A 72089-nucleotide genomic window follows, 5' to 3' on the forward strand; every position below is an offset into this window, starting at 1 on the left:
AAAAGATAGTGTGACATAGACAGGCACGTGCCCAGTTGGATGGACAGATGAAAGGCAGGCAGAGTGACAAGTTGCTATCCACAAGATTAGAACCACCACTGGGAAAGATTTAAATTGATAGCTGCATGGTAACTGGACCTGCGTTCCCAGCCACAAGGAGTGCATGGCTTTGTCATCTGAAAATCCCTTCTTCAGAACTATTTGCGTTTCAGGCATACATGGCTTGTACTGCCTTGGCTCACACAGCTTGAGGAGAATTGACACAAAGTCCTCCTTAGTCACTGAAGTGAAAGAGCTGTTGAAAGATTAGGCAGGAAAGCATCAATATTTTCCACAACCACCCAGTACATTATTTATTTAATACACTTCCATACTGTCTTTCTGCCAAGGAACCCAGGACACTTCATAATTTTTAAATACAGAAATGAGCAAACAAATGTTACCCCCCACAACCCCACTAAACAAACATCAGAATATAGATCTCTCAGCTCCAGAGCTGATGGCATGAGTTCCCTGGCCTGGGCTTCTGCTTTTCTCCAGGGTACACCGCTCCTGTAGGGTAGTGGAGCCAGGACTCACAGCAACAAAGTGCCAGGACTTGTGATTAGCAGGGATGATGATGTCATCTGCCACCACCCCCATCCCGTCCTTTCTGAGTTTTGCTGCAATCCTCACAATAACTGATGGGAAGTCAAATTTTGACAGCAGCAATATGTTGTTGTGAGCTGTTGTAATGCTAATTATTTTGAGGTGTCTTGGTCTTAAATGGGTAATTAAAACCCATTAACTTTACAAAAGACCTATATAGGCCTGCATTTTTGGGCTCTCCTAAAGTCTATAGACACTATCATGATGAGTGCACTTCAAAAGTTACCACTGCATAGGTCTTTATGTAGCCCAGGAAAGGTGGAAGAAGAGCTACTCCAGCTGTCCTCTCAGACCATTGATGGTCACTCCAGGACCTGATGGCATGAGCTCCGCAGCCTTAGGGTCATTCTGTCCATGGAACGGAGATTCTGGATTCAAGAGTAAAAATGGTGGGGATCTTGACTGCCAATCAATTTGCACCATCAAAACCTAACTAAACCAAGAGTTGTGCTTGCCTATTTTTATACTCTCTGACTCTCTGCATGTATGGAAGTTACATTCTGCATCCACTGAAGTGAACTGGACCTTTCTCTCTTTTCTCTGTGCTCTTTTTCAAAGGAGAAAAAAGAAAGGGATATTTTCATAAAACTGAAAGATTATAAACCATTTTTAAAACAACAACAACCACCACCTTTTTTTTTTGCCTCAGCATTCCTGACTTCAACCTGTGGAAATAAAAAGTTTTTTTGATTAACAATGTATTGTTATTTGCCCCTGGCCCATGGGATGATGTGGACAGAAATCAACCAATTACACCAGCCTTCCTCAACCTAGTGCCTCCAGATGTTTGGGACTAGAGTTCCCAGTATCCGTGACTATTGGCCATGCAGGCTGGGGCTGATGGGAATTGAAGTCCCAAACAGCTGAAGAATACCAGGTTGAGGAAGTCTGAATTACACTGTAGAAAAAGCCTCAAACATATGTATGAATGCTTCTTGTGTACTTGGATGCAGAGGCTGCAGACAAATCTCCCTCTCTGGAATGGTCCAAAACCAATTTTGTGCAATTTCCCATCACATAAGCACATGACAAGATGATAATCAGATGGTAAATGATGGTAAAATTCTTTGTATTTTGTGATCATGTGCCTCCTCTAGCATGCGTGCTCTATGGTATATGTGTAGCATAGAACCAACATCAAATTTTGTTGAACTGCATGACAACATTTTTGTTGTACGAACATTTCGAAGCATGAAGTAGAGGCAGCTTGCAGCGAACAGTAGATGCAGAGATTCTATACTAATGTACATCTAGAACAGCCTTATCCATTGTAATAAGGCCCCTTGAGAATTTTGTTTTATTCATTTACATTTTCATCCCAGTCTTAGTCTAAAGAGCTCAGGAGCTCATGTGTTAAAGCCAGGTCTCATGGATAAAGACAGGAAGTGCAAAAGCAGGAGGGTATCCAAAACAGACCCACAAATGGGAGAAAAACTTCTCTTCCAATGAATTTTAGTAGAATATATTTCTGCAGACATTTTTCATAACCTCCTGAAGGCTTAAAATAAAAATAGGCTGAAATACATCGGCCTTTTCTTTTTCTTTTTTACAAATAAAATCTGTGTTTTAGCATCTTGAGATGTATCTCTTGCATTTCTGTCTCGGTGGATAAAGGCCAATAGTCAAACCATTACACAAGACACTGCCTGATCTTTTCACCATATTATGCAGAACTCTTCGGTCTTTTGGCACCATTGCTGCTGTGAACCTTTTGTCATTATAAATTATTATTATTGTTATTATTATTATTATTGGTACTTTCATGCATTACATTTTCTGCGTACCAAAGTGTTAGAATTTTCACTTTTGCTCTAGACAACCCAGATCTATGGCATACACACACTGCTATGTGAAAACATTGGTTTCCCTCTTAAAACTTACATCTTTAGAACAGGCTGCCATTTTCTCTCTTGGTATCTCCACTGAGTTTTGGCAGGTAATATTTCAGAAAGTGACTCCATCACAGGGTGATGTCTGAGGACTAAAATGGATATGGTATTGAATGTGCCTTTGCATTTCATGGAGCCTGCTAAAACACAACTGAGTTGTAATCTCTAAGGCAGCCTCCCCAAGCCTGGTGCAATGCCCATAATCTCTATTCCATGCAACTCCAGTCAGCATGGCCATTGTAGTCCAACACAATTGAAGGTGTCCTTTTATTTACTTCCTCTTTCTGCCCGGAAGGGAAAGAAGAAATAAACAAAGGCCACGTGGCCCATTCAGGGAGTGTTTTTATCGGGCTACTTTTCCTGCACACAGCAGGAGATTGCACCATATTCAGTTTAACCCCCCCCCCAAAAAAAAACTCAGATTAAAGGGGGTCTATTTTGCTACGGATCGAGCAGAAGGAGCGAGAAGTGTGTGGGAGGTGGATGATGTCTAAAGGACGCATGCACATCCGTAAGTGGGCAGTAGTGTGCATGCGATAAAGCACTCGTCTGATGAACATTCATTAAATGTATATTTGTATTTAACATGCATGTTTTTTTTAAATTTGTTTTTTAAGCGAATAACTGCCTGGAAATGGGAGGTGGTGTGTGATAATGATTGGGATCACAGCAGGTAAGTCATGGCTTTAACCCTTTTTTTATCCTGCTGAGATGCTGACAAGAATTGCTCTCCCAAAGAAGTTATTTGCATTAGCCGGAACTTGACCATTGGTGTTAGTGGGGAATTTCCTCCCAATGTGAATAGCATCTTCAGGGGAGAGATCTTCATTAAGAGTGTAGTAGGATAGGAAAGGTTAAATCTCTCCCTCCTTTCCCCATTTTTGCTGGGGTCCTGATTCTCTCTCTCTCTCTCTCTCTCTCTCTCTCACACACACACACACACACACACACACTTACTTAAGTACTTTTGCACTTAAAAAACATGCAAGTTAACTTTAAAGATTTAACATGACATGACTGAAACATCTTAGTGATACTCCTTCACCTTTGGCTGTTTTCTTAATATTTATTTATTACATTTTTATACTGCCCAATAGCTGAGGCTCTCTTGGCAGTGCACTGTTCTGACCATAGGGACTACCATGCAATGTGTCTCAGTTATGTGACAGTACAGCCTCCGCTTCCTGTGGCAAATTCCTCACACAAAATCCACAGACTTTCATGCGATGTACATCATCTCTCAGCTTAGTTCCCTCTATCAATGCAACCCACGGGTTTCACTTTGTGCACGTGGGGCTACAAATGGTAGCTGGTCTAAATTCAGGCGTCTGTTTGAAGCTGAATGCTAAGGTCAGATAATGCAACTAGCTATACTTAGAGGTGCCAATTATTTTATTTATTTCATTTCAATACAGCCCAGTGGCCAAAGTTCTCTTGGGCCAGTGCATTGGTGAAATCTTAATAATTTGTCTCAAATAATAGTTCAGGTTTAATTTCTGTAAGAGATTCTCATCTTTTTTCTTTTATTTATTTCTGTAACAGATTTAGTTGCAGTGATTCCCAGTTACGCAAAATTGTATTAATCTGAACTGGGGAAAGCTTTGACACTCAAAAGTTTTGACATGTTTATTTATGTATCCATCAATTAAGCTCAAAATACCCATTCGTTCCTTGCTTCCAAGCTTTCTCCAAGTTGTCCCCCTGTGTTCAAATTATGGTGGCAAAGATAGTGGCACTCTTAATGAAATCTGTTAGCCCCAGTTCCTAACCAATCTTAGCCAAATCATGGCTGCCCCCATGGCATCTAAAAACAGTAGCAATGAGGCCAGGCTCTCTCTGTAATTAAAAAAATAAATAAAAATCTCCTGCTTTTTTCTTGCTTGACTCAGTTTAGAAACAACATTATGGGCCAATCATGCCCATTCCACAAACCTGATATTATAGCAATACATGTAAACCAGCCTTCCCCGACTGGGGATGATGGGATTTGAAATAATTGGATTTCAAATCCCATCATCCCCAGCCATGAGGGTCAATTGCCATGTTGGCTGTGGATGATGAGAATTGTAGTTCAACACATCTGGTGGACACCATATTGGGGAAGGCTGAGTGTATCATGTTTGCACCAAAGAAAGTCTACTATCAAATAAGTGGGCAGAAGATTTAAGCCTTTATATCTACATAGCATTTTCAAAGTGCTCAATCCATTTCACATACATTGTACCAGTGATCGTTAGAATCCAGTGAGGAAGGCAGTATTATTTACTTTGTATTAAGATGGCAAGCTACCTCATAATGTCTTGACCAAGCTGAGAGATTTGCACTAGAGACATCAAGCTTTTAGCTTCCACTCTTACCACCAACAGAAAGATGCTCAACAGTTGAAAGTTAAAATACCTTAGTATTGGGAATGCATTCCATGAAAGTAGTGGGCAATATAAGTTGGCCTGCAGATGTGAGCACAGAGATCTCATTTTTTCTGCTATAAGAAGATGGTCACAAACACTACTTTTATGAAGTGCCTTTACTTTGGGTGTGTGTGTGTGTTTATGTGTACATCGCTTAGAAATTTCTTTTACTGTAAGTGATTCATAAATACCATCAGATGAATAAAGTCATTTAATTAATTGCAATAGCACATGAACCCAATTTGTGTCTGATATGAGCAGCTGCCCATGATAGATATTTATGGTATAAATGGAGAGTCCTGTATGTGTGCTAATATTTCAAAAGTAAAGAAATCACATTTATTGTGGGTTTTAGAGAAAGAGAGAGAGAGAACGCTAAATTTTCCATTTTCTTTCAGAGTTGTAGAAAACTTGGGAGACACAGGACTTTCAAAGCAAGCTTTTGTAAAAGACTAATAATTTCAGGCACAGTATCTGGAAAAATTGGGTGATGGAGGGAGAGACAACTGCTAAATATACTACAAGTCTCAGTGAAAAGAGTTGCTCTAACTGGCTGATACAGTAAGATCTGCAGTATTTCATCAGATTTAAAGCCTGATCTTTCTCACATCTTTTGAGAAATAGAAGCCTCTGATATTTATCGTGTGTGTGTAGTGTAGAGCGCTGCTGAGTCCCATGGGGCTTACTCTCTAGAAAGTATGTCTAGGTTTGCAGCCTGAAATCTTTAAACACTGTCTCCCTTGACAGCCGATGCTCTTGTTGAGATGGATCAGGATGTCATGGCTGGTGACAACTGGGAGCTGTTCTTGGAGACTCTCTTGCCTTTTTAGGTTATGAGGGTCTCTGTGTGTTTAGGATAATGTGATTGACGGCTCCACGCCGGCCCCAATTAGCACCCTATAATTTATTAGCTTCTGCTTTCAGATTATGCGTTAACTTCACAAATATTTCAACCACGGAAACAGCAGCTATCGAGTGTCTCCTGCCTGATCCAACTTGTGGGGGTTGCAGTTAAATACAGAGAGAGCTGTGCAGGTCTGTCAAGAGAGAATAATCATTTGCATCTCGCCGTGTGCCTCCCGGAGCACTGCAGCCCTTCGGTTGTAAAGGGCGGTGGGGGTGGAAGATCAGATTAAGGTTCAGATCGTATTTTGGGAGCTGCATTTCAGGGGAGAGATTGAACCTACTGACTTGTCTAGAGGAGGTTTGTGTTTGTCTAACTCCTGCTACTTGCATAAATACTGGTGCTTCAATTACACACAAACAGCAACCGTAAGAATGACACACCCACCACTAGTGTCATTCCACTGCCCCTTAACTGCTGAAACGGTCAGTGAACAGAAAAAAAAAAAGATATGCTGTAAAAAAGGATAAACAAAGAAAAAGATAAGGGAAGCATGCAAATAATAACTCCCTGTGCACGTCTAACCAAAGGTTAAGTTCCGTCGCGTTCAGTGGGGCTTTCCCCTAAGTAAAGGGGTACAGATTGCAGCCTTAAGGTGCAGTCCTATGCATGTTGAGAGAGAAAAATCCTGGGAGTCATAGGCCTTTTTTCTGTCTAAACATGCATAAGATTGCAGCCTTAGTTAATTAAAAGAGAATAATAAAAACCATGCAAGAAGATACAGGCCCACCGGCTGCTTACGCTGTCCTTTATCAAATAGGGCCCATACAGACGATGTTGGGTTGGCTAGTTCATGCACACATGCACAACAGTCAATATGTCTCACCACATGACACATTGCAGCTGAAAGTGTGACCTGCCTCCATTGCAACAAGTGTGTTGATGCGATGTGTTTCAGCCATGATGGCTGTTTCACGTTTGCAAATCATCCAATGCCTGTCATCAGAAGATGGCCATACATATATGAAGTCACCCTGAGCACTTGTGTGCTTGAAGCCATCACCGAAGTGCCAATACATCCAATGCGGAGGAATTGGCAATTCTAACCGGATGCACTCCTTTACTGCAGAGATGGGCAGAAGGCATTTCAGGGGTGGCCATTTCTCCAGATGTTTGGCAGCAGCTCTGCAGGATCAAGCAGGAGCCTTTCACATCACCTGCAGACTGTGAACCTTCCTAAGCAGCCTTGCTGAGGATTGAACCTGGGACCTTCTGCATGTAAAGCATTTGCTCTACTACTGAGCTATGTTATTATTATTTATTATTATTATTTATTTATATAGCACCATCAATGTACATGGTGCTGGTTCCTCACCAACAGTATATAACATTGAGTATACAGGCAACCAGAGGCGGCTCTATATTTGGGGCAAAAGGGTCTGTGACCCCACCCACTTGTGGCAGAAAGATCCCTCCACAACTAGGCACATCTGCTCCAAGTACCATATGTGGTCTTCTGCTATACTCCTCCAGCAATCTCTGCTCTGCCCTGCCCCACCAGCCCCATTGGGCACCTGTCACCACTGTGAAGCAACTGAGCTCCAAATCAGAAAGGTCTGAATCTCATGTCAGCTAGAAACTACCTAGACAACCCTAGGCAAACTGTTCTGACTCAGCTTCATCCCTCTTCCCCCGACCCCCACATCCCTTTTGCAATATGGAGATGTTGATAACGACCTACCTTGCATGGCTGTTGAAAGAAGTAGAAAAGGAATAATATTACAAAATGAATATAAGGTAGTCTGAACTTTTGAAATACTACTACTACTACTACTACTACTACTACTAATAATAATAATAATAATTTGCTTGGCTCTACGGAATCAAGGAGGTTGTCAGTACGTAGGCCACTTGTTTATGGGCTGCATTCAACTTAATAGATCCCAAGTTGTGTGCATGCCTGCTTTAAACCCTTGCTCAAACATAGCATAGATCCAAATAGAACTTCAAAGGGAAGCAAGAGGGGGAGGCGGCTTCTCCTTGAAGCAAAACCACGAAGGGCAGATACAGATCCCTGGGGACTGGCAACTCGCACACTCCCTGGGAGAGGAGGGAGGATTTCTAAGGGGAAACAGCTTCCCCTACGGCCAGAGCTCGTGGAGAAACAAAGGGAGAATCCGCACATCCAGGCTGATGCTGAAATGACTATTTTTGCTGCCAACAGCAGCGGCAGGGGGACTCCTGTACAAACGCTTAAGTTGTCGTCTATATTCTTTCAGCTGCATATGTGCTTATGAGGATTTCTTGGGAAGCAGCGTCTTGTTAAAAGTCCACCTCCAAAACTAAAGCAGAGTCTCTGGGAGCGGCTTCTCTGCCTCAAATGCAGATTTCCTCCTGTCTATGAGCTGTTCCACCAGAGAGAAATGTTTAACCTTGGATCTTTTAGTACAATGCACTGAACACAAAAACTGGTGGGCTGTGTGTATGTATTTTTTTTACAAAATGCATTGGTTTGGTGTACACGGCTAATGGCTTTCAGCTAGCCTCTGGTACAAATCTCAACTGAGCAATGACATAGCCAGGTGGTTTAAAGAAGCCATTTTTCATTCAGCCTCAGCCCTCCCTTCTGTGATATGGGTAGAATAATGCTGGCTTCCTCTGCAGGACTTTGCATTACTGAGATAAAGTATGTGAGGTGTTTTGAACACTTGGAATGCAGTACGTGAATACTGGCATCATTCTTTCTTTTGAATGCAGTGTTTAAAGGAGACATTGCTCAAGAAAAGCACAATCTCTAGCAATATTGACTACAAATTCAGTACATTCTGAGACAGGCTGAGTTTTTCTTTTCTTTTTTTTACCATCTCTCCTAATGTGTTCATCTGACAAGAGCTTTTATGGTTTCCCCCCAGCTATATTCTTGAATGCACTTTTTTTTTGTTTAAAAGGCGATTCATCAGCCTTTCCATGGCCTTCCTGCAATTCATTTTGAACATGATGTAACTTCAAATGTTACGTACACTTCTTGTGCATGATAGGAAATAAACAAGCAGACTGTGTACATCAGAGTGGACAGACTTCAGGCTTATGCAGTCTCCATTGTGTTTTTCTAGAATCTCTGAGAAGTACTAACTGGAGCCAGGTGTAAAATTCTGGGTCAGGTGAGAGGACATATGCTCAGAATTAAGAAACAGGGTATATGCTCAGCCCAGGAATCTGTAATCAGTACCAGAATCAAGTTCAGCCGTACTTTCAAACAAAAATCCATTCCAAAAATCCCTTAAACTTTCTTTTTTAGCAACACAATTTTCACCATCACTGGCTGGGGCATGCTGGGAGTTGTAGGACCCTTTTCTGTCTTAACATGTATAGGATTGCACCCTTAAGACGGGAAATTTTTTTATAACAATTGCTATTGTTAGACAACTGGGGCATTCGAAATCCTGGCTGATCTACAGCAAATCACCCAGACATGTATCAGTAGATCCAAATTTCTCTTCTGCCCACCCCTGATGTAGATGGCTATGTGCAATAAATGCACTTTGTTGCACAGCTCCCATGTGCATTGACCACATGTGCAGATGAATGCACAGTTGACACATGTGGTGATCTACACTAAATTGGCCCACTTTTCCATATACCCAAGTGGGACCTATGGGAAATTTTGCAACATTTAAAATGACTCCTAATTGACACTTGGCTAAGGAGGAGATTTCCCAGGCACTTATCTAGTTAAAACAATTATACCGTATCTCATTCCCTATACCCGCTAAGCTCGAAATGACCATTCTCTCTAGATAAGTGGGATCCCCCTGCAAATCTTCTCTAGCCTCTTGAAACGTTAGCAGCCAGGGCTGCCTGTGGTTCTGATAGGTCCTGTTCCAGAGCACATAAATCTAGCTGAATAATAGCTGGAGGGAAAGCCACAGACAACAGGCAACTTCAGTAGCTTCAGGCGGTGGGTGGCGGTGAGGGCGGGATCTTTTGCTGACCCTTTTGCAGCAACTCTTGGTTTCCTGGCAGTGCCCTTGTCCTAATGAGAAACGGCACTGCAGTCTAGAGTGGTGATTTGCCACTATAAACACTGACCTTCGAACAGCTGCAGCATTTACAACTAGATGCAGAAAGATCTGAAACGAACTGGGACTACAACCCCCCACACCCCTCAGCTGTCTCTCCCTGCCAGAGAAGACAGGAGGTGGAAATGCAGGAGTGGGGTGGTCATGGGAGAATACTTCTTCATCGGGGTGTCTAGCAGGCTGAGAGGTCAGCCCTTTCCTTCCATCCTCCCTTGCAAGAGGATGCAAATGTTGGGAGAGGAGAAAGCCCCATCTGGCCAAATTCACCAGAGAACACAGGAACCCCACATCCACAGCCTTTCCTGCTTCCTTTTCTCCCTGGAGAAGGGATGGGGAATGTGTCGGCCCTCTGGATGTTGTTCCACAGCGTCTCCCATCATGCCTCTCCATTGGCTACGTTGCAGTCCAATGACATCTGGAGGGCCACAGCTTTGCAATGCACTGTACATAGGGCTACCATTGTACCTAGTTCGGAAACTTCAACTAGTTCAAAATATGGCAGCCAGGTTGGTCACCAGTACATCTAGGGGTGAGCATATTACCCCAACATTAAAATCACTCCACTGGTTGCCAATTAGTTTCCAGGCAAAGTACAAAGCATTGGTCATTACCTTTAAAGCCCTAAATGGTTTGGGTCCAGGTTACCTGCGGGATCGCCTTCTCCCATACAGTCTGCCCTGCACACTCAGGTCCTCTGGGGAGAACTTACTTCAGTCAGCCAAGACTAGGCTGACATCAGTTTCCCAAAGGACCTTTTCTTCTGTTGCCCCCGGATTATGGAACGGCCTGCCGGAGGAGATTCGTAAAATTAACTCTCTGTGTGATTTTAAGGCAGTTTTGAAGACTAGCCTTTTCCGGCAGGCTTACCCAGATCAATGTAAAATCAAGAATCTTTAAGATGTGTTGATTCTTGTACTAATATTGTTCCCTGCCTCAATCTAAAGGGAGAGACGGGTTGTTGTTGTAGCTTCTCCGCCTCTCCAGTACAGCCACACATGGGAAGGCAGAAGGAGCAGTAGGGTGGCCAGGAGCAAAAGAGGACACTGTTGAAGGGGGAACTTCAGCAGGTGGCTCTGTGAAAGCTACACCTGCTGAATTTACTGTTCATTAGGGTGACCATATGAAAAGGAGGACAGGGCTCCTGTATCTTTAACAGTTGAATAGAAAAGGGAATTTCAGCAGATGTCATTTATATGCATGCAGTACTTGGTGAAATTCCCTCTTCACCACAATAGTTAAAGTTGCAGGAGACTGCCCTCTTTTGTATCTGGTCCCTCTAGTATAGCTCCTGCAGCTTTAACTGTTCTGGTGAAGAGGGAATTTCACCAGATGCTACATGCATGCAAATGGCACCTGCTGATATTCCTTTTTCAATACAACTGTTAAAGATACAGGAGCTCTATTCTCCTTTTCATATGGTCACCCTAGGTTCAGTACAACTAATAAAGCTGCAGGAGCCCTGTCTTCTTTGGCATCTGGCCAAAGGGGAAGCAGCTTGGTGGAAATGGCTTGAGAGGACCTTATTCATTGACAGGGTGACCATATGAAAAGAAGGACAGGGCTTTGGTATCTTTAACAGTTGCCTAGCATGACCAGATACAAAAGAGGGCAGGGCTCCAGCAGCTTTAACTGTTGTGATGAAGAGGGAATGTGCTGCATGCTATAAATGACACTTGCTGAAATCCCCCTGTCCTGTCCTCCTTTTCATATGGTCACCCTACAGTGTTGCCACCATGTTGGGCAATGGTGAAATTGTGAAAGTGAGTCCCATGTTGCAGGTTGCAAATCCAAGGTGGGTCTTGGGTCTGGACCAATTGAAGCCCACTGATCTAGCACGCTATTGTCAACAGTGCATGGCAGTGACTCTTCAAGGTTTCAGGCAGTAGATTTTCCAGCCCTACCTGAAGATGCCAGGGGTTGAATCTGGAGTTTTCTGAATGCAAAGCATGTGCTCTACCACTGAGCTACTGCCCCAGTGCATGTTCTTTCAGAAGTAATTCCAACTGACTTCCTAGCAAGTGTGTTTAGGACTACAGCAGCATGGCTCTCCTTTCATTCTAACTGGGCAACGCTTGGAGAGCATGGGCAACAGCTGGAAACTTAGGTGGAGGCCACTGTGGGATCACACCTTGTCAATATCATCTACCACATGGCCTCTCTGGTTAAATTCCAGTCTGCATGCTTGCACACAAGTAAGTCCTACTCTGCTCAATGGGGCTTACTCCAAGGTAAGCGTGTATAGCATTGCAGTCTAAGTGATGCACATAGGGGCAATTCGCACCACCCCTAACTTCACATATATGCTGATGGACACTTAGCTGGTGGTGACTGACCAAGAAAGCGGTCTTGTAATTGTGGGGGATATACCCAGTGTGCAGCAGCTGTGAAAAAAGTGGACAATTCCATGCTAGGGATCAAAAATAAACACTGCCCAAATTATCATGCCATTATACCAAACTATGGTGCGTCTACACTTGGAACGCTGTGCACAGTTCTGGTCACTGCATCTTGGAAAGGATGTCATAGAGCTAGAAATGGTGCAAAAAAACATAATAATCAGGGGACTGGAACAATTCCTTCTGAGGAAAGGTGACAGTGTGTGTGTGTGTGTTAGTTTGGGGTGGGGGAAGAAGCAAGTAACAGGAGAAATGATAGAGGTTATAAAATCATATGCATTGTGTGAAGAAAGTAGGCAGAGAGGTTTTTCCTTCCACTCTCATAATACTAGACTTGGCATCCGATGAAGCTACATGGCGAGAGATTCAGGACAGGCAAAATACAGTGCATAGTTAAACTATGGGAGCTACTAACACCATGTTAGATGTGTCAAGAGACACCAACGTAATGACTTTAAAAGGGAACTGACCAAATTTATAGAGGATAATGCTTTCAGTGGCTAGTAGTCATGATGGCTATATATCCTCTCTAGCATCAGAGGCAGTATGTCTCTTAGTACCCGTTGTTGGGAAACATGGGCGGGAGGGTCCTATTGCACTCATGTCCTGCTTGTGGGTTTCCCATAGGCACCTGGTTGGCTACTGTGGGAAAAGACTGCTGGACTAGATAGGCCTTTGGTCTGATCCAGCAGGGCTCTCCTTAATGTTAAGCACACCAGCAAAGCCCATGGAGAACTTTCCATTAAAAATGAAGAAAGTTCCCATCCAGCTTTCATCATATTCGTTGAGGGTGGGGGGGAGATTTAAAAAGATTGAGAATGCTACTGTGCATAATAAGTTGCTGGCCTTTCTTGCTCAATCTCTTCACAAAGCAATCAGAGGGTGAAAGGAGACATCTTTAATGTAACTTTCCTACAAATAAACACCTCTTATATATCCCTTCCAAAAAGAAAAGAAAAGACTGAGTTTGGATTAAATGAGGTCCTTTGTCTACCCAGTTACTCCCCCCCACCCTCCGCTTGCTCCAGTTGTTCCTTGTGAAGGCTGTCAAGAGTTTTCTTTTCTTTTTTGGAAGGGTCTCTGCTTTCATCATAAAACGTTCCTTGTATAAAAACCTTATATATACACATTTGTATGTATGTACGTATGCATGTATTATCCAATGCAATTGTTGTGCCAAACTCGGAGAAGTGCCACCTTGGTTGTCAAGTTTCAGGAGTCGGAACAGTTGTCTCGTGAACAGCTGCATTTGTGTAAGCCTGGAGGCAGGTGGCCCACACTAGTCACTTGCCACTCATCACCACACTGAAGTCTGAAAGATCTGTCCATATTTTTCTTTTCTTTTTTCCTTACAAAGTCCCAAACGTGCTTAGGAGTTTAGAATTCCTCTCGCTGTTTCTACAGTGTAAAGGACAAAAATCTCATTCACAAGGTCCAAATATCTTCCCATGCTGCTTTCAAACAGTTGCATGTTGTTGTTGCTGTTTTAAAAAATGCCAATCAACAAAAAAAGGTTTATGCCATCATCATCCAGTAAAAAAAGTAAAAATCTTTTGCTTCCTAAAGTCAGCGATGTTTTAGAAGGGCCTGGCCACAGGTCTCTCTGTACGCGGAGCCACTGCGTTTGGCTTTACACCTTCAAGGGAAGAGAAGCCGCTCTCTCTTCATCCTCCAATGGCTTATGGTTGTCTCGGTTGACATTCCAAGTCAAAGCATCTTTTCCCACGTTCATGCCTTTGTCCTTGAAATATGACATGAGACGCTGAACGGCAATGTGGGCGGGGGTGAGGGGGCGGGGTTTGAGGAGATGGCATTTGTGTGTGGGAAGGGGAGCTTTAGAATCAGCAGCTCAGCTCAGGAGGGATCCACCACAGAAGGAATAACGGCGAGCTGTAAACCAAGATCAGAAGCTGTTACAAATCGACTCGATTTCAGCTCTGTCATCACCAGTTCCTACTTTAGGCAGAGATCTGACTAGAGGAGGGGGAAGAGAAGGTGGAAAGGCAGGTCTAAAACCAATAGAGATCCTTGCTTTTATCCTGAGGCTGCAAACCTGAGAACAGAGAGAAAGAGAGAGAGAGAAATGGAAATAAAACAAAATAGAAAAGGAGGAGAGGAGGAGGAGGAGGAGAATGATATAAAATAAAGTAAGGTAAGGACAGAAAAAAGGCAAAACCACCATTTTCCTGCCACAGCACGTTCTTGAAAAGAAGGATAAAATGAAGGCAAAACCCAAATCCAACTAGATAACTTCCCCTGAGAAGGATTGTCATCTGGCTCAGCCATTAGGTATGTCACCGTCCCTCACCTTTAGTACCTCATCTGTTCAAAGAGGCTCTTACAATTCAGTCCCAAATTTCTCTAACAAGGGAGCGGTGCCAGGGCTCAGACTTGTATGTAAGAAAGGGGTTGCCATGGTGAGACCTGACAAAGGAAAAAGCTCACCCTGTCTCACAAGGTTATTGTGAGGATGAAGGTAATCTACAGTATTATTCAGCAGAGCCTGAGTACAGGGCTGCTCCAGAAAACCTAGACTGGGAGAGCAAAGGGGTGAGTAAGGATTTAATTCATGCTATATAGGGCCCTAGGATATATTTAGGGTGAGCACCCACTCCCCATTGCTCCCCCTTAGAGTCATCCCTGCTTGGGGAATTAATACAATAAATCCACAAGAGATGTAGTCAGTTTTATATAAAACCAGGCTCCTACAAAAACAATTGGTTTCACCCTTCACTTTTTGAACAGTAGAACTCATAATTCTTTCCTAATAGATGGGTGTGTGTGGGGGGAAGTACCATTCTAATGAGGAAAAATAGTTTGCTATCAAGAATTTGATAAAGTATAAAAGACAATTTCCTGGGGAAAAGTTCGATGGGGAAGGATCTTACAGTGCATTACCACATGCTATTGACATTGTGCTATTGAAAATCTATGCTTGTGTGACATCAATACAACTTGCTGGCCCGATGGGTTTCCTGGGAAACTCATTGCACTAGCAAGTGACATTGATGTTGTGCAAGGGTTGGTTTGCGTTAGTGATAGTGCACCCTGAAATCCTTCCTTGCATCCCCAGCTTTGTTAATAGAAAAACTGTCTATTTTCTCTCTCCTTCTGTTTTTCACATACCAAGGAATCCATGTGTCTCACCTAAAGGATGGATCAACATTGTTAGTTTTTTTATTGTTCCAGCAGTCCCACCGGAAGTTCTAGATGCAACCTGAAAGCAACACTTCACCTGGTAGGGCTTAATTTGAATGTCTGCAACCTGCCCCCACCCCATTTCATCTTAAGACTCTGGCCATGCAGACTTCATTAGTTCAACATCATTCAGCCTTTCCCACCCCCTCCTATTCTCCTCCAGGCTTTTTATATAGCATCTTGCCTGATGAACAGATCTTGAGATCTCAAAAGCTTGTACATTTTTTGTGATGTACCACTGACTTTGCCTAATAAAGGTATTACCCCAATATGGATTTTCATTTTTTGAAAATGAAACTCCTTCCAATGTATGCATTGAAAAGTTACAATCCCTCCCCTCCCAAACTGCGGCTGCTACTCTATGTCTGTTTCTGCTCTCTTCCTAGTAACACGTATGATCCAATGCCTGACATGAGGCCATCATGACGTGCATTTCCCTGGCCCCATCATAGACAGCCAATTCTGTGAGGTCAGCGAGAGGAAATGGTTATGTCACAAAGCCATGACATAATATAACAAAAAACTGTGACATGTTACTGGGAAGAAGAGAGAAAGGAACATGGAGTGCAGTCTTCTCCTGTAGTAACACTTAACTTAGCGTTCAGTGGTGCAGGAAATGGGTTCTGAACATCCTATTATTTTCGTGGGAAGGATGCCTTACTGCACATTTTCCCTTTTCTACTTACCTATTCCAATGTAAAACAACAACAACAATGAACAACAGGGGTTGTTCGCAGTGGTGTAGTGGAGTCAAGGCTCACAGGGATACACCACCAGCATATTTTTATTAGTAGGGATGCTGATGTCACTCCCCTCAGCATTTCCTGTTCCCTCTGAGTTTAGCTGCAATTCTTGCAGTAGCTGAGGGGAAATGGATTTCCCCAGCAACAAAATATCACTCCTTGTTGTAATGTGAAATATTTTGGAGTGGCTTGTTCTCAAATTGGCATTTAAGATCCATTAGCTTTACAAGAGACCTACTCCTAGCAAATGGTTTGATGGTATGGCTCAACTCAGCAGCCAGCAATTTTGGTCTCTCCTTAGGGGCATGAGTCTTCCATGATGAGCACCTGAACTTCCAAATTTACCATGACACCCCTGGTTGTTCAGGATGTGAGGGAAGGGACAGACAGAAAGAGAAAGAGTTGTCTGCCAGCCCTTACCTGTGTCCACATTGAGGCCTAAGCTCTGTGCCATCTCTCCTGCCGAACTGACAAAAGGTGCTGGCGTTGTCCACGCTGAAGTGGCGGGCTCACTCTTGCCCAGCTCGCATGGAGGGCTGACAGGTGTGGGTACGGAGGCAGGCGTGAGGCGGTGGGGGCGCACCGAAGCAGCAGGCACCAGCAGCGAGCCGTAGCGAGGGTCAAAGTGCGGGCCGTAGACCTCGTGCACTGTGGTGGGCCGGGGATAGGCGGAGCTCTGTGTGCCAATGTATGGGTGGTGGTGGTGGTGATGATGGTGGTGGTGGCCAGGGTGCCAGGGCTCTGGGCCACCCTGGTGGAGGTGGCTGTGCAGCGAGCCTGGAGAATAAGGGTCCGCAGTGGCAAAGGGCAGTTCACTGTGGGTGGCAGCTGCTAGCGGGCTGCCCAGGGAGGCAGGCACCGACGAGGACTGGTATGTGCTGTTCCAGAAGGAGGGTGGGAAGCTGCGTTGACTCATGGGGAATGATCCATCTGAACAAAGGGGGTAGAGAAGAAACCATTAGAAGGATGTCAATTTATTCATGTCATTACTCTAGGTTATTTATATCAGGGGTTGGCAGAAAGTGGATATCCAGATGTTTTGGGCTTCAACTCCCAGCATTCCTGACCATTGGCCATGCGGGTAAGGGCTTCTGCGAGTTGAAGTCTGGAGATCTACCTTCAGTCCACCATTGATTTATATGAACTCAGCCATGTACTTTAAGTTAATATCCTTCTTCTACTCTGTTCCCAAGATTGTCTCCCCACACAACAGTCCTCAGACAGATGGTCTCTCCATTACTGATTCACATTCAGAACAGAAATCTGGTCACCAGAGATTATCCCTTGAATTATAAAGCCCTATGTCATGATGCCAAAGTAAATATTTTGCATTTTCAGCACCTCTAACTTGAATGTGTGAATTTTACAGTGTCTTCTGATTTCTTTTTTACAGTGTGAATTTTACTGGGTCTTACTGTTAAGAACAGTAAAAAAATACACACAAAATTGTGACAGAGAGGTTCAAATTTGCTTTTAGTAGCATGACCTAGAATGTGCATTCTGTTTTAAAATGGATAATTTTGGCTTTTTAACAACCTCAGAGTTGAGTTTTCTCCATTCAGACTGAATCATGCTGAAAAACTGCTGAATGGTTATTTTCAGAACTTGCATGGAAACAGAAACAGGTGCCTTTTTTCAGAGTATGGTGAAATGATGGAATTTTCAAGGAATCTCTACTCTTAAAACATTGTGAGATCTAAATGTGAGATCTAAATCAAACTATAACACAAATGTAAATATCTACATTGACTACAATATAATTTGATTTCACTTTCGTATTCTATCCCACATTAGCAGCATTGGCACAAAGAACATGAGAAGAACCTGAATGAGCATTTTTAGTGTCATGAGTGAAAATGACCTGGCACTTTATCAGCTAAAGACCATTATTTGCATCATTTGAAAACACCCCCCCCCCACACCCTTATTCAACCCTATAATTCAGCCCAATCTTCTTCAAGAGGTAGTCTACTAAAGAACCCTAAAATTTTAGGATCTGAACAGTAATGCTCAGCAGTAATTCATGAAGAAATTATTTTACTACAGGTTCACATGGAGGGCAACCCATGATTCTCAAAGAGATCACTAGTAAATCTGCTTGCTGCAGGACATGTGATTATGACTCAAACAGAAAATATGAGCTGTTGCCAATGGACCTTGAGGTGAATCACAGTAACTTATCAAAACAAACAAACAAAATAGATGCCCAATCCCAAAAGATCATCCTGCTGTAGAATCTCACAGAACCCAATCTGAGATTCTCAAGGAGATCCCTTCAAGATATAATCAAAGGTGTAGTCGCCGTAGCTTATTTTTGTTATACATGTATCCATCCTTTTGCAGGGAATTGAGGATAGCATTGGGTTGTGTGCGTGTGACATTTATTCCTCAGAAGAATCCCACCCAAAAGGTTAAGCTGAAAGGTTGCTTTGCTCCAAGGTGACCCAGTGAGCTTTATAGCTGAGTGGGAATTTAACTTTTTAATGTCCAAGCCTTAACACACAAGCCACAAGTATCTGCACACAGCAAAACCCACATAAAGTCCACAGTTTTCATCTCAAATAATAATCCATTATCAAATCAGTGCTATTCCCATCTTCATCATGATTTATTTATTTAAACATTTCCACTATTCTTCACCTTAAATATTCAAGCACCAACTTTAAAAAGCAGATTAAAAAAATGTGACAATGAAATCAACAACAGTTTAATAGTTCAAAGGCTGAGCTTGAAAATTAAAATTAAAATTGTGCTGAAAAGTTAGTCCCTAAAGCTTAAGCTGCTTTTCTGTAAGATCATATTAAAGCTGGAGAGATGCTACACCTACTTCCTGGTAAGTAAGACTATTTTGGCCTGTAGATTTTTGGAAGATCTCAGCCAAAATGCTTTAAATAGAAGGCAGTAGCTGGATGACAGATAGCTATTCATATCTTGTGTGTTTGTGTGTGTGTGTGTGTGTGTGTGTGTGTGTGCGTGTGTGTGTGTCAATGCATAACTAGACAGAAAAAAGCCCTACAACCCTAAACAGTTTTAAAAACTAACAGCTTACGTCATCCATCCATGCTGGCTAGGGTATACTGTCTAAACATGCATAGGAAGGATTGTGCCCTTAACCATCATGGCATCTCTCACAAATAATCACGGGACTGTGATTCCACCAGCTATTCTCCCAGAACTAGGTTCTAGGGCTACTATGAGAAAGGGAATGAGTAAAGTTGCAATCCTATACTTTCTTACCTGGGAGTAACCCCCCACCCCCAGAACTAAATTAGACTGACTGACTACTGAGTGAGTATATTGTATGGTTTTATTGTGAGAGGGAGAGATGTTTTTAATGCTGTTTATGTGACGTATTGTGTTTTACATTGGTTGTTAGTTCCCCTGGGCTCTTTGTGAGGAATGGTGGGATAAAAAAGAAATGAAATCAATCAATAAAGGATATGTATAGGATCCCCCTGTAACTATGGTGCATGTGCCACCAGGTATAATTGGCAGATTTAAAAGAGAGTCTGAATTATATGTGCAGGGTGAAACAAAGAAGGCACCTGTCTATTCACAATGAACTACTGCAGTATTAATGAGCATTTTGTGAGACAACTGTAACACTTAAAGAAGGGGGTGGGAAACAGCTCTCAAACCAGACAAGAGGCTTCCCTGCCCCCCATTGCTAGATCCCTGTCATTACATGAAGGAAAGGCACTTCTCACATGCCCCACAGCATGGCCATTCTTTTTGCAATGTTCATCCAGAGTGGGGAAACGACTTCAAGCCATCTTTCGAAGACTCTTTCCTTGACATCGCTTGCCAAGAGACCTGGAGGCCCCTTTGGCCTAGGCAGAATCCTCCTAAAATAATTCAGCAGAAGTCAGTCACACAGCGGAATCCTATACATACGTCTGCTCAGACGTTCAATGGGGCTTACTCCAGGGTAAGTAGGTAGAAGTCAGCTAAGTTGGATAAGCTTTGAATATGGCACCAGTCCTGTGCAAGGAAATATGTAAGTTATGGCGGGATCTGTTTCTGAGTAAACCCAGATAAAATCAGATTATATAACTAATGCCATTGTCAAATCCCTGCAGTTACTCCTTACACACTGAAATTGTGTAGATTTTAGCACAAGCTGTACATGCATGATCATCGGATCCAAAGTATTTCTCAGGTGAGATTTTTTTCTTAAAACCTGGATCCAATAGGACCTTCACCTGCCCTGCACAGCTGCTAAGAAGCCAGCGGAAGGGCTTTCCTACCCAAATGCTGGTGGGGAAAAAAGCCGCACTCCCTATATGCATGTTCACAAAGGAATGAGCAACGTTGAACGCTGTGGAACTTACTTCTGAGGGAAAAACCTGCACAGGATACTGTACAATCCTCAACATGTCTACTCAGAAGTAAGCCCTAGCCAGTCTAATGGGACTCCCTCCAGGTAAAAGTCTAGGATTGCAGCCAGGGGTGGTATCTAATGTTACCATAAGTACATTTCAATGGGTCTTCTTTAAATAGGACTAACATTGGATAGAACCCATTTTGGTTGTCATGGCTGGCTCAGAGGTTTTGCTGTCTGAGGCAGAGCAGGAAATGGCACTCTTCTGCCCCCACCTCCAAAAATCAAGGTGTGCAGGACCTAAGGCTGTCCAGCTATTTTGGCACCTGAGGCAAGAACTGTTACCAGCATCTCCCTCTTTCCCTGGCAGTAAAATTAAAATTAAAACATTAAGGGTGCAACTCTATGCATGTTTAGTCAGAAAAAAATGTCCTACAACTCCCAGCATTCCCTAGCCAGCAGAGTTGTAGGATTCCCCCCTAAACAACGAATATTTTTTGTTCCAAATCGGCTGCCTCACTGTGCCTAATGGTAGGGCTGACCCAGCTCTGCCAAGCTACTTTGGGAGCTCTGGTCTGCCACCCTTCCAAGCATCTCAAGAGTCAATGGGTCTTCCCTGGAATTTCTCTGGAGCAAGTGAGCTGGTTGCAGACTCTTCTTAAGACCTCTCCCCACAGCAGATGGAAGGGGGAACTGATTGAGCAGCATCAACAATTTCCCACCCCACCCTTCTGCACGTCCTGCATGGTTCAAGTTTTATACGAATTAAAACTAGATGGAAAGTTCTCTGCACCAAGGCTGAAACGTGTCCAATTAGCCCAGGTTTTCCAGGCGCGTCTACACAGTGGTTGTAGCCAGTGGTAGTCCTGCTTAGATCAGACCCATTGAAATGAATGGGACTTGAGTTAGACTAACACTGGAGACAGCCCCTACTGTTGCAATCCTATACCCACTTACCTGGTTAGTGGTAGGTGGGTATAGGTAGTAAACACCATTTATCTCAATGGAACTTACATCTAAGTAGACATGCATAGGATTGCACAGTATGTGTCTAAATATATGTGTATGGGCTTTCTTTTTTGTTGAAAGTATTACTACAGGGCAGGAAAGAAATATAGTAAATATATAAATTGCACTGGTTCGTTTAGCAGAAACTATATCAGAGGATTGCCATCACACCCCATAATATTAGCAGCCTGTATCTCCAGAACAGGGAAACTGTTTGGAGTCAAATCCTCATCAAAACACATTTACTTGAGAGTAATGCCTATACAAAATTGGCTGGATACAGATGTAGTAATGCTTAGAGTAGACCTAATGAAATCAATAAGACTTAAGTTACTCATGACCAACTTAGGTCTCATTTATTTCAGTGGGTCTACTCTAAGCATGAATAAGTCTGGATCCTTAGCACAGTGTTATCAGTCATTTAGGCTGCCATCTAATCTCAGTGGGTATAAATCCTATTTAATGCACTAGGACTTCCTTCCAAATAAATATGGCGTAAACATGTTTAGGATTGTACTGTTCATGTTTCACCACAGATCTTTCTAGTAGTCTTATCTGAGTGGCTTGAATTGTAACAGAGTAAACCTATACATGTTTACTGAGTAGTAAGACTCACTGAGTTCAATGGGATTTACTCCTAGGTAAGTGGGTGTAGGATTCCAATCTTTAGTCTTAATTGGTTTGTTTCCTGAAATTTGTGGCTGTCTTTTATAGGTCGACACAAATTTCATATGTTGTGATGTAGTTCCCTTCCTTCAGAATACAAATACGTTTTTTCAAAAATATAAAACAGAGGGGAGAACTCTTGCATGCTAATTTGAAATACTTATTATTTTTTTTTAAAGAAAGCAGTTAACAACACAATCCTATACATGTTTATTTGTTCCTATACATCCTTTGGTCTCTTTGTGACCAAAGGAGCTTACATCAGGTAAGTGGGCATGGGATTGCACTGAAAATTATTCCTCATTACTTTGCCTGTGAAGACGATTAAAACCAAAGTCTTGAGTAAGATCCATATATCTGAAGTGAGTGTGTGTTTGAAAAAAGAGATTTTTAAAAGGTCTCTGGTGGTCACCATCATCCAATAAAAATGGTTGAAGGGGCAAGGCACTATCTCGATTTTAAAATAAAATTAATTGAAATCGGATGTGGGAAGAGATGACTTTTGTTTAAAGAATATATTAGCCAAGTCCGATCTTTAACTCCAGTTTGCCAACTCATTGAGTCTAAACACAAAAACTAAGGAGCAAGTTCTATGGAAGAGGATGAAAATGACTTCAAAGTAAACATGATGTGGACCCAATTAGCTGTGCAATCTGGTCCTAAACCGGTTTACTCAAAATTCCCTAGGATTTACTCTGATGTAAGCAAAGTTTAGGGCAAGGACACCAGTTTAACTGGATGAAGTTTGATCACTCTGCCATAAATCCAACTGTTTCTGGGGGTGGGGACAGCCTTGTTCATCGTGGTTAAAGCCATGGTTTAAGTGGCTTTTGCTCAGGGGTAGAGCCTGTTCTTTTGCATAGCTTAGGGGCAGAGCCCCTGCTTTGTGCAGCAGTTTTGATCCTGGCATTTCAAGGAAGAGATGGAAAAATTCCTGCTTGAAAACCCAGAGAGCTGATGCCAGTCAGTGTCGACAATACTGCAGCTTCCTATGTCCCTATCCTCTGGAAAGTATGGCAGAGTGTTGCAATCCCCTGGTAAGTATATAAATTATGTTCTGATTATCAAGAGACGAGTGGCTGAAGCAATAGCCTGTCGCTTCAACCGCTCATCTCTTATTTTTTCAAAAGAAATTATGCCAGGATGCATTAACTCGTGTAATAGGTTTCTGACTGCCGTTGCCAACTAACCCAGGAAGAAGTGTGCATGGGGGGGGGGGGGGAGAGAAACTCTGCTCTTCTGCCTTTAACAGCTGCCTGATATGCAGGAATTAACAGGTGGTGATTTTCACTGCAGGAAGATAAATGAGTCACCTGCTAATTGCTGCAGATCAAAACACTGCGAAAGGGCGCCCCTGGTCGTTCCTCAGCCCTGCCCTCCCAAATCGAGTCTCTTGCTCCAGTTGTTCCCAGTTGAGTTTCCCCAAACTAGCTGTGAGATGTTCCTGCAACTAACGGCCAAAGAGCAGAGCGCCCTGATGCTGCTGCCAACTGCTCCCTGCCTGACATGGAGAGGAGATTTCAAAAGCTTGCACATTTTTGGGTGACATTTGAGTTGGCCTAATAAAGGTCTTACACAAAGATGGATTTTAGATTTTTTTTTCTTACAGCCAACATGGCCAAAAAACAAAATAAAAATAAAAAATCAGTTCCAAGTAACCAGAAGTTGATATATACTTCCATTTACAGAAAATGTAAGAATAAAAAGTATCACCTTACTCAGTCAATATTTCTTTCAAAGTCCCAATTGCCTAACAGAGCTTCCTTTTGTACAAACATGTTGAAGTTCTTAACTTTGCACAATCCAATAAAGGACTGTTACCTCCCACAGATTTCAGGGGAAGAGATTTAAATACGTAAGACCCCTGCAGGATTAGACCAGCGAAATGTCTGACTCTTGCAAGCTCCTTCCCCACAGCGGCTGACCCCAATGGCTCTCCTCTGCAACCAGCTTTCAGTGGCATACTTCCGTAAGAAGTGTCTCGTTTTTCGCTCTGTCATGCCCATTACTTTAATTAAGGAAACCTCTGTGCAATGTTTGGGATTTGGCATTGGCACGTTTCTGTGGCTCAATGCCTCGTTTCCGCACTGTTTTGGAGCAAAGTCATATCACATTTCTAGAAACATGAAAATGGGTCTGTGTAATGGATGTTTTATATGGATTATTTTAATCTCCTGACAGCCCAAATCTTAAACATGTTTATTCAAAATGAAGTCTCATTGTATACCTCGGTAAGTAAATGTAGAACGGGGTAGGCAGAAGACAGATCTGGCAAGGATTCCTAACTCCCAATTATTTAACAACAACAGCAACAAAGTGAGTTGCCCTAAGCCCTAAAATGCATCATGGCAATGAAGAAAGCTTTGGGGCAGGGGTGGGGGGGGGAGAGGATTATCAAGAGTTGGGTTTTGTGTGGAAAGGCAGAGCTGTGTTTAGTTCTGGTACTCAAAACAAACTCCAGAGATCAGAATCTATAGTAGAGTTTAATTTGTCATAGCTCCCCTCCTAGTTGAGGGAGAGAAAGAGATTTTCACCAGTGATTGTAGAAGCCCTTTTTATCACCGCGTAAATGGACACGCTGTTGATATAGAGCAACCTTCCCCAATTGGGTGCCCTCCAAATGTGTTGAAATGCAACTCCCATTATTCCCAGCCAGCATGGCCATGCCAGCTGGAGATTATGGGAATTGCAGTTCTATCCCCATCGCTCTACATTCCCCCAGCTGGCAAGGTCAGTTCTGCAGAAATAAGAAGCCTGTCTATTCACAAGCAAATAGCACATTCAAGTTCTAGCAAATCCCCCTTCTTTCAAAGCATTCAAGTCCCTGCCACTTAGGCATAAACAACAAGATCTGTGACACCTTCATTTGTTTCTCTTCGAGGTGCCACAAGATTCTTTGTTGTTTTTGCTGCAACACAGTAACATGGGTCTCCCCTTCTGGAACTGGCAACTACACATACATGGATGAGCAAGGCTGTCAAAGACGGACGTGGGAAAACTTCCACTGGTGAGGCTTCAACTGGGTCACACAACCCATGGACATTAGGATGCACATCTGATTTATCTTCCCTGAGCTCTGTCTCATCAATAACATCACCCCACCAGTGGCAGCAATAGTGGGGCAGCACCTTTAGCATCATGCATGAAATGGAATTTTGGCTTCCCCCCCCCTGACCTGCCCCACAGAAATTCAACTCCTTGCTGGGAGGGTGGGGAGGCATAAAAAAGGCTTCCCGAACCTGGGGCTCCCCAGATGTGTTGGACTACAATCCCATCATCCCCTAGCCAGCATGGCCATGGGAGTTGTAGTCGAACATACCTGGAGGTTGGGGAAGCCTGCCAAAAACAATGGTTTGCTAGGGTGTGCATGGAGAGAGAACTTCTGGAGGATCCAACATGGTGGAGAGAGGGGGGGGTATCAGCTCACCTCTCCAAGAGCTGGTGCTCCTAGTGGCAGCCTTGGCGCTGGCGCTGCTGGGCGAGTAGCTGCTTGGCTGGCTGAGGGCCCGGCTGAAGTGCTCGTCCACCACGGCGCTGATGTCCCCTTGGAAGTAGGTAAACAAGACGCATCTGGAGTTGATGTATTCGGCCTCTGGGGGGCGCTCTTTCTCAGGGCTGCACTCCTCCTCTTTGATGCTGGTGGGCGCTGCGTGGCCGGAGAAGGAGCTGCTGGCGCTGCTGCTGCTGCTGCCGCCGCCGCCGCCACTCGTGCTGGCGCTGCTGGCGCTCTCGGCCGCTTCCTGCATTTTCGAGTAAAAGGCGAGTTTCTGCGGAGGAGAGCAAAAGACAGTCAGGGCCGATTCACACATCATGCACCATGGCCCTCTCTTCCCGTACTGAGAGTGAACATGTGAACTACGAACTCTGCAAAGCGTTGTGTTTTTCAAAGCAGTGAGAGCCCTTATGAGAGTTCTGCTTTGTAGCCTCCGTGTGGTGTAGTAGTAATAGTAATAACAACAACAACAGTAATAATAATCAATGCACTTTTTTGCATAAATCCACCAATTGAAAGACTATTCTCTGCATCTGATGAAGTGACTTCAAGGTTAGAAAAGCATGGATCCTGTGGGTGTGTCTGAAAAAAAAGTCAGGCTTAAAGAAATCCAGAGCAAAGGTCAATAAACATAGTACAATTTATTGTTATTCTTACAGGTGTTTTGGGGTGGGGGAGAGGAGAGGAGGCAGAATACGTTTGTAATTTTTAATGTTCTTTTCTGCGGTCTGCACTCTGGGCTGTTTTTATGCGATAGACTAACACGGCGATCCTGCTCTGGCATTAGATCTTTGGTCAGTCTTTAAGATGCCTTCGGACTCTTTGGATAGCTGGGCAGACTAGCACACAATCCCTCTCCTTGGGACTGTCTGGGGATGTCTACTCCGTGCTGGCTCGTTTACATGTGGAGGTCATGGCGTGATGAATTCATTATTGAGGGGTGGACGGAGCATGTGTGAACACAACAAACAGACACACATACACACACACACACACACGGACTAGCCATATCTTGCAAGCTTTGATTTTCAAAGGGAGAACTTGGGACATATAATCTGTTTTTGTGTTGCAGCAGTCATACGAATCTACCGATCCACGAAACGAGAAACTCCACTCGAATGGGCTTCCTTTGCCTAAGAGCTCTAGTTTAGCAAGAGGCTTGTGTATTGCACCTCGCTTCTCTGGACCAGAGCGAGCCCTTTCCCTTCCTATTCAAACAGACTGCGAGCATCAATTCCAGGCAGATCCACCACGTTGGTGGAGAGCAAGCGATGTGCGCTGGATTCCTTAAGTCTACTCGGCCAGCGCGCTTCATTAGCTGCTGCCCCCACCCCACATCTAGCGTGGCCGCAAAATGTTTGGAGCTGTGGCTAGTTAGCCCAGGAAGCCTATACATACTGTGGTACCGAAAAGGCAGGGATGCCATTGATGGGGGTTGGGAAGCAGCTGGGCAGGATAAAGAAAACCCTTCAGATCTGGGAATCACTCCCCCCTCCCCTCCAACCCATATTTTGCAAAAGGGGGGGTGTTGAAGAGTATTTGAATAGGCATCTTTGCCAGGGATATTGGGAATAGGAAGTTTCCTTCCTATTCAGAGTCAGACCCTTGGTCCATCGAGCCCAGTATTGTTTGACACTGACTGGCAGCGACTCTCTAGGGATTTCAGGCAGGAGTTTTTCTAGCCTTTCTTGGAGATGCTGGGACCTCCATGCAAAACATACGCACTACAACTGAGCTAGGGTCCCTTCCCCATAAGACGGCAGCGGCCACTCAAGAAAAACTAAAGTAATATTGTGAAACACTGAGAGATTGCATTATATTCAGTGGTATATAAATGCCACAAATAAATGATAAAATAAAGTAAGTGAAGGAATTTGATTATTATTATCTAAAGATAACTGGAGTTAGAGTTATCAGATGAAGTGCTCAGATACAAGGGAAAATATGAAGACGAACATAAAGTACTTTGCACTTTAAAATGTTTAAAAGGACTGCTGTACTTTAGAGCAGCGCTGGGCAGACTTCAGGCTTGCAGGGTCCACTTTGGGTATTGTTGTTGTTGAATAGATCCCACCCAGATCCACCAGCTCAAGCCTTGTGCCAAAAGACATACACTTCGAATTAATTATGAGTCCAGGAATTTGTTTTGAGGACCAGAACTGAATGGAGTTCACGACCTTTCTCGACACAAAAATCCACGAAGGTTTCTTTATTTCAGTAGTAAAATTCAGCTGCTGCTGCTACTACTGTTAAACCATTGGGAGTCAGAAAGCCTTGCAGATCTATTACCCCGAGATCTACTGGCAGAACGAGATCTACCTTCTGCCCACCCCTGCTTTAGAGATTGACATAAGGGTAAATTAATGGGGGGGGGGGAATCCTCAGTTTTCATGGGAGCCCTTGGACCAAATGCGCCAGTCAATCTTCAAAACCAAGAAAGTAAGATCTTCTGGTGCGTTGACTTCTTCCAGAAATGAATGGCAAAACACACATTGATTTTAAGGGAGCAGAATTACAGCTTAAGGCTCTTTCTGGCGGGAGGCGGCCGTAGCGGCCATTGAGTTCCATAGGGTTCCAGCCTGGTTTTCTTTTCCCGTTTTAAATTAAGTACTGGGGAATGACGAGACAGTGCCGCCACTTCTGCAGCATTCAAGTTCCACGAGGTGGGCGTGATGAAGTCACCAGAATGTGTGTTTACAACATTTGGCCCAATCCAAAGAATGCTTTCCGATTATAGTTGGGAAGGGGCGGTGCGGGGAAAACTGGAGAAGAGAAACTCTCTCTCTCTCTCTCTCTCACACACACACACACACACCTGGCTGCTCCCAACATTTTGGGTGGGAAAAAGCATCCCCTTGGTAAGCAGAGGGAGAGAGGCATTTTCGACAGGATCCGATTATCTTCCCTAGATTTAGAGAGAAAGAAAGGGAAGGAGCGCAAAGGAGAGCTCTCTCGAAAGTCTGCGGAATGTTTTCCACTTTACCGCTGCCGTGTCTCTCAGCTGCTGCTGCGGCTGCCACTGAAGGGTGAAACGAATAACTGGATTTGGATCCAGCGTTAAGATCCTGAGAGTACCAGGAAGCTGCTCTAAGTTGGGGCCTCGGTGCAGAGGACGAGAACGAGAGAGAAGGCAAACAAGCCAGTCTAAATAAACAAATAAACAAATCAGCTTCTCCTACGTTGCCATCTCAAGAATAAAGCAAGATGGCAACTTAGATGGGTTCAAAAGGGGATTAAACAATTCATGCAGGGTGGCTCCTAATCAGGATGGCTGTTTAGTACCTCCAGGAACAGAGGCAGTATACTGGGGAACACGAGTCTGGCTTTTCTTAAGTTCTTACGAGAGCTATGCGGGAAGCTATTCTGACTCACGGTTGGCTCTGACAATGGGCAGCAGATCTGAAGTCAGGGGTCCCATTGCAGGAGACGAAAGCATCAGCTATTCAATCAATTATTATCAACACGGAAGGCCGTGAGTTAGTTTCCCTTTCTGACTAAATAAACCCCACCACTGAAATTGCAGCAAAAGACTGAATAATTGGACGGAACCCATATTCTTTCACAGCAACCCTGTAGAATTTTAGGTTGTAAGCTCACTGGAGCAGGGTTCTGTTATTGTTATTAATATAATTATTAATATTATAATTTTTAAAATTATTATTAAACTTATGACAATGTTGGAGTCTCCGGAGGGTGAATCAGAAATGTTAGGTTTCAATACAGACATTGAACAGCAAACCAGTAGAAATAAAATTAGGTCAGCCTAATTAGGTCAACCTAATTTATTAATTATTTCTAATGAGGTTCAAATAACAGGTGCCATTCAAGCACAGAGTCTGCACAGTACAAAGTCCTAGATTGTGGCTTCAATCCTGCATATACTTACTGGAAAATTACCCCCATTGAATTTAATAGGACTTCTCAGTAGAGATGCAAAGGACTGCATTGTAAGGAACCTACATGTCCGCTGTGCAGCAAGATCCAAGAAGGAGTGAAAATTAAGAATTAGAATTATAGCTCTCTCCATACAGGGGAGAGGGAAGAATAGTTAAGGATACATTTAAGACGGAAAGAAGGAACAAGGAAGGAAGAAACATACTATCTCACACTTCCTTTAATGGAGGAATGTAGATTGGTTTGAAAGACACTTCCGAAAATTTCAACATAAAATTCTTACTTTCTGCTAAATGGCTTACAGAACAGTTTTCTGTATCTCTACTCAGAAATAAATAATAATCCTTACTCCCAAGTAAGTAGGTATAGGACTTACTTAGTAGACCCTGATTTGCAGAGCCTAACATCGCAGTCTAGATCTATTTATTGGGAAACAAATGGCGGATTTGAGGTTTAATCCCTTCGAATTTAAGACAGCCACGGAAGATGGAAAGAGAAATGGTCAGAATAACCTTTTTTGCAATTCTTTCGTTAATGCAGAAAAGCTGGTGAACAGGTGCAGTTTTCTTTAAACTAAACTCCTATTTTGTCCTGCGCAAACAGTTTATCAACCGAATTTATAAAAGCCTTTACAGGACAGGCTTTATATGGAACTGGAGATACAATTCTTAACACACAGTCCTGGAAGTAAGTCCCCTTGAACTCAATGAGATTTACTTCTGAGTAGACATGTGTAGGATTGTGGTGTAAACATTGTCGGATTGCATGTTTTGTTTGTTGTACTTTGCCAAAATGCCACTTGGTCAATAATAATTAATCACCATCTTTATCATACTAATATCTGGCCTACCCAAGAGCTACCCAAAATTTATTTCCAGGCCAGCAATAAAACACCTAAAAAGAGGCATGTTCAGCGCAGGATCCACTTCAGATCATAACGCTTTTTCGGGAAGTGAAAACTTGTTGGTTTTCTTATTTGAAAAAACAAACATAGATGCGGGGGAGGGGGCAGGAGCTAGCATCAGGTAGGTCTTCTCCATTTGTCCGACGGGACTGAAACATTGTGCCAATTTCAAGTCAAGAGTTTTGAACTTTCCTAAGATGAAGTGCTGACCAGTGTTCTCTGCCAGCTTTGTCCAATCTCTTGGAAATTAAGCATGAGAAAGAAAAACACAGCTCAGCGAGAAACACAACAGGCCATTGAGGACGAAAATGAATCGCCCAGAGAGCTTCGGCTATTGGGAGGTATAAAAATGTAATAAATAAATAAATTATGGGGACAATTTGACTTCCCCCCCCTTTAAGTCATCGTTACCACACTTAGCATTCATACAGTGTATTTCAAGTTCAAAGGGATTTACCAAATATTACAGCAATCCTTTCAACATCTCTGTAAGGAAGGCCAGTGTTATTACCTCTATATTACAGGTAAAGATGAGGGGGTGGCTGAAGATGAGAGAATAGCTGCTGAATGAAAATCACGCATTGAGTTGATGGTTGAAATATTGTTACAACTACTGTTACAATTTGATTAAAGCTTCATCATTTTGGAGGGCTGTAATCCTGCTTAACAGTTCACCTGCTTAAATTCCATTGATGTCAATGGGATTTCAGCGACCAAGGCTGCAATCATAACAAACTTTACTAGAATTGTTTCCCACTGGATTTAGTGGGGCTTTCTTCTTTTATAGGATTGAACTACAATTTGTGTGCAGGATTAGTCCGGCAACAAAATCCTCCCTGCCCATTCATAGTAATTTACAGATAGCCTATCAAGAATATGTTTGACACGAAGAAGAAGAGGAAGAGGAGGAGAAAGAAAAGAAACCGAACTCGGAATCGAGCCACCTATTTCCCATCAGGATGACTCATAACCCCAGTTCAACGGAATCTCCCGTTAATTCGCGCCCCTGCAAGTCAAGGGGTGGGCGGTTTGCAATCCATTCGCATTTCAACCTAACGGAGCCCTGGGGTCCATTTCGCCTCGGGAGGGGCCGAAAATGTGATGCGAGAAGTTTAGCTCAACCATCCATCTCCGCGATCCCACGGGGAGGGAGAAAAAGAACCCGCCGGCTGCGTTAATTAGTCATCATCAGCGTATAATTGTGCCAAGCTTGGGATGCTGCGCTTGCCAAAGACACGCTTTCGCAATGCAATGCCCAGCCCCGCCGGTTTGAGGAATCCGGTATTGAAAAGACACTGCTCGGCGTCTCGTGCACGCGGCATGCCTGCCTCCCGCTCCCCCTCCCTCCCCATCAAGGTAACACCGTCCGCCCCCTTACCTGGTGGTAAGGACTATAGGCTGCTGCAAAGTAAGGCTGGGGAGGACCATAGACTTGGTACATAACATCCAAACAGCTCATGGCTAAAGGCAGCTGGGACTCATGGAGTGGAGGCGCATCAAGTCTGGCTATGCCAAGGGAGGGGGCGGCTTTTTCATGGACCTTCCCCGGCAGGGCGCTTGAGCCACTTGAGCAATGGAGCGGCGGAGAGGATGGAAACTGCTTTTGAGAGACTTGAGCTTTCCCTTCCCCTCCTCCGCCGGGCCGGGTCCCGCTCGCCGTCGCTTTCCTTGCCAGCAGTCAAATTCCAGCAAACGAGCTCAGGACAAACAGGCGCGGTGGGCGCCAGCCGGGAGGCATTTAAACGGCACGCTCGGCGTCAGGCGGAGGCGGGGGAGCCCGGGGACCAATGGGGACGTGCGCGCGCGCGCCCCTGCCTCGGCGCTCTGCGGCCTTCGGCGCTCGCGCTGGGCTGCCTCGTGCCGCCGGCCACGCCGCTGCCCGGGTGACTGGGCAGGCCGCCGCTGCCGCGCTCGTCTGCGTCTCTCTGGTTGCAGCTGCGCGTTTTCTGGCGGCCTCTAGAGCAGCCGTGCGCTGCCCCCTTTCCATGGAGGTGGGGGAGCCATCCGGGACTCCGGCCTAGTAGCAGGTGACGGGCTGGCGTCGTGACTCATGCTCCAGCTCAAGGGTGGGTGACTTGTGGCCCTCGCGACTGTTTGGCTTACAGCTCCCCGCACCATTAGCTACGCCGGCTAGGGATGATAGTAGGCCCAAACCACAAGTTGCCCCCACCCATCCTGAAAGGAACGAATAGTTAAAAATCAATGAATGCAAACATGGTGGGCGGCGGCGGGGGGGGTGGACTGGAGTCTGGGTGCTTCCGATTTCGGTGGGGCTGTGAATCCATTCTGGCATTCAGTCAAAACCAGCCAGAACTCTAAAAGATCTGTCCAAAGTGCTGAACTTGTTTTGGAGATAGGATTCAGGACCTTGAATAGCTCCTTTAGAGTTCTGGTTAGTTCTGACTAAAACCCAGAATGCATTCACAGCACCACCAGAATCAGAGCCACCAGCCTCTGATTTTTGTTACATCAGTAGATGCAACACCAGAATAATGGGGGATCAATTAACACAACCTTACCAGAGCTTTGTGTGTGTGTGTGTGTGTGTGTGTGTGTGTGTGTGTGGAATTAATTTTCATCCTCCTTACTCTGAAGGACATGAATATTTCACCAGTGATATAACTGTAAGGCCTGCTGAATGTAGAAAACTGGCTCTCTCCACATTTTAAGCATGTTTATGTATGAAAGGAGTTGGGAAATTTGGGAACGAGCTTGTGTGCCCCTCCCCCCTATGCTTCCCTTTCTAGTTCTTGTTGGCTAACATGTTATCTATGTCCTATGCTTCAAAATATATAAAGTGACTGAAAACTCAGTGGGAAAAGACTACTTAAAACTGCTCCTGTGCAAATGTCAACACAGTTCCAATCTCACACCTAAAGTAATACAAAGGGGTGTCTTACTGCAATTATATGTGCTAAAAATACGGCAGGTTAGGTTCTTTTCAGATTGGGGAAGATGGGCATGAGGAGATGGAGAAAAGGGGTTCAAAGGCAGAGGGAGGTTCTCAGCAAGATTTAAAGGTTTTCTATATATTCCATATTAAATTGCACAACGTCTCTGTATTTTATGTTGCATCTGTGCTTTCTTTGGTCTATTATGAAAATCCATCATAATAACTATGAAAATATCAATCCGGATCAGCCATTCTTTTTTTTTTTTAATCCTTAAAGCAAAGGGATTTGTTCCTATGGCATGCACATCTACTACACACACATGCACATGCATATGCACGCGCACACACACACACACACACACACACACACATGAATTTAGGCTACAACCCTATACATACTTACCTGGAAGTAAACCCTATTGAACACAATAGCACTTACTTCTGAGTAAAGATCGCACTGTACATTATTTTAATGGTATTTTCAGCTAATGTAGGGTAATATTTATGAGATTCCCAACTCAGTTGGCTTGTTGACAGAAACAACCCACCTGGGGGGGAATTTGTGAAGAAATTTTTATTGAGCACAGGAGAGATTAACCATGAAACCATAGAGGTAGAATGGTCCTTGGAGGGTATCTAGTCCAACTTGCTGCTCAATGCATGACGTGAAATGGATGATGCAACCACAGCATCCCTGTCAAATGGTCCTCCATGCTCTACTTAAATACCTCCAGTGAAGGAGAGCCCCCTATCTGAAGCAATCTGTTTCACTGTCAAACAGTTCTTCCTGTTAGGAAGTTTATCCGAATGTTTAGCCAAGATCTGCTTCCCTGCAGTGTCCACAGATCAGTCTTGATTCGGTCTGATTCATCATGTTAGAACTAGTGAGTTGTCTAGAAGTATTACCTGAGGAATAATCACATGCAGTATGAAATATATAAGGCATGGTACCCCCCACCTTGTCCTCTTAGAAAAGGGTTGCTCATTGTTATACATCAGCCTTCCCCCAACTTGGTGTCCGCCAGATGTTTTAGACTACAGTTCCCAGGATTGGCTATGCTGACTGGGGCTATTGGGAGCAGAAGTCAACAACAGCTGCAGAGTGCTAGATTAAAGGATGTTACAGATGTTTCAACCAGCACATATTGTTCAATGACTTGCAGTGCAATCTTATTCATCTCTACTCAGAAGTAAGCCCCACTGAGTTCAATGGGAATTATTCCCAGGTAATTGTATATAGAATTGTGGCTGTAAAATAGCAAAGTCCGTGGGCCAGTTTATATTATTGAATTTTACTCTGCTGTTTTGCATGGATACATGAGCTCCCAGAAAAGTCCAGTGACTGTGAACTGGGATGTATATTCAGACATTCAATGGCCATTTCCATGATTGTGGTTACCCGTGTGTGTGTGTGTGTGTGTGTGTGTGTGTGTGTGCACGTGTGTGTGTGTGTGTGTGTGTGTGTGTGCTCCTAGATGGACAGCTCCTAGTACTGATAATATCCTTTAAATGCCTGCTGAAAACATATATTTTCACACAGGTTTTTCATGGGTTGTAACTTATTTTGGTTTTATATGGCATTTTAAAAAACTTTTATAGCTTATATTATATTCTGACTTCTTGTATTTATGGTTTTAATTGTGAACTTCCCAGAGAGCCTCAGCCATTGGGCAGTATAAAAATGTAATAAATAATAAATAATAGTACTACCAATCAAGGGGCATTATACAGATATATTTCTCTTCTTAATGGATTGTTTGTGGTAAGAAAAAAGATGAGGGTGGTAGTGGGAAAACACAGGAAGGTTACAAAGGGAAGATGCTGTCATCTGGACCGCTTCTAAAATTCTGTGTTTGAGGCCGGGCAATTGCACAATAAGAGCCCCATTTGGAAGCATCCTTTGCTCACTAGTCATGAAGATTCCTCCCAGCTCACTGTTCACACTAAAAGGATTGCTAACCCTACCCGCCCCCAAGATGTATATATGTGGAAATGGTTACTTTTGAGTATGTGTCTTTAAGAAACATTTTAGTCCCTACATCCAACATCATGCAAGCGGATGTTCTTCTCACATACCCTTGCTCAACACCCTTGCTTCATATTAATAATTCAAATATTCCTCTGAAATCAATTCCCCCTTCCCAGTTTTGAAGAAAAAGCTAATAATAAAAAACTGCCCAGAGAGCTTTGGCTAGGGGGAGGTATATAAATGTAATAAATAAATAAATAAATAAATAAATAAATAACAAAACCAGCATGAAGTGATTTCATCCACCATCTGGGAGCCTTGCGCCACTTAGGCCATGCTGGCACCTTAAATGGCTGCCTCACTTTGGCTCATAGAATCATAGAATAGTAGAGCTGGAAGGGGCCTATAAGGCCATGGAGTCCAACCCCCTGCTCATACCTGAGCCCACCACATTCCTGGGTAATTGGTTCCATTGTCATACTGCTCCAACAGTCAAGAGGTTTTTCCTGATGTCCAGCCAGAATTTGGCTTCCTGTAACTTGAACCCATTATTCCATGCCCTGCACTCTGGGATGATTGAGAAGAGATCCTGGCCTTCCTCTATGTGACAACCTTTCAAGTATTTGAAGATGCAATCATGTCTTCCTTCAGTCTTCTCTTCTCCAGGCTAAACATGCCCAGTTGTTTCAGCCTTTCCTCATAGGGCTTTGTTTCCAGACTCCTGATCACCCTCGCTGCCCTTCTTTGAACCCCCTCCAGCTTGTCTGCAACCTTCTTGAAGTGTGATGCCCAGAACTGGACACAATAATAGGGCTGGCCATGATTACAGGTGTGGGTTGGCAAGTCATGCAGAAAGCGGTTCTTACATCAGTGTTTGGGGTACACATCGGTGAATATCAGGTCTGGCATCAAGGGGTCAGCATTGTTGGGCAGCTGCCGAGGCCCCGGCATCCTGGAGGGACAGCCACTGCCACCTGCTTTCACTCTTCATAGTAGTAAGATTTCCCTTCTGGGGCAGGATGTCCCCCTGCCCTGCCCTGAGCATCACACTCCATGTACGTCAGTGGCTCCTTCATTATTCAGAGAGCAAAAGTAGGTTTTTGTGATGAATTTAAAGCATCTTTTTTTATCTCATTCCTCAGCCAACAATGCAGCTTACATACAAGCTGTAAAACAAGACAGTCCCTGATCACAGACTTACAAATTAAAAAGGCATCTCTCTCTCTCTCTCTCTCTCTCTCTCTCTCTCTCTCTCTCTCTCTCATACACACACACACACACACACACACACACGGATGGGAAAGGAAGAGGAAAAGAGTTAAGTAGTTTTTCAGTAGGTCTATTGGAATGGCCCTACTTCTCCCTCTCATCTCCCTCTGTACAGCCTGCTGGAATGGCTGGTGGTGATGACAGTTGAGGGAAGAGGTGCCTTCATGCTGCTACGGCTCGTTATTTATCATGGCCAGATGAAGGAGCAGCAATAGCTGCTGAGAGCAGAAAGTACTGCTGGTACTGCAACCCAGGCCTAATGTACACCAAGCAGGATATTGCACTATGAAAGCAGCATGAAAGTGGTATATAAAAGGCAGAAGCCACACTACTGCTTTATTGCAGTATTGAAGTGCATTGACAACTGTTGGGGCCCATTGACACATACCATATATACCGCTTTCATATCACTTTCATAGTGCTATATCTTGTTTGGTGTGGTTCCTGCCTTTTATATACTGCTTTCATAGTGTGATATCCTGTTTGGTTTGGATTAGGCCCGAGAGAGAGAGAGAGAGAGAGAGAGAGAGAGAGAGAGAGAGAGAGAGAGAGGGCAGGTAGTGCAAGTGGTGGCTGCTTCTTGAAACTATTTCCACGTTGCAGGAGGCAAGAAGTTGCAGTGCCTATCACCATTGTTTTGTTATTTATTTATTTATTTATTTGTTATACTTACATACCGCTACATATAATAAAATATCAAAGCAGGGAGGATTGCCCTCTCTCTGTGGGCAGCTGTGCTGGGAGTTGCTTGGGCTCCCAGCATCCATTGCCACTCGCTTGCATGTCTGTGATGGGTGACAGCAGCAAGAAATCACTTGAGCCACCACCTGTCTTTTGTCTAGGGGGAGGCGGGGGGCAAAGGAGCAACTGGGCCCCACTGAACGGCATCTTGCCAAGGGCACTCCCAAACCCACAGCTGACCCTGGTGACCAACTTCTTCCGAGCTAGCTGGAGTGAGGTGCGATTACATTCGATATGTGTGAGTATGTGCACTAACTGAAGTGGGGAAAGATTCCTAATTGATTATTAACGTGCTTTCAAATGCGTGTGAGATTTCAGTCTTGGCCAACTGAATTCTACTTTCAGTTCTTCACTCAGCGAATCCAGGAAATAGTTACTGTATATCCGTGTTTGATCAAATCAGTTATAGTGTTAAATTAGTCCTTAAAAAGAAGGAAAAGGAGGAGGAGGAGGAGGAGGAGGAGGAGGAGGAGGAGGAGGAGGAGAAAAATTGATTCTCAGAATTTACTTCCAAGTCAGTTTGGTATTACAGCCTTAGACTTGCAGAGATATATCCTATTTTTTTTAAAAAAACATAAAAATAAATTTGTGTGTTTCCTCTTCTAAGTGCTTTCTTGGAACAATTCAAGGTGTTGCTTTTGACGTACAAAGTCCTTAAATCAGGATAGGGAGACCTCTTTCATCCCAATGGCCTAATTCAATATCTGAGAAGCTCTTGTGAGCTGCATTCCAGTGTAAGGCAGGGCTGAAGGCAAAAGCGGTGGGGCCCAAAATCCAACAATTGCCAGCATATAGTTGCTTAAAGCTCTTATTGCCAGTCACTAAGCCTTAGGAGAGGCATTTCAACCATTCAGAAGGAGGTAGGTGGGAGGGGGTTAGGCACAATAGCTGGGAAAACACACCATGAAAAGGCCAGGGGAAGGGGGCGTGGCCAACTAGGGAACCCAAGAAGTCTGGATTGGGACTCTAGGAGGCCGGATTTAGCTCCCAGGCCTGAAGTTCCTCACCCCGGCCTTAAATAAATACAAAGGAGCCATTTGGAACTTTGCACAAAACAGAGAAGCCTTCCTGGATGACACAGAGATTGCATTTCTCACAGACACAGATTGCCAGAATGCAATATTACCCCAGCCATATTCCTCTGTCCTGCAGTCGCATCAGCTATGTTGACAGAATGCAATGTAAACTGAGTATGTCATTTCTAAAACACCCAGGATTTCCTTCCATGCTTGGGGAATACTCAGTTAGTTGCTGGTAATACAAACACAAAGCAGTCTTAGAAGGGACAGAGATTTCACTTCTGTTTGTGACTTTCTAGGATTAAGATTCTTTCACACATTAAACAATTCAGCCTCAAGCATCTGCAACAGATATAAATGTGCTCCCAGACATTTAATGTAAGTTAAACTGAATTGTAAATAACCAGACTGAATAGCTAAATGTTGTCATCATCATCATCATCATCATCATCATCATCATCATCATCATCATCATCATGATGCCTTATTTGCCAAAAAGGTAGCAAGGCAGTGTACAACAATAAAACCTTAACACAGTAAAAACAAGAACATTACAAACAGTAAAGCATGAAAACATTAAAATAACTGTAATTTAAAATACTAAATGAAAACACACACACACACACACACACACATCTCACCACAGCTCAGTCTTATGGCTTTTTATTGAGTTCAGTGGGTTTACCCCTGAGTAAATGTGAATAGGATCGCTGCCTTACATTTACCCCTCACTCTAAGTGATTGCTTTAGACATTTTAAATAGTGGAAAGAGAATACATTTTCAAGTAAATAACATGATCTTACACTGTGAAACATGTAAAGAAATTTAAAAAATGGAAAATAGGTTATTGCAGGGGGTGGGAAGATAAGTGGAAGCATGGAGGACAGAAACTGGAGACAGGCTGAAATCCCACACACACTTACCTGGAAGTAAATCCCATTGATTTCCCGGATTTGATTCTTCCAACAGAGCAGGACATGGACAGGACCCATCTGAGTCAGCATACCTTTTCGGCCACCAATCCACTTCTGTCATTCTGCTGGTCACTGAGTTGATGGGCGAGCTAGGGAAAGAGCAGTGGAGACTGATGGCTCCGATGTCAGTGGGATGGTGAATCCACTTCAGGTTTTAGTCAGAACTCAAAGGAAATACCTTGTATAGACCCTTGAGAGTTCTGACTGGTTCTGACTGAAATCTGGAGCAGATTTGCCACCCCACTGATGTTGGAGCCACCAGCCTCCATCAGAAAGAGGGTTGTGGGGCTTGCACTGTTCCCCTCCTAGGTCTGAAGAACATGTCCACCAAAGATACCCTCTGCAAAGGAGAATGTGTTGACTTTATAATGTCTGGTGAGAGTGTGGACAGAAGACCAGGCGGCTGCCTTACATCTCTTCTAAAAGAGCTCTTTCCCAGAAGGCCGCTGAAATGGCTACCATCCTGCCTGTCCTATGTTCCCCTCTGGAACTGCTAGGTTGCTGGACGTGTGGCCAGGCTGATACATTCATGTAGCCACTGGGCCAGGGACACTACAGCGACCTTCTTTCCCATGGAAGGTTTGAATGAAACAAATAGGGCACTGTGCTCCTTTTGAGGCCTGATTTCATCAAAAGAGAGCATTAGTGCCCTCTGGGCATCTAAGTTGTGCCACTCCCTTTCCAGAAAGAGGGATGACTAGCTCCTGTGCATAGTGGAAGGCCATGTTGACCTTTGGAATAAAGGAGGGTTCTGGGTGCAGAACAACTTTGTCACTCTGAAAAATGCAGTTCTCTTTCTCAGGGATTAGAGCCCTTAGTTCTGAGACCCTTTGAAGTCAGGATCCTGAGGAAGGTCATTTCCAAGGGGTCAATGGGACCTTCAACATCATGTTCAAATTCTATGTAGGGGATCTGCAGACTGTGGAGAGGTGGGCTAATTAGGGATGCCTGTTATGTGGATGGGTCCCTATTGGGCCTTTATCGGAGTCACCTAGGATCATTTTGAATTTCAGTGCAAATTTCTCTGATTTGCACTTCCCATTGAAATGCAATTTACTTTGATATTTGCACTTCTCCAAATTTTGTGGCACAATTCGCCTATCAAAAATGTGTACAAAAATGCACACAAAAATTCATACATTTGGGAAAATAGCATACCAAAAAGGCATGATATTAGGAAAAATTGCATGCAAATTTCCGAATATATGAATATCAGGCAAAATGTCTTAACATGGTGATGGAAAAACAACATTGGGACCAGGAACATTTCCCTGGGGAGATCATTCCACTACTGGGCCGTCACTAACTATCAAGAAGGCCATGTCTCTAGTAGCCATCTTCCAAATTTCAGAATGAGAAGGTAGTACTGGGAGGAGAGCCTTAGAGCACTAGTAAGAACACCTGGGAAAAGGCATTTTCTGTGGTCTGAAGGCATAGAGATCTTTATAGATCAAAACTAGAACTTTGAATTGGGCCCAGGAATGAACTGGGACTCAGTGTAAGTGAGAGAGGGCTAGATAAGGTTGCAACGCGTGGATGCTAGGTGAACCCCTGGAGGGAAGCCTCTGGTTTTCCATAGTCAGGGCTACTGTGCCCAAAAAAAGCCTTTTCTTTTGCATCACATATTGTACCTCTGATAAATGTGCTCTAAGGGTTTTATCAGAAGATCTTAACTCTCAAGTGGATTGATTTAGGAAGAGGTGCTTCTTCAGGTTTTTTGATCCCCAGCCATTTAGTGCTTTTAAGGTAAGTACATTGAACTGGGCCACCTAGAAGCAAATACATAGCCAGTGGAGTTCTTTTAAAGATGGTGTAATATGCACAAACCTGGCTGTGCCAGTCAAAATTCTGTCAGCTGTTATTCTGCACCAATTGATGCTTCCAATTGGGAGGTTACCAGAACATAGAACACCATGGATGGACTATACCTGTCCAGAAATGGTTGCAGCTGGTGAAACAGCTGAAGCTGAAAAAGGTACTCCATGCCACCAAGGCCACCTGGGCTGCCAGTATCGGGGACAGTAAGCCTATGTATCATCAGTATATTAATGGTACCTTGCTCTAAATCTTAGGATAATCTCACTCAGTGGGTTCATTTAAAGGTTAAAAAGCATGGGGGAGAAGAAGAAGAAGAAGAAGAAGAAGAAGAAGAAGAAGAAGAAGAAGAAGAAGAAGAAGAAGAAGAAGAAGAAGAAGAAGAATTCAATTTATGTGCCAAAGCTCTTAACGTGACATACATAATAAACATCAATATAATAAAACCAGTGATAAATTACAGTGAAAAGAATTGTAAAATCGTGCCTGGATCCAGATCCAGTTGAGGGCCCCCTCCTTCCTGCTACCAACTGTCACTGCTGAGGCCATCAGAAGGAAAGAAGCAGCAGCCAGGCACCTCTCCATCGTGCCTGGGTCCAGCTGCAGCTGAGAGCCCTCTCTCTCCTGCTTAGTAACTGTCGCTACTGAGGCCATCAGAGAGGGAAAGGAAGTGGCAGTCAGGCATCCCTCCATCGTGCCTTGATCTATATGAGGCTATTAGAGAGAGGGAAAGGAAGCAGCTACTGAACTTTGCAACTAAGAATCTAGTGCCTGAATTTGCTGCTCCTTTTTTTCCTCCTCCCTCCCAATCCCCATTCCTTTTGTGTTGTTTTTTTAATAGATTGTAAGCCTGTTTTAAGAAATATTTTTGTAAGCCACTTTGAGAGCCTTTTTTGGCTAAAGGATGGGATAAAAGTGCTATAATAAATAAATAAATAAATAATGAATAAAATAAAAGCAGTAACAATAATTTCAAATAAATTAAAAATAATTTAAAGATGGACAAGTGTTACAGGTTCAAGCAGAAATGCCCCAATGCTACCTTCTGGAACCAACAATGCAGGTATACATGGAACAACAATTTCACCATAATTCCAACGTCCAACTCACAGAGTCGGTCCTGAAGGATACCATGCTGAATGGTATCGAAAACCATTGAGAGATCAAGGAAACTGAATAAGCTCACACTTCCCCTGTCTCTCTCCATCAGGGTGATCAAAGTTGTTTCAGTGGCCAAACCAGGCCTAATCTCAGAATAAAATGGGCCCTCATATTTAGTTTTATCCAAAGTACCTGGAGTTGGACTGGCATCACCTTGAGTTCAAGAAGGGGATATTTACAACTGGCTGATAATTGTCACCAAACTGTCTCCTTCAAGGCAGCTGGGACCACTCCCTTTCGCATGGACCCAGTCAATCCTTTCTGCACAGATATGATTAACCAAGCTGGGTAAGGGTCAAGTACAGGTAGTCAGCTGGATCCCTCCAGTAACTGAAGCTGATCCCATGCAGCCAGAGTAGACAGTACTCTGATAAGCCTGTATAGAAGAACTAGTGCTTTGGTGTGACAGTTAGAGTGCTGGATGAGGACCAGGGAGACCCAGGTTCAAATCCACACTCAGCTATGAAGCTCACTGGGTGATCATAGACCAGTCACTATTTCTCAACATATACTACCTGACAGGTTCGTGAGGATAACATAGCAGGGGGGAGAAAACCATGTAAATGTATAGAACTTTAATAAATAGATATTCCAATCATCAGGCTGTTGGTTCCTTTCCCATGATGTTGGAGGAGTCACATGGCCTTCCTTTCACTTTAGATAAGATGTGATGTGAGAACTTCACACAGGCATTTGATCCATATTTTCTTCTCTAAAATGATGCACCTCTGAAAAGAGAACAAAGTGTGTGTTAAATTAGGCTACCATGCACATAAGAGGAAGCCCTCCCAATTCACATTACTTGAGGTCCCTGGTAGGAAGGATAATCCCAATTCCCCACCATGGAGGAAGAAGATTGGCAGCTGGCTGGGTGGCTGTACAAACTGGGCTTATGACCACTACATGGATTGAAATTAGGGATGTGCTCCGCTCCGATTAGGAGCGTAGAAGCAGTAGCGGATTGGCCTGCTCCGCCTTACCCAGAGGCGGAGTAGGAGCGGACCGCGGACCCCCTAGAAGCAAGGCGAAGAGAAGCGACCATTTTTCGGAGCTCCGAGTTCAGTCGGAGCGCTCCGGTCGCCATCTTGAAAACATTTCGCCATAGGATTGCATTGCGGCAAATAATCGCGCATAACTACGTTGTTTTTGAAGCTATCGTTCTGGAAATTCTTGTGCACAGAGAGTCGTGGATGGGGGTCATTTTGAGACCACTCTCACCTCTCTGCGTGCTGTGGTTCACGTGCAATATTTTTTTAAAAATCGGGTCAACCGCGGGGCTCAAACTGCGTTTCGGCTTTTCGCCCATAGGATTGCATTGAGGGAAAGAATCGGGGATAACTGGGGGGGGGTTTAAGCTATCGTTCTGAAAATTCTTGTGCACAGAGAGTCGTGGATGGGGGTCATTTTGAGACCACTCTCAACTTTCTGCATCGTACGGGTCGCGGGCTAGAAGTTTTTTAAAAATAGGGTCAACCGCGGGGCTCCGTTTCGGCTTTTCGCCCATAGGATTGCATTGAGGGAAAGAATCGGGGATAACTGGGGGGGGGTTTAAGCTATCGTTCTGAAAATTCTTGTGCACAGAGAGTCGTGGATGGGGGTCATTTTGAGACCACTCTCAACTTTCTGCGTGCTGTGGTTCACGTGCAATATTTTTTTAAAAATCGGGGTTTGGGTTTTTTTTTTTTATTATTATTATTTTTTTGGAAGCGATGACAGGCACATTCAACTCCCAATCCTGATGAGAATTCATCTCCTCAGAAAGCATCCTCCTCCAATCCCAGCGTTGGAGGGGGGACTAAGGCAGACCCACCCTGAGAACTTTCTGTTTTGTGTCTCTTTGTGGGTTGGCGTTCGTGGAGGGAACACTTACTTAGCTAGTGCTCCTGCTTTGGAGATAGATTAATTTAATATAGGTTTAGTTTGGCGCGTGTGTGTGTTTGTTTGCTTCTTTCTGACTTGTAGCTTAGTTTGCCCTGTGTTTTCCCCTTACTTTGATTTAATATAAACTTTATTTTTGAATTTTGGAGTGTGTGGTTGGGTTGGTTGCCCCCCCCCTTCCCTGTATTAAAGCCTGACTGTTCTGCTTTTGTGAAAGCTTTCTTTTGAAAGCATACACACACTTTTTGTCCCATTTCCCTACATTTATATTCTTAAACATATTTTATTATATTCTTTCACATAGTCCATTAGTATATATTCTCATACATATTATATTAGTATTCATATTTTGTTCTTCTTATAGTAGTGGTTGGTTCTTTTTCCCCCTCCCCTCTCTTAAATCCTGATTGTGTTTCCTTCTATCTTCTATATACCAAATATACCAAAAAAATTGGATTCTCTTTTTCTTCTCTGTGTAACTTCGACGGAGTGGGCTGCTTTTGTCAAGTTCAACAGGCAGCCACAGATTGAGCATTTTGGGGAAAGCATACGCACACCATTTCCCTATTCTTAAACATATTATTATTATATTCTTTGACATAGTCTTAGTAGTCTATTAGTATACATTCTCATACATATTAGTAGTAGTATTCATATTTTGTTCTTCTTATAGTAGTGGTTGTCCCATTTCTTGTCCCATTTCCCTACATTTATTAGTAATATTCTAAAACATATTATTATATTCTTGTAGATATTCTTAGTAGTATATTCTCATACATATTAGTAGTAGTATATTTTATTGTTCTTGTCCCATTTCCCTACATTTAAACATATTATATTCTTCTTATACATATTCTTAGTAGTACCTTATACATAGTATTAGTAGTATTAATATTTTGTTAGTCATCATGAAAAGAGAAAGCAGGCGTGCTGAAAGCAGCAAGGCTCAGTCTGCCAGCAGGGCTTCCTCTCCTCCTGTGAAACTCAAACGGGCAACTCCTTGGCTGACTGCTCCAAAACAGAAGCAGGACAAGCAGCAGGCAGAGCCACTCTCTTCTGCAACTTGTGCCCGGCGTTCTCTTTTTGAGGGTGGGAATGGGAAAAGTGCCCGTTTGCAAGAGGCACGTGGCAGCAGTGCCATTAGAGGAGGAGGAGTATCCCCAACTCCTTCATTCTCCTTTCAGCCCACGAGCCCGCTGATGGACCTAGACGAGGTCCTCAGCACAGTGGAGGGGGGGGAGGAGGAGGAGGCGGTGGGCCTCCAGGATGTGGGGGCTGAGGAGGAGCAGCAGCAGGCCGAGGCTCTCTCCCCAGTCTCATCCCACACCCCTGTTTCTGTGGCAACACCAGAGAGCTCAGGCGGGCAATTGGTGGTGTCACCACAGAAACGAAAGACAAGCATCGTGTGGGACCACTTTGAGTTGGGAGCGGATCCCCGCTTTGCTGTCTGTCGCCACTGCAAACTCAGCCTAAGCAGGGGTTCATCGACAGGGCATTATGGAACCAGCAGCATGAAGATGCATCTTCATAGGCAGCACCAGGCGATCTTGCTGGGGAAAGAGGCGGGCAAGGCGACTGGTTCCAGGGGAAAGCCGAAGGCTGCTGCTGGCACTGCCACTCTAAGCTCTCCATCTCCCATCCCCACAAGGGTTAGGCAGGCAACCCTGCAGGACATGGGGTGGGGGAAGTATTGACCCACAAGATGGCGTTTTCCAATGCCCACCCAGGGTGCTACTGTGTTGGGGCATCTGCCGGGACTGACTCCTCCCCAATACTAGATCTATGACATGTCACTCTGCCTGCCCCTCTGCTAGCCTGTCCTCCTCGGTGACCGACTCGCTGGGATGGTTTGCGTTTGCAATGCGTGACTAACTGCAATGCTGGCTTAGAAACCAGCCATCACTTCCTTGTGCCCCCAGAAATGCCCGCAGCCTGCCTGCCTGCCTGCCCGCCTCCCCCGGGGTGCTGCTGTGGTGGGGCATCTGCCAGGACTGACTCCTCGCCTACTCTGCCTGCCTCTCTGCCCGCCTGGTGCCTGGTTTGCTCCCAATCGTCCTCCTCTGTGCCCCTCAAGGCGTAACTGCTGGCTTAGAAAGAAACAACCAGCCATCTTTGCCTCACTTTGCGCCCACTTATGGGTTGGTTTGCTATGCGTTAGTGCTCAAGCCATCCTTGCGGCACTACAATGCATGCTGCCTGCCTGCTTTCCATTGATGGTGCTATATAAATAAATAATAATAATAATAATAATTCTCCCCTTCCCGCCTTGCAGCGATGGTGTATGTGTCTTGCTTTGACTAAGGGGAGAAGTCCTTCCTGCGCTCACTTAGACTTTATCAAATTCAATAATCCCTTTTTCAAATGTGCCAGAAGATTTAGGGTTATCTCGTGGCATGTTGGGATTGCCTTGGAACTGGCCCCATTGAGCTGTCTGCAATTGCAACTTTAAATCCCTGACATACTGGAGTGTTCAAATTTCAAAAGTTCCCCTAACATCAGGGGATGATGGGATTGCCTTGAAACTTGGTGTCCATGGGGACACATGGGTAAGCTGTCATGGGACCAAAGGATAGGTTTCTAACGTGCAAATTGACGTAGTTGTAGAATGGGACTTGATTTGGGGTGAGTTAAAAAGTTTAAGCCGCGCCAAAAATCAGGGGATGATGGGATTTGCTTGCAACTTGGCGTGCATGTGGACACATGGATAAGCTCTCCTGGTGCCGAGTTTGAGGTTTCTAACATGCAAATTGACGGAGCTATCCCAAGGGGTGTGAATGGGGTGCCCGATTTTCATAAATTCCCCAAAAATCAGGGGATGATGGGATTGCCTTGAAACTTGGCGTGCATGTGGACACGTGGATAAGCTATCATGGTGCTGAGTTTGAGGTTTCTAACGTGCAAATTGACGTAGTTGTAGAATGGGACAATTTGGGGTGAGTTAAGCCATGCCAAAAATCAGGGGATGATGGGATTTGCTTGCAACTTGGCGTGCATGTGGACACATGGATAAGCTCTCCTGGTGCCGAGTTTGAGGTTTCTAACATGCAAATTGACGGAGCTATCCCAAGGGGTGTGAATGGGGTGCCCGATTTTCATAAATTCCCCAAAAATCAGGGGATGATGGGATTGCCTTGAAACTTGGCGTGCATGTGGACACGTGGATAAGCTATCATGGTGCTGAGTTTGAGGTTTCTAACGTGCAAATTGACGGAGCTATCTAAAGGGGTGTGAATTAGGGTTATGGGAGGTGCGTTAGAGGGTAGAGCCGCGCCAAAAATCAGGGGATGATGGGATTTGCTTGCAACTTGGCGTGCATGTGGACACATGGATAAGCTGCCCTGGTGCCGAGTTTGAGGTTTGTAACATGCAAATTGACGGAGCTATCCCAAGGGGTGTGAATGGGGTGCCCGATTTTCAAAAATTCGCCAAAAATCAGGGGATGATGGGATTGCCTTGAAACTTGGCGTGTGTGTGTATACGCCCATGAGGTGTCATGGTGCCAAACGTGAGGTTTCTAACTTCAACGGAAAAAAAGTTGTTTACTTTTTTAGCTTTCAATGCAAGCCTATGGGGGGGCAAAAACGGAGCTCCGGATCCGATCCGGAGCTCCGGGCGGAGCGGAGCGGAAGTGGGCGGAGCGGGGGCGGGGCGGAGCGACCCGCTCCGAAAAATGGCGGATCTGCAAGTGAAGCGGAGCGGGGGGTCCGTGCACACCCCTAATTGAAATCAAATACTTCTTCACAGTGAAGTGAAGAAGACTGCTGAGGGCTTTAATGGTCCCTGCACTCTTCTTCATTTATTGATTTGTGGTGTTTATATACTGCTAAATGTAATAAAATCACAAAGCACTTTCCATGAAAAATATTAAAATCACATTTAGAATATAGTATTAAATTAATTTATGCCATTAGTTCCTTCTTAGAAAAATAATAAGGCAGAATGAAATCTGATCACTACCAATTGATAATGCCATTTTAATAAGAATAGTGCACTGAATAGTTAACTGGTCTCTACTAACCACACACAGATAATATTTATTGCATGCACATGTGTGACAATACATCTGTTCCATACTTCAATATCAAACTGCTTGAAAGTATGCGGTGGTTCTTATTTATGGGTGTGTTTGAGTTGAGAGATAGAAATATGGCATCTGCTTCATGTCAATCACTTTCCACATCCAATCTGGAGATGAGTTTTTTATCAGTGAGATGTAAAGTTCACGTGTCCCTTTTCTGCTGATGGCAGCAGATGAAGAACTCATTAGATGTGCCTTTGAAGAGAAAGTGAAGGCTATAATTAGGGAATATATTTTAAAAGTGTGATATCCCTGGGCTTACCTTCATAATTTTAAGAAATAACCCATGCAGGTAACTTGGTGAAAAGGCTTTCCTGGTTCATGGTAGATCCCTGAAGAAGAGTCACCCTCACCATGTGATAGGTAATATTCATGCTCTGGTTTCCTCGCCCCCTCTGCATTTACACTTCTGCCTTCCCAATGCTCTAAAGATGCCCTTGTTGTCATGGGCAAGATTTATTTCCGTTTTCTTTCTTCAACTCAGTTGGCTCCTCATGTTTGCTTCTATTGCCATCCAACGTCCTCTTTCCACCCCATACCACATCATGATTCTAGGTTAAAGAGTCCAAGAGAGGTCATTTGGGTACACGTGAAGACAATGGAATGTGTTAAGAAGGATTTCTTCAGGAGCATTCTAGAATCACCTCCTTCAAGGCAGACAGAACTGCTCCCTCTCATAAAGAGGCATTCACAATCTCCTGTACCTAGGTACAGGAGGTAGTTATAAGCCAATAAAGGCAAGGGTGGAGCACAGAAGTGGCAGGCCACACTCCTTGGAGTACTTATCCAAGTAACTTGTCCACATCCTCACCACAAGTGAAGTCCTTCCAGCAAAAACAGGACTAAATAAATAGTGTTCTAGACACATCCATAAACTGAATTGCAGAACTATTGGAATCCAAATTGTGGCAGCTGTAAGCAATTTTATTCATAAAGTGCTTGGCAGGAAGGTCACAGTGCACTTCTCAGGGTTCTCTCACATCACTTTGTGGGCCAAGTGGACCTTGAGGCAGTCAGAAGAGCTCCACTAGGTGGCACCACATTGACACAATGGTGACAAAGTATTGTTTCTTCACCACCATCACTATCACAACGTTGGCTTGAAAACAAACTCTTCCCTGTGTTTAGTAAAATTCACATTGGGTTTTATGCCAGTTGTACTGAAGACATCTCCCTGCTTGCTATTTAGCTCCCAACTGCCCAGTAAACCAAGTTGCTGAACAGCCAGAAGATATTAATAGTAGACCTGTGCTTTTCTAGAACATTTGAGAGAGAGAGAGAGAGAGAGAGAGAGAGAGAGAAGAGGAGGTAGAATTGCAGCCAGGTTCTATGCATATTTAGAAGTGAGTGCCAAAAGTTTAGGTTGATGCTTCTCCATTTTTGTTTTGCACTGAATCTCTAAATAACAGTCTTATCTGGTCCTGAAACATCTATCCAACAGCATCTGAACATTTTTCTTTATTACAAAAGTCTCATGATAGCTGGAAATTCTTCAATGATATCTTTGAGGGCTGATTCACATCGAGCTTCATCACACCTATTTTTTAAATCCCGTTTTCATCTGCAGTTCCCCCCACTCTGTTTCCCTAGAGAGTCGAGCATTGGGCACTTCCATGTCTCTGTGTTGTTGCGGTCTTTCAGCTCATGTATCTTTTCACCTGGAGCACTACTATGCTCCATCCCTGCCCCTTGGGAAATCGGGAAATCTCCATCCCTGCCCCTTGGGAAAGGTTTACAGGGGAGGAGGAACAAAGGTTTGTTTTGCTCATTTCAAAGGGTGAGCAGATGAACAATCATTTTAACTAATTTCTTTTGTAAAGATGGTCAGGTCCAAGGTAACCAAAATGCTTACATCTGTGTACGTTTTAAGGATAAAGATATCAAACTTTGGATGCTGATAGCTCTTAAGGAGGGTTTTAGCCACCCCATATTTGAATCAGATCAGTTCATCCCTTGATTTTAAGGATTTTTTAAAATGGTAATTTAAAAAAATGTTTACATCTGCATAAGTTTTAAAGATAGATCAAAATTGGCACAGTGATAGCTCTTATGGATGGCTTTCAGCAAGCCAGGTTTGAATGAAATTAGTTCATCTATTGATTTTTTAGAATTTTTTAAATTTGCACCTCTTAAACCCTTTTCCTCATAGTCCACCAGTGCGAAGGATTGTTTTTCCTTTCTTTTGATCACGAGAAGCTGTGCATCTCCAAGTTCATCCCTTAATCAAGAGTAAATCCCACTGATTTCAACTGCATTTACATCTAAGCCATACTAAAATCAGATTCATGCTTACCTTTGAGTAAACCTCATTGAACAGAGAGTGACTTACTTCTGAGTAAACATATAGAACTGATTTTTAATAGTGTGGTCACTCTGAAACTTTTTCTTTAAAGTCTAAAACAGCAAAGTGGAAAGCAGTGCTCTGCAACCCTATGTTTCTGAGGTCTTACTTCTGTTTACTCAGAAGTAAGTCTCTAAATAAAGAAATGCTGAATGTAAAACACCCCCCCCCCAGTCATGTATGGTGATCCATTATGAGCATTCCGGTTTTGCAGCTTTCTTGGGACTTGCAAAGAGAAGATTGTCAAAATCCTGAGTGTCTTTTGCTCTAAACTGAAGACACTCCTATTCTGGTAGGCTTTTAATGTGTAAATTTTAGCTGCCTGTGTTAAAAACACTGCTTTTGGTTATTTGATTATTTGTATTATATTTTATGATATGCATTGTTTGATGCCTTTGTTGTAACCTGCTTTGGGAATAAAAGTAAAAAAAGGTTGTTGTTGTTGTTGTTGTTGTTATTTGGTGGATTACTTTTAGTTTGGTGGATCCCAATTTGTACAGCCTGTTTTAAAGATAGAGTAAAATGCAGTTGGAGGAACCCTTTCCCCCTCCTTCCTCCCCCTCCATGCTGTTTATTAATCTCTGGCTCCTGCATCCATAAAGACACATACATGTCTTTCAGTATTTCCACAGCCTTTCCAAGATGCTCTTGCCAAGCCATACTTCAGCCTGTCACCTTCCAGCTCCATGCAAACACCACACAGTCCACACATTCCTGCAGTGCAGTAGCAAGCTTTCACATTTCTTTCAACAAGAAGCATAGATTACTGTCACAGGAAACAAGGCTGAAGTCACCACTGAAACTCACATTCTCCTCTTTCTGTTTGACACTTTGTTGTATGGAGGAGACGGACTTGTCCTATAAGCCCATCTAATGGTGTTCCAATAATATTGGAGCAATGCACAATAATGTATAATTAATTCCATATGAAAGGATCCTATTTTTTTCTCCTTAAATTCTTGGGGCCACTTCTGTTTCTCCCAACATTCATAGGAATAAGGAAATGCAGACATGAATGATTATGGTTCATGCTTTGCATAAATCACACCAGCATTATACTGTGCAATCATTACGAATTGCGTACAAAGGACTTTGAAGTTTTCAGTTTATAATCTGCTTTTATTGTGAAGTACTCCCATGCATCCTGCTTTAATTGTGCTATAAAGGCAAAAGAATCTACCTATTTTGCTACTAGTTTTGGAGTGAATCATTTGTTGTTTTCTGAGCGGCCACTGGGGGCACAGGAGGAGGATTTGATATGTTTAAAGAAAAATTAAACAAATGCTTACATCTGCGTAAGTTTTAAAGATAATGACATCAAAATTGGCACAATAATAGATATTAAGGAGAGCTTTAAGCACACCAAATTTGAATCAGATTGGGTCATCTGTTGATTTTTTATGATTTTTTTACATTTCCCCCCTTAAACCCTTCCTGGGTATGCAAAAGATCTTAGGAGCGCTGCTGCCCGGGGTGTGATTTAGCTAACAACAACAACAACAACAGCAACAACAATGACAGCTTAGCGCTGTAGGGAATAATTCGAGGGAAACAGGTACGTGGGATGAAGCTATGAGACACACTATTGACGGGTTACTGACAGCATAAAAGAGAGAGAGAGAAAAAAGTTTTACTTCTGATTTAGGTCTTGAATTAGCTGACACAAGGAAAAAGTTGACAAGAAAGTCGCTATGAGAAAGTGTATAGTTCTGCTAGTCACATGATGGGGTGGCCAACAGGAGTTAGCAACTTATAAAAACAGACAAACAATTTAAAGTGTGTGTGTGTGTGTATATATGGAGGGAGGGTGGGGGGGAATCCATGAAGCTCCAGGCCAAAGAGACCCATTCATACTTTGAAAAAGTATCATCTTCATATACCGAGGATGTAAAGGAATGTTAAGGATGCATTCCTTGCATTTTTAGAAGTTATTAGTGAAATAACACGGCAAGGTGAATTACAGTGAAATATTTTTCTAACCATTCCAGAAATCTTGGTCCAAGTTGTCATAGGGCTGGGTAAGTCATGAACTTTCGACCGAAGCTCAGATTGCTGGGAGACACATCCTCCTTGTTAGTTTCGGATGACAGTTCAGTGCACTAGAGAGATCCACTTGTGTATAAAGAGGAGAAGAGACGGAGGAAGATTTAGCGCTGCATTTTCACAGGGGCAAGAAATTCCATCCATCTCAAATGTGTTTTGGCAGGGAGCCCAGCTCCTTGCCAAGCACATGATCATCCTTCAGCCTCCTATTTCTGGCGTGGATCTAGATCTTGGTGGTTTAGCAAAGCATGTTAGAAGTTAAAATTAGGCAACCAAAGCTGCGACACCACACACTTGACTCCAACAAAGGGAAAGCCAATTTGGAAAACCAAAAAAAGAAACAAGGAGCCTTTAAAACTCGGTATTAGCATTGCATACAATTTCTCTTTTCACTCCTGTGATTCAGCAGTAGAAGAAAAACTACCGTGGCTTCCTTTTGTTATGCTATCTGGTTTTATAGCAGTGGTGACTAAAGTCCTGGAGTGATGGCTGCAGGGCTCGCTTCCAGTTTTTAGGGCCCTTGGTCAAGACACCCTCCCTAAGTGAACCTGTTTTTTCACTGCCATTGTCACCAGTTCCTATTGCTCCTCATCCTTTTTCTCATCATTGCTACCATTTGCTTGCTTGACAGACAGAGAGCATGTACTGCTCCTCCTTCTCACTACCATTGTCATCTGGGCAAGAGTAAGAGGCAGGTGAATACGCAGGTTGCAATGGTGAAGAGGAAGAGCAATTCCAGGTGCTCTTGCCAGTGGGCCCCTTCTATTCTTGACACTGTCCCAGGGTGGCAGAAACAGAGAAAACTGCCCTATGCAAGGAGAATTTTTTTCCTCCCCTACTTGGATGCTGCCTTATCTTCATCAGGGCTTTGCCATGTTGATTTGAGAGCTGAGCCTCAAAGACATGATCAATGTTATACATGCAGTGATCCTAATCCTCATGGGGTCAGGTCATTTGAGTAATGTTCCTTGTGGGGTAACTCTCCACATTAAGATGACTGATTATGCCAAGGGAATGGCAGCCATTGACTTGTATGGGAGAAGTTAAAGGAGGGCCACTGAAGAAACTATTCAGTTGGGAGCAAAACCGACTTCCATCCTGTGGTGACCCAAAACATTGAGGATCCACCAACCTGCATAGCCCTGCCCTGGGATCTCTCTCTTGGTCATGTTAGAGTGTGAAAGGGTGTTGGGAGGGTGACATGGAATGCTTAGAACTGGCTTTTATAGAGAGACATGTATCCATTCAGGGGTAAAAACACAATTGGGGTGCTGAGCACTCATCCACAAAGACTCACACGTGAAATATAAGATAGACGAAATATATTACAAATGTGGGTGATATATACAGTATTCTTACATATACAGTTCGTAATAAGTATACACAACACTTTCTCCTTGCTGATACACTGCCTTAAACCCCTCCAAAACAATCCAATGGTGCAGAAGCCTCCACCATATAGAAAATAAAAAACCCCAATAACAATAATAGAGTCCAATGTGTCAGCACTAAAGTCTCAATACCATGTTACTAAACAGCATATGGGAAATATATTTTTGTAGTAGAAGTACAGAATTGTATCCCCCACACACATTCACTAATCAGAGTTGAGAGCATTATGTGGCTGATCTAAACATGAAAACTACAAGACAGTGTTGAAGGGCTCCACCCCAAACATACAGCCATGGCTCCTTCTTTAAACAAGCGTCCAACTGATGAAGATTCCTCGAAACAGGAATTGTACCGGATACCTGTTTATTTAGACGCCTAGAATTGTGATTGTTTATTTAGACTCCCTGATTAGTGAATGTGGGAGGATACAATTCTGTACTTCTTCTACAAAAATATTATCGCTCTACTATGATTTTAATAGAATGTAAGCCTATGCGGCAGGGTCTTGCTATTTACTGTTTTACGCTGTACAGCACCATGTACATAGATGGTGCTATATAAATAAATAAATAAATAAATAAATAAATAATAATAATAATAATAATAATAATAATAATAATAGGAGCAGTTGGGACACCAGCTACCAGCAACCCTGATGGTAGCACAATGAATAGGGAATTGGTACCTGATCTGCAGGCCTTCTAGTTCAAGTCTTATGCCACTTGACAGTAGTGCTGAACTGAATAAAGTGTATTTTTAACACAATAACTCAGCTCCTGGAGTCATCCTTTTTGTTATGACACTTCCTTGGACTGAAGACATTTTATTATCATTCTGTTCAGTGTAGTAGAACTCACCACTCTTGAAAAGCAGAATGTGAATGCCTACCCTGAACAGTCTGCTATCCACTCACTCTCTGACAGAGAATTTCAATGGTGGAATGAGAAGATAATGTGGCAGGTTAGACCACATCTGCACTAGCAAAGATCCCTCGTCAGTGGCACTTCACCTGCATGTTGGTGTGCCACCAACTTGCTCAAACTGCTCTGTGCTATGCTTTGTTTCAATAAATGTTTGTTGATATGCAACCACAATCAGTTGTGAATGCAACATCGGTCTTGCACTGTGTGAGTACTGCGGGTTATTTGGTACCCCATTCCTCTTCCTTAAACAGGTTATCTCATAACTCAGCCAACACTGATCATCTGTGTACATGAACGCATATATCTTTACAACTTTGGCCATCTACCATGTGGATTTCTCGTTATTATACTTTTGTGGAGATCTGTGTCAATCAATTCAAATAAACTCATCCTTTAGTGAAGATCTCCCCATTGTTCTAGTCCCCTTCCTACATGTAGTCCTTGTCAGAACCAAATGACCTCATTAGGTTTGACACGGCCATGCATCTTTGACTGTACGTTAGAGACAAATGTCATCTATATACAGCAGCTACTCACATATCTCTTTTGGCTGACATTACTGATGTTTCTTATTACTGGTTCTGGGTGTTGGCTAAGAGCTACTGCCACAGCTTTGAAAGCAAATCATAGAGGATCACAGCCAAGGTTAGCTTTACAACTAGGCAGCTGTAGGCTTTGTAGAGCACAGAACCTTTGCTGCAACAACACATCAAAGAGACATTTCCTTTCCCAATGTATTTCCTGGAGCAGCAGGTGAAGGTAAAACAGAAGTTCTGTTGATGCAAGGGGCAGGAAAATTATATATATATTTTAAAAAATTCCCCACAGCAGCAACAGAAATTAAATGTATAGCCCAGTGGCCCTGGGCTTAGGGATGAAGCACAGACATAGTGAGGACAGCAACTGTGGCGTTACACCCCACAAGTCAATTCCAAATGTATGCCTGCGGTTTGTAAGTCTGTGGTTTTTAGAATGTTGGGCGGAGTGGGCGGAGTTAGAATGTCTTAGGAGGGGGGAGGAGTGATATATAAGGGAATGATTGAGGGGATTGAAAGAACTTTTCAGGGGGGACTTGTTAGGTACTCAGAGTCTGTAGTGCTCTCTGTGTTTATGGTACTTAAGTTCTGGGAAATCTGAGAGTCAGTGTAGTGAGTAGTGTCTTTAGAGTGTAGTGTGCACGTAGTTGATGTATATCAATCAATACTGATAATAAAGAAAGTTCAAGAGTGATTGTGTGAGAAAAAGGAAAGCGTGTATGTGAATGAGTGACAGGATTGTATGAAAGGTTTCAAAAAGGTTTTTAATTGTTTTATTTGAAACAAAGCTTGTGAACTTGTAAAAATAAATTTTGATTGTTTGTTTTAAAACTACCACAAAAATCCCACGTGTCTGTTTGGCATTTATCATCTTAAGTTTACACATTTAGCACCCACTCTGACAATCATTCACCTAAGCAGATATAACTCACAGCGCATTATTATATATATTAAAATCCTTCTCCATTTTAAACCCCTTTCTCCACATAGTTTGGAGGAAGGTGGTTTTTATCCCTTGCCTCAGGCGTATCAAGCGGTGGTGCTTGGCTTGAGCAGGGAGTAGCCTCGGCCGGGTCTGGTGTTCAGAGCCTGTGTCACCCCAGCAACCTTATCAGACAAATCAATCAGCTGTGACAATGGGAGACATGGCAAGCTACATGGATATTTGGGAATCGGATGTATGAGGAGTGGCCCAAAAGATGCCACATTATAAGCTGGATAGGAAGCAGAGAGGTGGAAATTGCATTCCTGAGTGACATTTACTAGGAGCTGCTGATCATAGAATCGTAGAGTTCGAAGGGCCTATAAGGCCCTCGAGTCCAACCCCCTGCTCAGTGCAGGAATCCACGTTAAAGCATTCCTGACAGATGGCTGTCCAGTTGCTTCTTGAATGCCTCTCGTGTGGGAGAGCCCACTACTTCCCTAGGTAATTAGTTCCATTGTTGTACTGCTCTAACAGTCAGGAAGTTTTCCTGATGTCCAGCTGGAATCTGGCTTCCTGTAACTTGAGCCCATTATTCTGTGTCCTGCACTCTTGGATGATGGAGAAGAGATCCTGGCCCTCCTCTGTGTGACAACTTTTCAGGTACTTATCATGTCTCCCCTCAACCTTCTCTTCTCAAAGCTAAACATGCCCAGTTCTTTCAATCTCTCCTCACAGGGCTTTGTTTCCAGATCCCTGATCATCCTTGTTGTCATCCTCTGAACCCCCTCCAGCTTGTCTGCATCCTTCTTGAAGATGTCTTGTAGCCCTCCAACATCCTGTCATCTAACTCATCAAAAGGGGTGTTGTGTCCTTGTTGGACAAATGGTGGCAACAGGAATAGCAGAAAAGGTTCTATACTGTGCAAGTTTGATACCAGTTGATTAACAGTACCAGAGTGCTGTTTTGTTCCCAATGGGCATCCTGGTGACATTGGTGGGAAATCTGGGCACATTGTGGAATCCTGCCTCTTACCCCTGGCCAGCTTCCTGGTGACAGTTCTGGGAAAAACTCTTCCACTTTCATGCATCACTGGGGAAATAACATCTTTGTATTTTGTCTGGGGGTTCACAGGCCCAGAGCTTGTTTACAGAGCTCAAGCATGATTGGCTGGGGGGCACAGTAGAAACGTGTAGCATGGCTGCCCTTCCACACACGTCACAATTCCATCCCATACGTGCAATCTCAGGAGTCATGAAAGAAAAGTTTCTATTTTAATTCCGAAATGGCATTTCCTGCATTTCTGAAATATACCATAGTGCACCATAGTGCCCCAAACACTCGAACCCATCACTTTTTTGGGATGGGTGGGTTATTTTTGTTTATCCTAACATCCAGCCTGAAAAAGGCCCTCTACAAACATTTTATAAATAGACCAATTCACTCGAAAGCTTTATTTTTCTGGCCTTTTTAATTTCAAAACCACGACTGATCTCCCCTCATAGCCAGATATGGTTGTGTAGAGTTGAACTAGAATTTACTCACATATATTTGTCAATCCTCTCAACTGCTTTCCACAACCCCTGGGGTCAAAGTCCCTGATTATTATGGTCTCTCAGACTACAGGTCCTAGTATAACTGGACAAGCACAACCTTTCTTTTCTAGGGAGGGGCCTGGACAGAGCTGGCCCTACATCTAGGCAGAATGAGGCAGTTGCCTCAGGTGGCAGCTGCTTGATGGTATGGAGGAGGCAACCGTGGCAGCCTCCTGGCCATTCCCCTTGATTTGAGGTCAGAGCTGTATGTTTCAGGCCGCCTGCCCTGACCCCTTGCCCTACCTCTCCCAAGCTAACCTCATGACCTCTGGTGAAGTGGAGGATGCTGTCCTACCACCAGTGCTGAAGTAAGAACCGGCTGTCAGTGGAGTCATCGTCTTGTCCTTCACCTCAGGCAGCAAAATATCTTGGACCAGCTCTGGGCCAGTAGGCAAATATTTTCAGAATATCAATACTTTGTTTCATAAATGGGGGGGGGACACACCATAAATTTATCTGCTTCATAGAAATTAACAAATAGTCAGCATAAATGTGCCCCTCTTGACAGCTAAAAGAATAATATTACAACATTGGAAGGAAAAACACTCACCTCTTGTAAAGCAATGGACTGAGGACCTTATAATGCTTTCAACATTTGAATGGGTGATATATAGATGCCACCTTCCAATGGATACTTGTTCGTATATCTGGTTCACTTTTATTGAAGCCTACAGTATGTATAATTGCTAGCAAGGTGCATTTTCATATATGTGCATTTCATATATATTCATTGCTATGGATATATACACATTTATGTATATGTATTAAAACAACTCAAAAAGAAAAAAAGGGTTGGGGGAGAATGTTTTTTGTTCTGCTACTGCTTTTGGCTCCAGGAAATCTTGTAAGATTGATACACAGATACAGGGAAGTAGGCTTCCATAAATATCCTGAAACATGATCTAAAATTAGCCTCTATTTCTCCCTTATGGTAATTTTGAGATGAAACATGGCCCAGGCTAGATGGGTTAAGCCAGCCTCCCAAAACTCGTGCTCTCCAGATGACAACTCCTAGCATGCCCTAGCCTGTCTTTCAGGGCAAAAGTCCACCCAAGGTGATGTACAACAATAAAAATGATATAATGAAAACCGCTGCAGTAATCAAACAGCAAACATTCCCAAAAAATAATAAATCAGGTCCTAGATTTCCCTTATTGATGATCATTTAAAATTACTTAGACATATATATGTGTATGTCTCCATATGTGTGTGTGCCTTGTCTGTTTGTATGAAAACAGTTTTTAGCTTATGTATAATATTGAATTTTAAGTTATAATCTTTGTAAACACCCAAAGAGCTTTGACTGTTGGGTGATATAGAAATGTTATAAATGAAATACCACAACACAATTGCTGATTACAGGATCCACTCCCTATGCTGCTGCCAAGCTGATTCAATTGAGTCAATAAAAGTTGTGGCCAATTTATTATCCCAGCTATGCTTGTCTGCCTATTTCTTCTTGTCCCTTCGCTAGCTGGACCCAATTAAGTGCTGCCCACACAACCCAGTCTGATAAAACATAATTAGAGGAAGGCCAGAATAAACAAGTACCTGTTCAGGGTCTTCCTAAAAGCCTGCAATGATGGGGCTTGGCAGATCCTCGATAGCAAAGCATTCCAGAGCTGTGCGGCCTGTGCAGAAAATGTCCTCTTGTGTACTTGTCCACCTAACTGCCCTCAAAAGTGGGCAAGTTAGAAGACCCTCCATTGGGAATCTTAAAATGCAGGTAAGCTGATATGGGTGAAGGCAGTCCTTCAAGGAATTTGTCCCTAACATGTTTAAGGCTTTAAAGATAAAAACCAGCACTTTAAATTGGGTCCAGAAACACAGTGGTAACCAGTGCAACTGGTGCAGTATTGGTGGTATATGATCTAATTATGTCATACCTAACAACACCAGATGAAGTTTCCGAACTGTCTTCAAAGGCAGTCCCATGCACAGTACATTTCAGTAGTCTAGCCTGGATGTCACTAATGCATGGATAACTGAGGCAAGGTCTGTTTTCTCCAGATAAGGTGTACTCTGCCAGGGTGAGCTCTGCCACTAACTTATATACATCCTGAAATACATTTGTGTATCAGTCTATTGTCTATCTTAAAGATATATTTCTGTTCATATGGGTTTTACAGCAATTTCAGAAATATAAAGCAAACAAAAAATTAATTAGAACAAACCTTCTTTCAGCAGCTTTATAAGAAGAACTGAAGAATCTAAGGAGAAAGAAAATATTTTTTCTAAAAAAAGAAAGGTTTTGGATACTGTCCATATTTTTGGCTGTCAGCCAAATATGTCTCACTTTTATCAGCCTGTTAAAGGATTTTTAGGAAAGCATGTTTCAGTTTTTCCTATTGTTTGATCTTTCCGTCTGTTATATAAACAAAGGCACTGCTATTAAACACTATTTAACACCTTCCAGAAATGTTACAGCACTAAACCTATTGCATTTAACATGACATTGCTATGGCATGAAAGGACTTTGGTACAGTAATACACAACAAAGCAGAAAGTTCATTCAAATATCAAAATGTCATTGATAAAATAGGATAATAAATACCTTTCTCCAGCGGTAAGAGGGTTTTAGAAAGGGGAGGAGGAACACTTTGCAGGCATAAACATGACAAACCCCGTTACAAAATTCAACTGGGAATATGATTAATAAATCAGTGGAAAGTTGTTTCTTCCTGAGCTGTCCTTAGATATTTTCACTCATCTCAAAATTGGTTGTGGGTTGATTACAATTATAGGATACCATGAATCAATTGCAATATACTGTATGCAGATTCAATATATTTGTTTCGGAATGAATGAGCAATTCAACCTAATGGCGCCATTTGGTTTCATTTTCACTTGCATTTGCACCTATTAATTCATAAGGGATTAATTTTTCCAAGCAGGTAAAAAGTGGTCTTGCCTTAACCGAAAGAACAAACAAGAGAATAAAAAAGCTGGGCAGTGGAGTGTGTGGGGGAACTATGACATATAAATGACCAAGCCAGCAAAAATGTCTTAGCAGTGAACATTACATAAATTGACAGACCTGATAGTACAAGAATATGATACATATCAATGAAGAAATATAAGTTGCCCATAGGTGTTTTAGTTTCAAAAGACTTTTTCAGAGGAAAAAGTTACCTCAATTTTAAAAGAAGAGACCTCTTCAACAATCTATAGTGAAATCATAAATGCAGAAATTTAAAGTTCTTGTAACACATGTAGTACCTGAAAAATATACAAACAAGGTATTATTACTCAATCTCCCCAAAATAAAACAATTTATTTTTTTATTATATTTCTATACCACTCAATATCTGAAGCCCTCTGGGCAATTCACAACAATTAAAGCCATCAAATACAAGATGATAAAATGCAATATAAAAATTCAAAAGTTTAAAACTACAGTATAAAAATAAAAATAATGACCAGATAGAACCTAGCTGCAGTGCAAAGATTTAAAATGCAAAACCACATTTAAAACAGAAATTGAAAAATTAAATGCCTGGGAAAATAAAAAGGTCTTCTTCACCTGGCGCTGAAAAGAGCACAGGGTGGCAACTTTCTCTGGGAAGTTCTTTCTGAAGCAAGGCTGCCACAGCAGAAAGGGCCCTCTTCTTAGTAGCCACCCACCTCACTTCCTGTGGTGAGGGATCCTGGAGAAGGACCACTGCATTTTACCTTAGGGTCCTGGTGGGTGTATATGGGAGGAGACGAACCTTCAGGTAACCTAGCTCAAAGCCTTTTATGGCTTTGAATGTTAATACCAGTACTTTGAATCAGGCCCGGAAATTGACTGCCAGCCAGTACAGATAGAAAGTACTGGCATAATATGATCACCAGTCCCTGTTGTTGCACTATTTTGGACAAGCTGAAGTTTCTTGAAATAATTTCAAAGGCAGCCCCACATATAATGCTTTGCAATAATCCAAATGAGAGGTTATCAAAGGATAACTGTAGCTAGGCTATTTCTTTCCAGTTAAGGATGTAGTTGGTATAGCAGCCTAAGATGATAAAAGGTGCTCCGTGCCACTGAGTCCATCTGTGTTTTGAGTGACAACGTTGGATCCATGAGCACCCCCAAAGTATGACATACATAACAAAATAAACACAGTGAATGTATCCAATGGTCCCATTCTACCAGCTAAAGGGAGATCACTGGTGGAATGGATTTTCTGTCCTCCATGCAGTTCCCATACCCACTCCAAACCTGTTCTGGAGGGTTGAGCAAATGGGGGGGGGGTCTGCAGGGGGAATTCCACTTACCTTTGTGTAAGCGGAATTCTGCTTATGCAATGTTGGCTATAAGCCAATACCTTAAGCAGGCTTTATTTTCCATCCTGTTTAGTTTTAAGCTGTTGTATTGTGTTGGGTTTTTTTGTATCATTTTATATGAAGCATACAGCTATTTTATTTTGAATTTTTGTATTGATACTGTTATTCTTCATTGTTCCCATATATATAATTTATTGCTCCTCCTTTCATAGAATCAAAGACTTGGAAGGGGGCATTTAGACCATAAGGGCAGGAATCCAGTTTAAAGCATCCCTGAAAGATGGCTGTCTGCTTGAATACCTTTAGCAATGAAGAGCCCACCACCTCTCTAGGAAGTTGGTTCCATTGTCTGACTGCTCTGACCATTAGGAAGTTCTTCAGGATTCCTGATGTCCAACTGAAATCTGCCTTCCTGTAATTTAAGCCTATTATTTCATATTCTAGAACAAGTTGTGGCACTCTGCTGTGTGACAACCCTTTTATGCCACATCCCCCCTGAGTCTTCTTTTCTACAGGTTAAACATACCCAGTTCCTTCAATCTTTCTCATAGGACTTAGTTTCTAGTCACCTGAGCATCTATGCTATGCCTCTCTGAACTCATTCATTTTATCTGAATGCTTCTTTAAGTGCGATGACCAGAATTGGACACAGTAGCAGGATTTACACTACTGCTTTAAAAAGGTTTATAACAGTAGTGACAACTGTTGGGGCCCAGGACACACTCCAAACCGTTTTCAAAGTGTCATAACCTGCATCATGTAGATCTGGCCAGTATTTGAGGCAAGATCTGACGAGTGCAGAGTAGAGTAAAACTATTACTTCTCATGATTTTGAAACTATACTATTTGAAACTATTGATGTAACCTAAAATTGCATTTGCCTTTTTTGCAGCCACATCACGCTGCTAACTCATATTCTGCCTGTGATTGACTACGATTACAAGATTTCACAAATACTACTGGAAAGCTAGGTATCCCCATCTTATACCTGTGCATTTCTTTCTATAATAAATGTGTCAATTTTTGAGGTGCTATAAGATTTTTTTGGGTTTCTGCTGCAACACACTACCCCTCTGCTTGTCTGAAACATCTGTCTCAAGCACACATTTCATGTGACCATGCTAGTGCACTAACCATTTTAGAAAGGTTAGCAGTGGTCTTTCTTCTGGACTGTCATATGTGTTTATGATGAAGGTTTCAAGTGACAGGTGGGCCACCAGCATTGTCCAATCAAAGCCACATGAACAAAATAAAGCAGTGGGTGGCCATGTGCACAGTAGCCATGTGAATTGGCTTTTAACTGTCCAGATTGTATAATTTGATGCCACAGCATGATTTTGTTGACTGCTTAGGTTTAGACCTATCGTAAAGGCAAAGCATAGCCCTTTAACAACATCTTCCCACCTGCTTTTTGAGCATAAACTGAACACGTGTAAATTTCACACAGCTTAATTCAAGTGATAAGCTAAATCGCCTCTGCTTTACAACTAGTACTTAGCACTTGGCTTTTCACGGTGAAAGCAAAAAGCAGATGCAACACTAGTAAAAGAATAACGAGAGATGCTATCACTCCATCCCATTTGTCTAACTGAACTGCTGCTACTGGTTTCTTTCTTTAGGGTTCAGCTGTTTTGATCTGGAGGATGACCAGAAAATAATCAAGCGTCTTAATTCAGTGCAGCTTTTCTCTAGTCGAATTATAATGCTGTTGCAAATTAAGACCAGGGGAAAGTCAAGATTCAAGCGGGGAAATGTCACTGTTTTCCAGAGTTGCCTTTCCCTTGTAGTTGTATCTGCATTAGACCACAGGGGGGTGCATGGGCAAGAATTCAGATCATGGAATTCATTATAGTGAAATTCCACTGTTAGGTGGCATTTTCCTTGAAACCTTCACAATATGCGAATTCAGTGATAGACATTAAGCATTTGGTCCAGATAGTTCAGGGTAAGCTATCCCTTTTCTCCACTGGAAAAGTGTACAGAAAGCAAAAGACAGCCTGTCTCTAAAATTGACGTAGGAAGATTCTCCCCTTCCAAATGTTCTGAGGCTTGCCCCCTGGTTCTTATTAGGTCTGTTGCCTGGGCCAGAACTACACCTTGTGTCAAATCATTACGATCCGATCGTGGTAATGGTATATCCCTCTTGCGCATTTACACACAGTGACATTTGTTGCCATATTTTGGACTGTTCATATGGACTGAGTCTCGTGACAGGATTACTTGCCTGCTTAAACACTGATCTCTTAACTTTGCTTTTTTCTTTTTCTTTTTAAAGAACAAAATAAAACAAGTCCTTTTAAAAATAGACAGCTGTTGGTGAGGCAATCAGACGAAGGAGAGAGTGAGTTTATGGAAGAGAGTGGCATTTGCGGACACACAGAACTTCTTTCATAGCATTGAGCCGGTGGTGGTGGTGGTGGTGATGACAGAGCCATCTGTCCCGTCTTTTTGCCCTTCCCTGTCTGCCATCAATTTCCCACCAAGTCTCCAAGTGACAGCTCTCTCATAGTGACCATACTTGGAAACAAGGTGTATGACAGTGGGGGCAAGCAAGATTAATCAGCAGGGCTTGAAGTCTGTTCAAGATGGAGGTCTAAAAACACTGTAGCGCTAGCTCAAAGCGAACAAAGAGGGGAAAAGGACAGCACAGGACCCTCCCTGAGCACCCAATTTCAACATTAAAGATTCCTTTGTATTTCGCTATGAACTTTGACAAATACTTTTGCATGCACAGGGAATAAACAAGCTAGTTCTTCTGGAGCAGCTGCTGATGTAAAAGGAGAGGCGGGCTGCTGTTGCCAAGAAAGGTCATAACTTTATGAAAGTTAATTTGCAACAAAATACCTCTATTCTAAATGCACACCAAAGTCTCTCCTAGCATGCTAAAAACTATATACATACTTGCATATGCACATGAAACTCAATATTCATATCTTTACAAAGTGTTACATACACTCTCACATCTCGTATACCATCACTCAGATTTCTGGATATGAACACATCTGATAAGAGAACGTTACGCTTTGTAGAACATCTTTCTCATAAAATGGAACGCTATCCACTGAAATGCTTTGGCTGAAAAGAACAGTCTAAACAAAACAAAGGTTTTTTTTAGCTTTTCTCTCATCCCATCATGGATGCTGCTCCTTCTGAAATGGTCTGCCTTTGAACTGTCTCCTACTTCGTAATCATAGAAAGACAGAGTTAGAAGATAACTTGGAGGTCATCTAGTCCAACTTCTGATCAGTGAAGGATGCAGCTACAGCATCCCTGACAAATGGCCATCCATCTTTTGCTGAAATATCTCCAGCAAAAAAAGACATACTACCTCCTGAGGCAGTCTGGTCCACTAACAAACATTTATTGTTAGGAAGTTTCTACTTAATGTTTATCCAAAATTTGATTCCCTGCCATTTCCACCCAGAGGTTTCCAGACCCCTAACCATCCTGGTTGCCCTTCTCTGGATATAGTCCATTTCGTCTGCGTGTAGTTCACATAATAATCTGTTCTGCAATTCTGCCTGGTATCACCATCAAGATGATAGGTCTTTAGCTTCCTAGATCTGCCTTCCCCTTCTTTTTGAAGCTGGATATAACATGTGCCCGTCTCCAGATTGCTGGCAACTTCATCTATTCTCCCAAGAATTCTCAAAGTTTAAAGGCAACAGCTCTAAAATAATGCCTGCAAGGCCTTTCAGCACCCTGGAAGACTTGCCCTGGAGACTTGAACTTGTTTAAAGATGCTAGGTATTCTCTCACCATCTCTTTTACCATTTCTGAGGTACAATATAATGATTGTCCCAAATCAAACAAAACTCCTCTTAATTGAGTAATATTCCCAGAACAATATTAATTTAACTGAATGACTGATGGATAATCTTGTATAAATTGTAACAAGAACCCCTCAAACTTTTGATTAAAAACATTCTTTCAATTTACAATATAAACAAAGTACATCAACACATGAAAACTGCAGCAGAAAATAACAATGCAACAGCAATCAAAATATTTAAAATATTCAGAAAGCGGAGACAGATTACAGAGAGCTAAAGTCACACAACAAATGCTTCATCGGTTTCTGGATGGTCATCAATTAAAAAGCAAGCTGACCTAACCTTGAAGGGAGTTCCCGAGCCTAGTTGTTGGTTGTCAAAAAGGGTTAGATACCTATTATCTAAATGGAATTTTTATGTTCAGAGGCAAACAGAATTCACTTTGCTCTTTATGGCAAAGAATCTGACGCAATCAACTGTGTCCTACAATTTGATTCCTCCTAGCTTATGCTTCTGTTACAGAAACAGCATGGTAGCTGGCGGTGGCACGTGGACATTTCATAGGAACCTTTCAGGCATATGACATCCTAGTAACTTTCAATTAAGACTCAGGAATCAAGATCACAGTTCAATACCCGAGCTATTACTTTGGCATATTAAAGGGTGTCTGCTATAAATAAAATGATTTCTCATCAGCTCCGATGCCATCTTGTGTTGGGCTATGTTAACAAATGTCACATTGAAGATCAAACCACCGAAGAATGTCTTCTGAAAGGACATGTTTCTCTTCAACCTCTGCCTAGCTATCTTTGCTCTGGACACTTTTGCTAGTTTCCTTGCTACGCACCTACTGTTAACTAAAAAAGAAATCATATTCCAGCTTTGTTGGTTAGTGCCCTGGGTAGATTTATCATATCACCCAATTAGGACTGAAGGCTGGTATCCACATTACAGCCATCACGTGCAAGCTTCACATGATGACTGTTTTACCCTCCACTTACACTGCCCAGGGCTCAGGGAGATATCATTGAGTGATTCATAGTTATAGAGTAAGCCATCTGTTCAAAACAATTCACTACCTGGCTTGGGTGATTTTCACTCTGCCCCTGCAAACATCCCAAAACAAAGCTTTATTGTGCCGTGGGCGGAGGGGCAGGGGGGAGAGCTGCCTTTAATCTATGGCAGAGATGTACAATTCTGAGGGCCACATACAATGTCTGTCAGGGTGGTGGGGGAACATATGTGTGTATGCACATGCACACGTGGACATATTCATGCATGCATAGTCACATACATCTCTCTCTCTCTCTCTCTCTCTCAGACACACACACACTCTCACACACACCATTCATTCAAATCAAAATCTTGTCCAAGAGTGTTTTGGAGTCTGGGCACCTGCTTTAATCAAATAAAACCAACAGTTTTCTCCAGTAATCTCAAGTCTCCAACCACCCAGCCATCCTGGCTGATAGCTCTTCTCCCTCCTCTAATCCAGTATCTTGTTGAAGGATCCTGACATACCGCACTCTTGTTACCTGGCACTTTTTGGAAAAGAAAAGAAACAACAACAACAATCGGGGGAGGGGGGAATACTCTAGGAACAAGGTCTATGGCTCTTGCCAGGACTCCAATCTGCCCTAGATGGAATGGCCACTGGTCAGGCATAATGGGAATTGTAGACAGATATTCACTACAAATCCTATCTTCCCTAACTCTTGGCCATGCTGGCTGGGGCTGGTGGTTGTGGTAGTTCAGAGGGCTGTCTATATGTAGGAAAAGCCCTGCAGGGGCTGTGGATCTGTGTTGTGTCAATTATATGACGCAGCTGCAGCTTTGCAGCCACTACGGAGCTTTCCCGTGAAGCTGCACAATGGAAAATTCAAGGACTTACCCCAAGGGCTCTTCCGCCATCTGACATCACTCCAGGGCCAATCCGGGGCCAATTTAGGGCAGTCCCTGGTGGAAGGTGACTGGCGATTGAACACCCCTCACCAGGAAGAGGGTGGGGGTGACTCTGGTACCCGGATGGCCACCGGAAACCCCGTGCTCCCTCCTCGGCATTGGGATTACCTGACACCACCAAGGGAGAGGAAAACTGTGGGGGTTTTGAGGGACGGTGCCAACTCAGTGCAGTGAAGATAGTTTCAGAACATCTGGAGTTTGGGAAAGGCTGATCTAGATACTTGGGACAGACTCCAAGACAAAATGCTTCCCTATCCACTCAACTCTATGGCTGCAATGTAACTACAACACTAAAAATGACCATGCAAATCAGTCATCTTGAGATCCATATATAATACTATTGTAATTTGTCCAGCACTTGATCCAGCCATAGAGCAGCTTGTGTTCCTAACACTTATTTAACTATCTGCAAAGCCATAGATTCATTCTTGAATTTTCTTTAGACCATCCTTCTTCTTCATGAAATCACAGATCTTAATAGTTCCTCTACTTTCTTTAGCCACATTTATGTAGTGTTCTATTTTGTTCCATTTTTTGCTTCCCCCGTGACCAATTATCCATAACAAAATGATTACTGAAGAAGTAAACCAGAGCTTTCCATGACATGACACAAATAATACCAGAGAAGTGCCAAAGGTTTTGCAAAAATCTAGGGACTTCTAAACATGAGTATGCCTTTCCTATGACTCAGTGTTTAACTAGTCACTGAACTAGTGTGAATGTAATTTCTTACACTCAGAGCCCAATCAGTTATGCTGAAGCACTTGGATTTTAGCCAGTGTAGTCCCATAAGTGTTAATGGGATTAAACATTTAAATCTGAGTGAGTAGTATCATTTGGCATGGGCTTGTTGGTCTCCCCCCTTCTTTTTGAAAGAGTTGTTTTATTAGATGCTGGAGAAGTTCTTGTGCTGCTTTTAGAAGAAGCAAAGCATCCCACTCACTTCCATTTTTCATTTATGGAGTGCTGGGGAAGGGTCTTTGTTTGTGTATCTGGTATATTGTAGTATGATAATTGCAAAATGTTGATGACTACTGAGATAAAATGGAACCAAATTTACAAAGGTAGAGATCTTAATTACATGAATGCCTTATGCTCCTGCAATTAAATGCCTTATGATCTTGCAACTGATTTTTTTTAAATCTCAGATTTCATGTCTGCATTGTTAAGTGACACAGAACTAAGGCTTTCAATCATTAGCTTTGCACCAACAGTGTAGTAAGTGCTGCAGAATAGATGATAACATAGGTAGTCTTGGATGGAACAGGGACAGCTGGATGAAATTCTAGTAGGAAAAGGTCCAGCAGATAGAATCCTATTCTATTCTATTTTGAGGTTCCAGGAACAAAGTCCATAGAGGATGGGGGCAAAGAAACATGGGGGAAAGTTCCAGCAGGATCTAGTTCAATGGACAGTGGAGCTGCTTCCACAAAGGAACCAGGGGTGGAGAGACTCCACCTCTCCCCTGCAGCTACCCGTGTGCCCTCAAAATCTTTTCTGGAAGATTGGGAGACCCCTCTGGAGTAGATTGTGACTGCGGGGGGGGGGGGGGGGGGCTGCAGAGAGAAAGAGGGAAGGAAAAAGTCCCATTGCATGAACAGATTTCTGCTCATGGCATTGGATTCCACCCTTCATGAAAAGGATTCCACTGAGTTTTCTTCATAGGAGTTTCACCTTACTGTTGCATCCTGAGAATTATCATATGGTTCTAAGTTCCTATAGCAGGATTTCCCTGCCTTGCACACTTCGTGCCACAGTAATCCCAGCAGTGTCTTCTTAAGCAGTGGCTCTTTACCAATTCAGTGAGATAATTTTATGAGCCATTGTCTGGAAGGATCCTCTGGAGCTTCACGGAGATGGAAGAATTTGCTCACATGGTCCAACATTCAGATTGGAAAACACTGCCAAGGAAAAACAACAACACAGAAATGGTTTTTAGCAAGAAGAACAGGAGAGGGCTAAACAAGTAGTCAAAAAAACCTGGGCCCACAAGTCATATACAATTGGAGGGACATTGTTTTAAAATTATGTAATGGAATCTGTAGCTGTTTATAATAGCCTAACTGAACTGCTTAAGGGATCCAAATAACTAATTGACCATGTCACATGTCATCAACTCACCCTTTCATCCGGGCATTATTGCTGTGGTCGCTGTAATGCTCTCATGCTTATTTTTAGCGGCGATTTTCCTCTTGAAAATATTTACCAGCACTTAAAATACCATATAGGTATATAGTGCAGGGTCTGCTGTGTTGATTGGATCTTGGGACTAGGGCAGAGAGGTATCCAAATGCACTTCAGTCAATGGGATCAAATTATAGACAGCTCCTACTAATCTGCCTCTCGTCAGAAATAGCTGAAGGGGGAGGGAAAAATGCACAAATGTAAACATAAAAGGGGACCCTCATGATTTGCATACCTGTCATGTTTCACCATAAAACAATTCCAAGTGCTCACAGCAGAGCAGGCCAGGGTTCAGCATTGCTTCTTGCTATCTTATCTTTTAACAAGATAGCAGGCATCAGTGGTATTAATTGATTGATTATTTTCACCATTCTGAGCATGAACGGCGACAACAGAAGACCTCTTTCTTTTCTATCTGGGCTTCCGCATATTGACCAATCGTGCCAAAGCCACCAGACTAAATGAAAATATACCCTCTGGTAATCATGCACGGCATCCCTCATAACAAGTTGTAGAAACTCTCTAAAGCATTGCTGTTATGTTGTGGGGAATCTTGGGAATGTTCAGCTTAATTCACCATACCTTTATGCTTGCAGCAGCAAAACTGGCCAGTTGGAGGCCTGGGTGGCTGGATTCATTATTTCTTCTAATACCAACATCTGTCATTTTTAGGGAAAAGCAGAAGGCCTGCACATAACAAATTCCCGGTGGCTGGAAAATTGTACAAGAGGATTTGACAACGTTAGTTTTAATAGTTGAAAGTGGGAATTGAACTGTTCCTCACTGCCTGGTGGTTTTGACACGTCCGGAAGTTCCAGAGAGTTCAACTCAAATTTCATCTCCTTATGCTCATTTCATTCCTTTGGGGACTGAATATGAGGAAAGTGAATAGTATTTTGCCCCTTCTTTAATAACTGTCAGATTAATTTGATTGTGGATTCAACAATATGGTGGCAATTTTATGTCCCATTTTATATCCCTTTTGTCCCTCGATATCCTGATACTGATCTCTTCACATTTATGGAATAGTGGACTCAGTTCCTTCCCACCATTCAAATAACATGGCATTTGCACAATTTTGTCCACATATAACCCATAAATATGATGCAGTATGCTGAGATATAGGAGTTAAAGAAAGACATACCGTTAGAGATAAGTACTTTGGTTAGGGCTTTAGGTTCATTATATATTTTTAAAAAATCATAAGCAGAAGAAATTAAGAATATAAGAACATAAGAAGAGCAATACTGGATCAGACCAAGGGTCCATCTAGTCCAGCATTCTATTCACACAGTGACCAACCAGTTGTTGACCAGGAACTCACAAGCAGGACATTGATGCAACAGCACCCTCCCGCCCATGTTCCCCTGCAACTGGTGTTCATAGGCATACTGCCTCCAATACTGGAGGTAGCATATAGCCAACAGGACTAGTAGTCATTGATAGCCTTTTCCTCCAGGAATTTATCCAAACGCTTTTTAAAGCCATCCAAACTGGTGGCCATCACCACATCTTGTGGTAGTGAATTCCATAGTTTAACTATATACTATGTAAAGAAGTACTTCCTTTTATCTATCCTGAATCTCCCACCAATCAGCTTCATGGAATGGTCTCGGGTTCTAGTATTATGGGTGATGAAGAAAAATACCTCCGTATCCACATTCTCCACACCATGAATAAATATGTACACCTCTATCATGTCTCCCCTTAGCCTCCTTTTTTCCAAGCTAAACAATCCCAGCTGTTGTAACCTTCCCTCATCAGAGAAATGCTCCAGCCACTTGATCATTTTAGATGCCTTTTTCTGCTCTTTCTTCCAGCTCTACAAAATACTTTTTTTAGGTGTGGTGACCAGAACTGTAC

General features: G+C 43.0%; 1 protein-coding gene across 2 annotated transcripts; it reads right to left on the minus strand.

The window, feature by feature from the left end:
- Positions 1–13988: 13988 nt before the first annotated feature.
- Positions 13989–32124, minus strand: VGLL2 (vestigial like family member 2). Of its 2 annotated transcripts, none has more exons than XM_063124740.1 (4): positions 31870–32124; positions 25628–25967; positions 16626–17135; positions 13989–14154 (listed from the first exon to the last, which is right to left on the minus strand). In XM_063124740.1, the coding sequence occupies exons 1-4, from the start codon at positions 31948–31950 to the stop codon at positions 14114–14116; spliced, it is 972 nt and encodes a 323-aa protein (XP_062980810.1). In that variant the 5' UTR covers positions 31951–32124; the 3' UTR covers positions 13989–14113. The 2 variants fall into 2 exon arrangements, with proteins under 2 accessions (XP_062980810.1, XP_062980809.1); XM_063124739.1 differs by having other exon boundaries at positions 13989–14317.
- Between the last annotated feature and the right edge of the window lie 39965 nt (positions 32125–72089).

Source organism: Elgaria multicarinata, chromosome 4 (assembly GCF_023053635.1).
Source record: "Elgaria multicarinata webbii isolate HBS135686 ecotype San Diego chromosome 4, rElgMul1.1.pri, whole genome shotgun sequence".
Lineage (NCBI taxonomy): Eukaryota > Metazoa > Chordata > Lepidosauria > Squamata > Anguidae > Elgaria > Elgaria multicarinata.

Excerpts from the sequence above, each read along its gene's own strand:
- VGLL2 (XM_063124739.1), bottom strand. The coding sequence starts at position 31,950 with ATGAGCTGTTTGGATGTTATGTACCAAGTCTATGGTCCTCCCCAGCCT. Across the intron at positions 17,136-25,627 it reads GAGCACCAGCTCTTGGAGAG|ATGGATCATTCCCCATGAGT; the intron begins GTGAGCTGATAC and ends CCCTTTGTTCAG. Across the intron at positions 14,318-16,625 it reads AGGCCTCAATGTGGACACAG|GTTTGCAGCCTCAGGATAAA; the intron begins GTAAGGGCTGGC and ends CTCTGTTCTCAG.